This window comes from Coffea eugenioides, unplaced genomic scaffold (genome assembly GCF_003713205.1).
Source record: "Coffea eugenioides isolate CCC68of unplaced genomic scaffold, Ceug_1.0 ScVebR1_2803;HRSCAF=3899, whole genome shotgun sequence".
Lineage (NCBI taxonomy): Eukaryota > Viridiplantae > Streptophyta > Magnoliopsida > Gentianales > Rubiaceae > Coffea > Coffea eugenioides.
In genome coordinates this window covers 1-61,083 of record NW_020863323.1, presented here as the reverse complement: position 1 = coordinate 61,083, position 61,083 = coordinate 1, and the positions used below count along the sequence as shown (strand labels likewise).

At 35.2% G+C, this 61,083-nt stretch overlaps 1 pseudogene; it reads right to left on the bottom strand.

Annotated features, from left to right (window-relative positions):
- Positions 1–29,861: 29,861 nt before the first annotated feature.
- Positions 29,862–35,729, bottom strand: LOC113757174 (annotated as a pseudogene).
- Between the last annotated feature and the right edge of the window lie 25,354 nt (positions 35,730–61,083).

Genomic DNA, 61,083 nt, shown 5'->3' with positions numbered 1-61,083 from the left:
CGTTCTTCCTCGATGTAGCGAAAACTTAACTTTACTCTACGAAGTGTGTCAAGTTTCCTCAACTTTCAATGCTAACAAGACACTTGGTATCTAAGCAATTTTAATAGATCACGGGGATTGCCATTTGATAAATCCCCGATGAAGCGAAACCCAACTTTGTTTTGCGAACTACATCAAATCTTCTTAACTTCCAATGTTCATCAAATATGACATTTGGTATCTAGATAACTTCAATAAATCACAGGGATTGTTATTTGATAAATCTAGCGAGATAAATGAAACCATGAAACTCATGAAAGAATATTTTTATTTACACAACAATGATGAAAATCCTAGTAATCATGAAAAAAATCATTTATTGTTATTGAAAGAGAATTAATTTTGGAGAAATGAATCTGTAAGCTTAACAATTTACGCTTGAGAAACCAAAATAATTTGATCTCAAATAAAATGCCACGTTTGACCCTTTGGATATTGTTCCTCCAGAATTCAATGTTGGCAACAGAACCACAATCGTGAAGAGAAACTCAAATGAACTGAGTCACCAGCCATTCCAATCCAAGCTTACTTTTCCTTATAAAACTCTACCTTAGTGCCCTTTCGGGTTTTCACTAAGGCTGTCCCATCCTTTTATTTTCTTTTTCTTTTATTTCCTTTTTCTCTCTTCTTTTCTTTCTCTTTTTTCTTTTACTTCTTTTTCTTTTCTTTTTTCTTTTCAAAGGTGCCCTTTTGAATTTTTACCTGATGGACAAATCCTACCGATAGCCCTTATCAATTCAGAAACGTGTTTTAAAAAAATGATGGCATCAGTATGACAATTCTTCCCTTGTAAAATTGGTGAAGGTGTATTAACATCATTTGCCATTTGATTAGAAAATTTTTCAAAAGAGGTGATACAAAGAACGGAAGTCAGGACTTTCAATTTTTCGTAATGTGGTCAAATGAGGTGCTTAGAAGTTAAGGCTTGAAGGCAGATTTCAAAAGTGATTAAATAACCTGAGGTCGCATCTTCATATTAACCCTACTAAAATTGCCCCAATTTATTCTTAACTGAGGTTTTTTCATTTTCTTTTCCTTTTTTTTTTGTCATTCCATTCATCTTTTGAAATTTTTTAAAATTTGTCCCAATTTATTTTTTAACTGAGATTTTCTCCTTTAATTTCCTTTCCTTTTGCTCCTCTATCATTTTTCACCTATTGAGGCTTTTCTTCCTCTTTTCAACTCAAACTCGCCCTAGTATGGGGTTTGCAATCCTCAAGGGTTGTCAAATGAAATAATTTATTCTGACGGTTCAAAAGGGATAACTAGAGATAGAATGGTTAGTTGGAAAAAAAGAAGGTCTGATTTTCATTCTGTTTTTCGCATTAACCCTAAAAGGAGACTTCCATTTATCAGATGAAGAATTTCTTACACATATTCAAATTGATAGGCTAAGGGCAAACTTGTCCATTCATTTCTATAAGAATAAGTGCTCCACCAGGCAATAACTTTTTTGACAATAAAAGAACTCTGTCAATTTGGGGCAAACTCTTCTCTTGGCCTCATATTGCAATGACAGAAGCTACCTCAACGCTTTGTCTCCTCATCTGAATAGTCATGATTTGACCCTTTTATGGTAAGCACAGGCTAATCTCTGTTGATAGCACTGACCATGACAAATGGCATTCAACTGCTTCTTATCAAGCGATCACTGATTTCTATTTCCTTAATCTTGATCCCAATTCGACTTGAGTTTCTTTTTATACCATTCGGGCCTCTTTGAAACATTTTCGGATGTCTCTTCGCCATTCCTCTCATCTTGAAATTAAAATTCACATTCGTGAGATATCGAGATTGCTGCCATCAAATTTTGGAACAGTGATATCCAAAGGGTCAGAGGATTTTATTTTTGGCCATCTGAAAAGAATGCGCAAGTAACACAGTATATATAAATTGTATATTTTATTGAATTTCAAGATAAAGATCAAACTTAATAGCATGTTATTTGTTAAACAAGACGTGTCTTCAAAAGTCACTTGATTCAAAACTATTTATAAAAACATAGTTACACAAAAGATACACGCATGAATGTTTTTCATGGATTTTAACCAAAGACAACTCTCCAAATTTATCGAAACTCCCTTCAAAAGGGAGGGATCTCACTAGTTCGGGATTTTCAAGTTTTCTTATTGGGGGTAAATGTCTCAAACGTGTTGTGATGAGGTACTTGAGAGTCTGGGTAATTCTGAGGCATTTGAATACTGGCCGGGTTGACTTGGATGTTATGGGATAAGTATATGGAAAACTAGAACTGGGGTAGATAAAAGTCTCTTTGGGTATCTTTGCAAAGAACGGTGCAAAGGTAACTTGAGTATGGGATAGAGGAGGTGGTTGATTTGCAATGTCTGCTGGAGGTGCCGTGGTGGACCTGTCAGATGATTCCGGATGTGCACTCATGTTTACACGTTTCTCAAAACTCAGCCGCGAGATCGTGTAACGATGGGGCTTCTTCTTGTAACTATGTTTAAAAAACACCTGACATAGGAAAAATCCTATTTAAATTCCTCTTTTGACCAGCTGTTGACAAAGTAAGAAAAGAAACAAAAAGAAAAAGACACGAGTTAGTATATATTGAGGTAATTCAGATGCATGTCCTATTGGGGGGACCCTTTTTACGCCAAGGATTGGCCTAACATGAAAATGCAATCTTTCAGGGTTGGCACTAAACAATACCTGATGGATCTGATCAATTTATTGCCATTCGATTGGAAGGTAATTTGAAAGTTTTGGCCAATTGAACGACGGGAGATTTCTAGTCTGATAGAACAAGGGTAAAGTCCGAATGGATTGATTGTTTTGATTGATACAAGAATTTGTAAAAACATACCGATTTGGCCTTGAAGAACTTTCTATCGGAGAGATTGAAATTTGTTGACAAATTTTCTCAGTGAAGCATGGATCGAAGCCCCAACCGATCGAATGGCTGGATGCAATGGATGATTTTCTCAAAATCGACTAGGTTTCCCAATTTAAAATTTGACATTAAAACCCTAATTGGTCAAATGGGTTGAATGAAATTGATGATTTGCTAAAAATAGATTGGCTCACCTAATCAATAAAAACTCTAATTTGACACTTTTGTTGCCAACACATTAGTCTATGAGTCTTCTACAATCAAGATTTGGCCTCAACATATTTACCATCTCAACAATGAGAAATTATTTTGTGAATTTTTTCAAATTAATGTCCTTTACGTAAGAAATTTTTACCAATTTTAACAAAAATAGTCAAAAGATGATTGTTAGATGCTCATATTCTAATGTGCAAAAACTATTCTATCATTCTCAATGTCGTTATCGTGGAAGAGATCGGATCCTACCTTACCTTGTGCACTACCCCTTTGGATAGTACAAAAATTATAAACGTGCAAGTCTCATTGGATTACATATCTGAGACACAAGGTGGTTTATTCCTATCGTGGGATCACCTACATGGCGTTCCCTCTAAAGTTTATTAAAACAATTAAATATGCAATTTGAAATGAAAACATGACCTAAGGGACCCTTCATATGCCAGGGTAGGTCTAAAATGATATGCAATTATTAGTCTACAAATGCAATAGATCGGAATTTAAACGTGCAATAACCTATCTAAGAGGGTAGTTTCTATAAGAGAATCATGCCAGATCTCTTATTTTCTAGCGTTTGTGAATGCAAAAGACGAGAAAACAGGAAAATGTTAGTTCAACACATAACACGTTGTGACAATTAAATGATATATAAAAAGCAAAAAGAAAAATAAGGAAAGAGGGGTGGAATCCCTCCCCTCGTATTTAGTGTTCCTAATTGGGTAAGGTTGACTCTATCCTAGGGTATTTCTAATATGGATGCATGAGATTGGGCTCACTAATGCATCTAGACTCGATAAGGTTTTCAGACTCCCAAACCTTCAGACCTAAAAGTGAAGGGTCATAAATCCCAGGGCCTTCGGTCGGTGGTTCGAGTGATCCCTTAGGCATCGCTATGGGCGCAGAACACACCATCCACCTACCTAAGAAAATCGATCCTAATCCTATACGGAAGTGGGGGAAGCGCCCACAAAAAAGAAAAATAGGGTAAAAAGTAATGCATGCAGGTATGAGGTGCTTTCTTTTGAGAGAAGAGATTATAGTACCATCAAATACAGGCGAAGGTTCTAGGGTGGCTACTCCCTCCCCCTAAGATGCAAGCGCGATACAAGTAAAAGCAAATAATTAAACAATCCATTCATCACATACGCGGATATCGAGATGATTGTGCATGTGAATATGTAAAAAAATCCTAAAATGGAAAAATGCAACCTAAAATCTCCAAATGTGATATATAAGAAGTTAAAAGAAGAAAAGAATTGACTAAATCAAATGCTCGGACCCTCTAAATTCTCCAGTGGAGTCGTCAAGCTGTCGCGCCCCATTTTTTAAGTGAAAAAATATAATGTTTTTAAAAAAATGAATTTTGATTAATTTTTAATTTTAAAAAAATGAGTTTTTTTATTTTTTAAAAAATAAATAAAGAAAATAGGTCTAAATGGGACTTAAAGTGCGACGATTTTGACCCAAAAATAATGATTTAAAAAGGATTTTTAATAAAAATTAGGAATCGCCACTTGGTATTGAGTTTGAGGTGTACCAAGTCACCTAAAACGAGTTTTTTAAAGAAAAAAGTAGAGAAAACCCTTTTTAAACGATTCCAAATCTGCGAAAATCAAGAGAAAGGGGGTTGGGAGTCGCATTTGAAGAAAGGGAAGGCAAGAATAAAATTCAAGGCACCCTTTCAACCTAACCTAGAGCTAGTTACGTGATTTAATCAAAAAATTTTCTTATTTTAATCGAAAAATTTATCACATTTGGATGTCACTACATGAATGCAAACCTAGACCTAATGGGTATCGGGAGGGTCAGAATATCCCTTCAAAACTTAATTGGTGCAAATCACATTAATTGTGATGCCCAAGTTGACTCTTTGAAGATGTCATGAATATGCAAAAACATGAGACTCGAAGGAAAGAAGAGAAAATAATAATTATACAAATATACATGGCCTAAAGGAATGCATCATAACGGGTGCGGGGTCTAAAATTCGTAACTTTAATTTTCCCTTTAATAGAGGGAATACGAGCGTGCTAAGGCTAGAGAGTCATACTCGTCCATATCCCATATTCGAAGGGTATTTCCTATTTAGTCAAGCAAATGACCTAATCTAGTTTTAATTTTCCTAAATGAAATATAAATCTAATATCATGTCTCACACACAGGGATAAGGAATATACATATAGGGGAAATATGGGATAAGGGGTATATATAAGGGAAAATATGGGACAAGGGGGATGTCACGCAAAATGAAAAAATCCTAAAAAGTAGAAAATATGCATGAAAATATAGTGATTATCATACAAACATGATCTAGAGAGGACCAAAACATTGTTTGAAACAAACCCATGTAACCTCGTTCTCATTCTCACAGCAAAACCCCAAAATATTAGATGGGTTCCTCACTCTTAGGGAGAAAAAAAAAACAAACAGATTCTAGGAATAAAGTGATAAGAAGAAAAAGAACCCTCAGACATTGCTATACCTAAAAATGCAAGTAAACAAGAAAAAGGGAACGACTTTGGACTGTAAAATGCAAGCAAAAATGCAGAGAAACATCAACTCATACGCAACCCAGCAAGCTCCTTCACCAAAGACAGAAACCACATCTCAACATGAATGGTGGCGGTGGGTGATATCGACAAGCGACAACTAATCCAGCTCCTCCTCTGTTCCTTAGTTTTCCTTTTGCTCTCCCTTGCTCAAAGCTTCCTTCCTTTCTGGTTTTTCTCTCCTTTCCTTTCCTTCCTTTCTTCCTTCAAGCTTCCAGTTTTCTCCCCCGAAACTCTCCCTCTTTCTTGCCCTCGATTTTCCTTTTTCCTCTCAGCCCAAAAACCCCTTTTTCTTTCCTCCTTCTAGACTCTCACTTCTCCCTTCAACCCTAGCCGCCAAGCTCCCTCCTCTTGCTCAATTCCCTTTCTCTCCCCAAAACCTCCTCTTTTTTTTGTTCAAACGCAAACCTCCATTTTTTTTCTTCCCATAGCCCCCTCTTGCTTTCTCCTCTGTAGCCTTTTTGCTTCTATCCCTCTTTTCACCCCACCAGCCGCCAAGCCTTTCCCTTTTTCTTATGGTTTTGTTTATTTTTTTTTTCAAATTATCCTAGGCCTCCAAGTGTCTAGCCACCTAACCCCCCCTTGCATGTGTTGTCAACCAAGAATAAGGACATTTGTCCTATTTGCATGCACTCTACTTGTCTAATATCCCCATAATATACTTGTCTAATGATCCCCTAATACACTTATCTTCTTATTTTATTTATTTATTATATATTTTTTCAAAATCAATTTAGGTAAACAACAAAAAATGTTAATTCGTAATTGTAAATGTATTGCACAATTTTTATTTATCTTAAAAAATGAATCTAAATGGTTTAAAGACGAATTTTGAATTTTTGTGAGAATTTTTCCTTTTTTAGAAATTTAATGCAAAAATATCTTAAAAATGAAAATGATGAACCTAATGTATAAAATAAACAAAACGAACATTAACTATCATTTAATCAATTAAAATAAAAATAAAATAAAACAAGAATAAAGCTAAAATTGAATAAAATAAATAAAATTTTGGTGTCTACAGAACTGAACTTGGTCGTTGACCGACAGCCCCCACTTCGGACAGAAGTGCATTGTGTGGGGGTGCGAGCTCAGCTCGATCAGCTGCTGGAAGGGGGTCGCGTTCCTGTATCACCACATGGTGGGTGGTGACTCCGAGGACACCTGCTATTCGGCCGAGTTCACCCCGTAATGGCCGAACTGGTGAGGTATGGGAGCAGATTCCTCCGCTTGAGCTGGAGAGGAGGTGACTTCAGTTCGCGCCCTCTTGGCCGTAGATTTCTTCCGCTTCTTCTTTCAGTGCTCTTCCACTGGAGATGACTGGCTAGTGCCTGTTGAGTAGGCACTGGTGGAGGCGGAGGGGGAACTGAGCTCGCTGGTACTGCGGAAGGCGCCAATGTAGGAGCACTCGAACAGCCGGCTCCTCCGAGGTTCAGTAGCTGTGAAAACCTCTTCACTGCAAGAAGGGAAACAGGAAGATGATCAGTACAACGACGAACAAAAGCAGTGAGTTCGCGCAATAGAGTTCGCACAAAAATATATATATGAAAAAAGGAGGCAAAGGCAAATTACAGGTAGCCAAGTTGTCTAGAGTGAGAGGTCTAGTATCAGGGGCAGGAGTAGACACATTTGCTCGGATTAGACCAGCTGCCCAGAGTTGGGCATTATTGAATTCCTTCACACTCAGCCTCAAGTCTGAACTGAGTAGACGATCCAGTTCAGCCTCAGGGAGAGGAGAAGGAAGAGGGTTAGACACTTGGGTTTCCTCCCTCCAGGTCGGGGGAGGAAAGCCTATGTTTTTCACATTGAAAAACTGTGCCTTCCAACCCTGAATAGAGGAAGGGGCACCCACAAACAGTTCACGAGTTGGGAGCTTTGCTCTGCTCTTGCGAGCGAAGTAAAACCAGCTTGGAACGTGTCCACTGACCTTCATTTGAAAAAATGACCTGAACAGCTCTAAGGAGTAGGGGATTTCAAGCATTCAACACAGAATGAAGAAGCCCAGGATTGAGCGAACAACATTGGGATGAGCTGGGTCACTCTGATTCCCCAGAAGATCAGAATTTGGAAAAGAAATTGGGGAATGGGAAGGCGGAGACCTGCTATGAGTTGGTCCTTATAGATAGCCACAAACCCAGGAGGAGGTCGGTAAGCAACCTCCCCATGTTGGGTAGCTCGGGCTTCGAACTGGGGGGGAATGTCATACTTCCCCACCAGTTCCAGTTCGTCCACATCCTCCTGTTTCAGGATGGGAGGGATGGTATCGACTTCGCCGAAGTCTATAACCGGACTTCCTAGCTGGCCCTGCCCTAGCTCGAAGTGGAGCTGCTTCAAGTGGAACTGCTTGAGCAGCAGTCCCAGCTACAGGCTGAACAGGCTGTTCGGGTTGAGCCATTGCTCGAACAGGAGAAGGAGCAGGGGAAGGGATGTATTCCGACTCTGACGAGCTAGAAGATGAGGAACTGGAAGGAGAAGGAGAAGATGAGATGACCTCTATAGGAACAGGTCGGGCTATTCTACGCCTAAGGGCTGAACTAGTAATATCTGAATGCTCAGAAGAAGAAGACATAAAAGAGGGGGAGAAGGAAACTTACTCGTAAGAGTAGGGGAGGAGAGCTCGGGCGCTAAGTGATGCCTAGGGGGACGCACGAGCTGACTCTCGACAGGACGAATGAACAAGACTCTCTAGAGAGAGGGAGTGAGCGAACTAGCTAGAAGGTGAAGAACAGACAAAATGAAGCAGAAAGTGTGAAAGTGACGTTTGATGGGACCTATTTATAGGCCACCAAAGCGGGAAGACAAAGTGTCTCGAATTAAATTCAAATTTAATACTAAAAACCGCTGCACTACGCGACGATTGGGCTGGTAATTGTCATTATGAAGTGACGTGACGGTCGAAGTGGCGGTTACATGAACGAATGTGACGGTTACTCGAACAAAGGCAATGATTACAAGACTGTGGGCCCACATTGAACTGACGCGTCGTCTCGAAATTTGGTCCAGACTCATGCAACTTTTCGATGACTCTAGACTCAAAGAGGGGCTAGTGTAGTAGGGCCAATCCATCGGAGCCACGTGTCAGTTTGGGCATGATGACCTGTCAGCTCAGTCAGATCAGCTCGGACAGGAATGGATGCCAGTTCGCACATGACTGCTGCCTTCCCGCTGGATGGGCCTGGTGGGCCACAGCTCCCGAACCTTTCGGAACCAACAGACGGAGCCCTAAGAGAAATCTCTCTCTAGTAGGGCTCCTAATCCTATAAGGAAACTACTACCGAGAGCCCTATAAATATAGCATAACCAGATAAGACAAGGTACGCCATCTACAGTAATTAATACTGTTGCTCTACTCTAGTTATTACTGACTTGACCGTCGGAGTCATAACGGGGAAGTAATCCCGCTATTCATTCCTTTGCAGGTCAGTTCGCTCACCTCGCTTGCGTACTAGCCCCGCTCCCTTTCAGTTCACTCAGCCCATTGCTGCTCAACTCGGAACGTGCTCTTAGCAGTCGCATCAGATACATTACAATATTACATTGTTGTCTTACCTCAAATTAAATCCGGTGGTTGGCAACGTCTTCTAAGCTCCCTAGCTGCTTGAGATACAAATCGTGGAGGAAGAGGAGGTCAACTAGAGAATCTCCAGCATCTAGAAAGCTAGCGCAACAGTGGCCGGTGATGTAACACAGGCGGTGATTGGCGAGTAGCGATGGGCGGCGAGCAACAGCTTTAGGATTCCATTTTAGGTTAAGGTGAGGGTGGGTTCATGCAGGTTGAGGAAGATTGAAGAAATGAGAGGCCAATTTCTATTTTATGCGATTTTCTTTTCTGTTTTTGTATCTTTAGAATTATGTTATTACCTTTTTTCATTAAAGAATTTTATTAAGTATGCAAATCAGCTTGTAAATTATCTGAATACATAAACTTTTAGTGATAATTTCATATTTAAAATATATATTATTTAAATTAATAAGTACTTGACGAGCTACTTGTCAAGCTCGAATAGTATATATCTAGGCTCGAAACTCAACTTGCTTCCCAATCGAGTAGCTCAAGCTCGGGCTCGAACTTGGTCAACCCAGAGTCGGGCAGTTGACCGAGTTGCTTGCAAACTCTTCGCGAGTAGCTCGACTTGCAATAAACCCTACTCCATAACATTTCATGAAGTCAATAGAAATTTGTATTAAAAGCCCTAAAATGCCCATTTAAACCCTATATACTTTCTTTCCCTAAGTTTTCATTGCTCTCAAAGGTGAAATTTGTATAGGGCCTTTGAGCCATAACAAAAAATATGCGAATTGAGGAATGAGCCAAGAGATTCGTTTAAATAGAACAATAAACTTTCAACTTTGAACAATACATACAAATTCAGGAACGGGCCAAAAGAAAAAAAATGAATAGGGACTGATCAGAGGAAAATTCCACATTCAAGCCACGAGAGTCGCAGTGTGTTTGGATAGTAGATTATTGGGGATGATTTTTTTAAAAAAAATATTTGTAGACACCAAATTTTTGTCAATTTTTAATGTTTTCTTGAATATTTTCTATTTGATGAGTAATTTATTTTCTTGCATTTTAATGTGTATTTTTTTCTCATTTTTGTAAGTTTATTTTAAGAAAAGAAAATTATGAAAAAAACCAAAAATCAAAAAATCAAAATCCAATCATGACCAAACTTACACATTTTAATCATATTCCCTACCAAGACCACTATTAACCCATTTTTACACTCCATTTCCATGCACCTTTCTTTCCATTGGGAAAAACCCATCATTTTATCCCTTAGGTCTTTCTTGTCATTTGGTGAAGAAACCATGATTTTGACCAATCTAATTGCAGACAAGACTTCAACAATACTCCTTCTCGGCCATTCATTTTTCTTTCTCTCAACACTCAACATTTCCTCTAGACAAAAAATTTACCTCCCATCTCTCGGCTCTCTCTCCTCTCACTCTTACAAAAACAACTCACTCCCAACAACAAAAAAAAAAGACAGAGAAAAAACACTCTTTCCCCCCCCCAACTCACACTCGGCTCTTTCTCTTTTCTCTTAACACACTAGCACACAACAAAAAAAGGAGGGGCAGCTATCGGTTAGGCTATTGGAGATTGGGATAAAAAACTTTCGCCAAGAGACTATAGCACTCATTGAGGTATCTCTCTTAGTCTTTTTTTTTTCTTTTTCCAGCTTTTCCTTTTTTATTAGTTATATTATAAGCATGTTTAGTTGTTAATTTGTGTTTTTCTCTTGCTGGTTTTGTTATTATTGTGATGTTGGGCATGGCATAAACTAGATTAAGAAAAAGGAAATGATTCTTATGTATGCATGACAAGTGTTTGAGAAAATGCTTAAATGAAAAGTCGAATTAAATGGGGTTGTTTTTTTGTTCGTTTAAGGATATGGTTGGATTGTAGAAGTCACAAGTAGTGTTTTGGTATAAAATTTACAATTTTTGGGTGAGATTTGAGTGATTTTGGGGAAGCAAAACTGTGGCTGTAATCTGGAAATTTGACCATTTTTCTTTCTTTTTTGTAAAAAATAACGCCGGAAATGGAATCTATACTAAAAATTGAGTGGGGTGTATTTTGGTAATTTTTCGCGACCGGAGAGGTCGCTGGCGATCGGCGGCTGGTGGTGGTTCGGCGGTGGAGCCGCCACTAGGAAGGAAGCTTCAGCTTCTCGGGAGAGAAGAAGAGGGAAAAAGGAAAAAAGAAAAATAAAAGAAAGAAAAGAAAGGAAAGAAAAGAAAAATGAATGGGCAGATGTTTGGTTTTCTGATGGGCCAATTTCTTTAATTTCAGTTGGGCTAGAATTTGTTTTTTTTGGGACTTTTTCATCTGGGCTTGTGTTTATTTTTTATGAAGACAACCCACATTCTTCATTTGGGCCGGATGGTTTCGGCCCAAGCAAATAAAAATAAATGACCCAAAATCCTTTCTTACAAAAATCAAAAAAATGAATTTGCACTTTAATTCCTGATCTTTGGAGTAGTTTTACTTTGGCCCAGAAAATTTTAATTTTCTTTTACTTAGGCCCTTAAATTAATTGCATTTTGATCCCTAAACTTTATCTTTTATTTAATTTTAACCCTTAAATTTTGGAAAAATTATATTTTGACCCTGAAAGTTTATCAATTTTTGCAATTCAGTCCCTAGTGAATTTCAACTCTCTCTATTATAATTATTTCTTTTCTTTAATAGCTAATTATGTTACTTTTGAATATATTTAACTTGTGATATTTAGATGTTCTTAAATTTCTTTATGTTTGACATATTAATGTGAATTTAGTATTTTTTATCATCATTATTATTATTTTCAATTAAATTGGTGCCATGATTCTTTTGTTTATTTTGAGTATAAATAGGACAATTTGACTCTATTTAGTCACCACTTCAAAAGGGAAGTACCTCTATTATTATTTAAATGTCAATTACGTGCTCTTATGTGCTCCTATGTGTTTATATATTTTTACATATGCTTTGTTATTTATTTGATTCAAATGTTCATTCAAATTTTTTTTATGTTTGTTTAGTTAATTTTATAATTATTTGAGAGGTGTTTAAATACCTCAAGATGTAATAGATAGGTAATATTTTTGCAAAAAATTATAATTAGATAGACCAATGTAATAGATAGGATAAATAGGTTTATTTTATCATATTTTTCCCACTTTAGATTGTAATTAGGTCCCCCTATTGTAATAGATAGAATACATAGGTTTATTTTCTTATATTTCTCCATTTTAGATTGTCGTTTGATTCTCCGTTCAATAGGTAGCTTTTGTGTGTTTATATGGCTTTTGTGTTATATGCTTTATCCGCTTTCCTTAGGATTTTTGCATCTAGATATTATGCTTACGTGTTTTGTGCTCCGTGCTCTTATGTGTTTATTTGTTTTAATGTATGCCTTATTTGTTTTACTATGTATTATTAATGCATGACGTCACCACACTAGTCCAACGCTAGTTATGGCTTCTCGCTCCGCTTACTTTGTGAGGACTCGCAAATTTCTTATATTTTTCTCAAAAATGCCTTTTATTTGGAAATTATTATTTATTAAAGCCCTACTACCCAAATCATTCCACAATGAGTGTAAATAAACCTAGAAAGTAGAGTTTCACTTTTGGTTTCAAGATTGGAGCAAAATTAGGGTTTTCGCGATTTTTCGCCGGATGAATTTTCGGTGCGGAGCAAGGACCAAATTTGGTGATTAAAAATGACTTTTAAGTGAGAAATAATATGTGATTAGGAGCAATGATACAAGGTTAGTGAATGGGAAGTAAAAACCCTAGTACGTGTGTTTTTAAGAAAAACGGCGCGAACCGACGGATACCGCGCACTACCGATTGAACGCACCACTTGACCACCACTTTCTTACCATACAAGCTCATTACTAATTGAGCAAAATATCCCCCCCTCATGGTCATCCCTTGGCCGAAATTTTGGGGCCAAAATGCAAGGAAAGAAAAGAAAATTTTGTGTGGTGTTGAAGGTGCCAAGTGTTGGCAAGCTTGTGGTCAAGATTAATACTAATCCTCTTGTCTTCTTAACACCATAAGAGCAGCCTTTCTCCTTCATTTTTTTCTGCTCCTTGGCCGAACAAGAAGAGAGAGAAAGGGAGAGCAAGAGAAAACCATTTCCTTCTTGATTTGCACTATCCAAGTGAGAAGAAAGAAAACTAAACCGATTAAAGAGTGAGTTGTGGAGTTGGGAAGCTAGGGGAACTAAAAAATTTCCAAAGGAGGTGGAGTATCACTCTTCCAAGCTTTGTCTTTGAGGTATAAGATCTGATCATGGTTCTTGTTCTTTTAAATTTTGGTTTAAGATGTTATCTAGTTCATGTTTTGGCTTGATTACAAGATATGCAAGTTGTTGTGATGATTTTGGATGATATATGCAAGTTAGGGTTTAATAAATTTCTGCCTAGACTTGTTGTATAGTGGGTATATGTTGTATATAAGGTTATATAAGGGGCTTTGGTAGTGTTGGAAGCAAGAAAATGAATAGATTGTCATGAAATCCCAAAAATTCCAGATTTCTGGAATTTCATGTTTACATTCTGTAAATTGGGAATTTGACTAGGTTGCATTGGAAACTGGACTAAGTGATCTTCATGAAAATTGTAGCCCTGTGTCTTAGCTTCGAAACTGTATAAGTTGCGCCTCAATCCGATAAGCGTAGCCTCAGATGTGTTATTTCCGCAACCACACGTCAAATCTGTCTTTTGCTAGGTTACGTTTCCGCACTTGTTATCACTTTGATTTTTGTTCTTATGTTGTTATGAGCCTATGGAACGGCTATTTACTTGAATCTATGATATGTATGACTTTGGGATTGGCTGAGGAAAAATAATGAAGCCATAAATGGCTGGAAAATTAGGTAAACACAAAGGGCATGCTGGCCAAATTTACGCTTGAGGACTAGAAAACTATACTTGCAACTTGAGTAAAGGTTAAAAGTGATTATCACTTGAACTAGCGAGGACCTTTGCTACTTTGTTTATCGAGGGTTATACGTTAGGACTTGGCCGAACTTGTACTCTTAGGAAAACGATATGAATCACTATGAAACCGTTTTACTTGCACTTTTGACTCAAAAGTCATCTCCAAGCAAACATGTTATCAAATTTTTCAGTTTGAAAAGCGAGCAACTATTTCACGACTATTTCTCAAGTGAATTTCAATTTCTTGATTCTTAATGAACGAAACGCTTAAGTTTCGAACCTTAGTTGATTTTCAAAGTTCTCAAGTTAAGTTTTATCACAGATTTGGACTCCAAACCCGGAGTACCACCCAGACACGAGCACTAGAGGCACTATTTTTGAGTGCTTCCAAATATCTGATTGAACTCGATATTTGCCATTTATCTTTGATCAACGTGAATACGTGATATATATGTGATTTGATAGAGCAAGGGTGTACTTTATCGCACTTGCCCTATCCAAATTTGTTCTTGTTTGTCGACTTTACTTGACTTGCTCTACATGCACATGAACTATATTATGCCTGGAATTCCAGAAACCCTGTGGCTAGTTAATCGAATCGAGTCGGCAAGGGCCTGGTCAATTAGATTACAAACCCTGGGTCACTAGTAAGGTCGAGTGGAGTGTTATCTCCTCGGCAATTCGGTATATTCGAGTATTACCACCCGTGTTTCGTGTGGCGTGCGGGCCCGGAGAAGGGGGTTGATTGGTGGACGGAGACTGGCGAGAAGTGGAGTTTTCTTTCTGGACTAGTTATTACTTGAAAGTTGACGGAGTGTCAACTACTATTTGGTCAAGTTGGGATGGAGCCGTGACATGAGCAACTGTATCCTTACTTGTGAGCACGATCCACACATTTCTTGACTACTTGAAATATTATCTCTTTACTTGAACTTGTTCGCTCGCTATTTCACTATTACCTTGTTATTATCTTGTTTGCTGGACAATTTGATATCTGGAACATCACTGAGCTTTGGCTCACCCCGTTAGTTTTGTTTTCCTTACAGGGGTATGAACGAGGCGTGAGACGTGTAAAGGCTAGCGTAGTCTAATTGTTTGACTTTTGATTTTGTCTTGTACTCGCGCTATTCCTCGAATAGAATGTTTTGTATTTGATTTGTATACGCTTTGAACTAGTTTGGTATATCGAGACTTTGTACCTTGAATTGTATCAATGTAAATTATAAGCTTGAATTGTGGATGTTATTTATGGTTCATGGATGTACGCACGCGATTAGTTTTAGATAGTGAGTGAGTTCTGGCGAGAGCTGGGCAGGCGGTCCGCCGAACCTCTGGTACGCCTTAGGGGGAGGTGGGGTCGTCACATACTTGCTAGTCCAACGCTAGTAAGAACTTTTAGAAATTGGTTAATCCAACGCTAGACCCTTAGATCGTTCATGCGTTAGATTCATCTCTTGTGTGATATTCATTATATTTTCATTACATTTTTAGAATTTTTTCTCATTTGCATGATACCTGTTATATTGTCCCCTACCTTCTATATGTGTTAATCATATCATTTAGAATTGCATCTCATTAAAGGAATTGTAAAATAAGTTAGTTCATTCGCTTGTTCATATTAGGAGAATTATTCTTTGAATATGGATATGGGTGATTATAACTCTTTAGTTTAAATATCCCATCAATCCCTGTATAACAAAATTATCTCACGAGTTTTTGCCTCCCGTACCCATTATGATGCATTCCTTTTCCTTTGATCACTTATACCTATGTATATATTTTAATTTTCTTTTCTTTTCTTTTAATTTCATCATTCGCATACTCGTGACCCCTTCAAAGAATTATTTGGGCCTTCACAATTAATGTGATTGGTATCAATTAAACCCTTGAATGGACATTTTGTCCCTTTCGATACTTTTTATAAATTTAGATTTGCATCCATGTAGGAAACATCCAAACGTGATAAATTTAAGAGTTAGATTAGGAAAATTTTGACTAAATCTCGCAACTAACTTAGACTAGGTTGAAAGGGTGCCTTAGGTTTGAGTTAGTCGAACCTTTGTCTTCCATTTCTTCAACCGTGACTCCCGAACCCATTTTCCTTTGTTTTCAAAGATCAGGCGTTGTCGAAAAGCGTTTTATTCTTATTTTTGTTAAAAATATTTTCGGCTGACTTGGTATACCCAAACTCAATACCAAGTGGTGATTCCTATTTTTTTTTAAAAACCCTTTTAGGCTGAAATTTTGGACTCTTTCTTTAAAGTCCCATTTTAGGCCTTTTTCGCTTATTTTTAAATAAAAATCACATCTTTTGTAAATACTCTTTTTTTTATAGCGAAAAAATGGGGCGCGACAATATTGTAATACTTTTTTGATATCATGTATGCGAAATAAAAATATTGTTGAAAAATATATTGATGATGTAAGCAAATAAAATTAGCAAATAAACTACAATCCAAAAAATAATCTCTGTAAGACCTATTCGAAACACCATAAGTAGTGGAAACACTGGGTAAGATTTCTTGAATAAAGTTTAATAGTCTATCAAATCCATCAAGGATTTAGCTTGTTACGATATGGGTTAGCTTGCAATGAAGGTTTTTTTTTTTTTTTTTTTTTTAAGCAGATCTCTTGCTTACACTCCCTTCCCCCGAAGCACCCAACCCATCCTTCCCCCCTTGCAATGCAGGTAGAAAAACAAATAAATGACTTGGTAAAACTAATTCTACAATTAGGCCTGCATCATCAAGATGTAGGGAGATAAGATCAAAGGGAGTGAATGAAGAAGCCTGGGGAGAATGCAAAGAATTGCGAGACAGAAAGCTTTTTCTCCACCTTTTTCTTTTTCATCCTCGTCAATCTTTTCTCATGGTAGTTTTGTGGCAAATTTTTGTAAATAATGTTCATATGAAAAAAAGTCGGAAAAATAGTGTTGTCGTGGGATTGTGCTAATATAAGGGTCGCTGCATTTCAAAAAACTCAGTCGATAAAAATTTATTCTCTTTTTCTGGTCAACAAGGAATGAGCGATTTTTTTTAAGAAGATGCTTCGCCACATGCTGTAGTGCACTGCATGCTTGTTTTTAATCGCCGCATACTGTAGTGCACCGCATGCGGTAATGACCATGTTGTAGACACCAAAAATTTCATTTATTTAACTTAATGTTAGATTTATTTTTTATTCTTATTTTGTTTTATTTTATTTTATTGATTAAATGATAGTTAGTATTCATTTTGCTTATTTTTATAAATTAGGTTCATTATTTTTATTTTTAAGATATTTTTGGATTAAATTCCTGAAAAGGGAAAATTCTCATAAAGATTCAAAAATTTTTTTTAATCCTCTTAGATTCAATTTCTTTAAAATAAATGAAAATTTTGCAATGTAACTTCAATTAGGAATTAACTTTGTTTGTTTACCTAAATTAATTTTGAAAAAAACAAAGAAAAACAAAAATAATAATGAGAAAAGAAAAAAGAAGGGAAGCTGTACGCGCACGTTTTCTTCTTTGGCAGAAGTACAGAAGCATGAATAGTACACGAATTGCAGCTCCATTTCACCGCCCATTTTCCACTCATTTTTCTGGATTTTCTTTCTCCAAAACTTTGTCCACCTCATTCCCTTGGATCCTTATCAAGAACCTTCTGGAACAACAGCCATCGGGTGGCTCTAAAATGCCCAGCAAATCTCAACTCTCATCCTCCCCTTTGAGGTGAGGGTTTGAGAATTTGTGTTCCATATAAAAAGAGCAAAAATGGCTGAACAAAAGGAGGACAACAAGTAGAGTAAAGGGGTTGCGGCTAGAAAGAAAAGGGGGAAGAAAAGGGTTTCGGGCAGGGTGGTTAGGAGAAAAAGAAAAAAAGAAAAGGAGAGAGTTGGGCGGCTAGGGTTGAGAGGAGTAGCTACGGGTTGAGGGAGAAAAGAAAAGCCAGAAAACAGAGACGAAGAAAGAGGGAAGGAAGTTTGTAGGGAGAATAGGGAACCGAGGGAAGAAAAAAAAAACAGAGCGAGAAGGAAAAAAGGGAAGGGAAAGCAAAGGAAAAAGGGAAGAAAAGCCAAGGAAAAAAGAAAACAAGAGAGGGGGGAACGAATGAAGAACAAGAGAGGTGAAACCTGGGAGAATCCGAGAGATCAAAAGGGAGAAAAGATAGCGAACGTTCCTGAAAAACCCACGACTGATGATCATCAGTCTGTGAAGGAATTTGACGGTGCAAGAGTCGAGCTTTTCTCCGCCAGAAGTTCTCTCAAAAACCTGTTCCTTCGATTGTCTCACGTCTTGTTTTGCCTTTTAAAAGGCTAAAGGTGATGCTTTCCACCTTGTCTGTTCATAGATTGTCGGATTTGCGTCAAGAGTACTGAAACTTTTGCTCTTATGCCTATTTCTGTTTCCTTCCTCCCTGTGCGTCCTGTTTGTGAATCAGGTGAATTCTTAGTTTATGATGAAAAAAAAAAGGCATTCTACAACTGGGGCGGTTTTGCGAGAGTGTTCTGAAATGGGGTCTTCGCATTCCGCGAATGCGAGGTCTGTTTTGGAAAAAAAAAAAAAACCAGAAAAGTGAGTCAAACAAAGAAACAGAGCTGTCGAACAGCAAAACAAAGAAAACAGATATGATGGTGAAATTGTAACAGCAAAACAAAGAAAAATTATATAATTTTTTTAAATAACATTGCGTTATGGAATTTCTAAAATTACAGTTGAAATTGTAACAGATATTAATGACTATTAATTATTAGATTCTTATAACTAATATTCATCGGTGTCAACAAATAAATACGATTCATTAATAACAAAGGAAAATTAGAATTTGATAAAAAAAAATTATTTGATAAAAAAGGAAAAAAAGTTAGTATTTTATTCATAAAATATAGTCAACACCTTACATGTTAACAATTTCATTCTATTTTTACATTGATCTATGAAATAGAAAGAACTATGCATGTGTACTTTTTCCACCATTTAAATGTATTATAATAAAATAACGTATTTCCAACCGTACAATTACCAATTTTTTTTAATATAAAAGAAATATGCATGTATAGTAAATTATATTAAAAATATTATTGTGAATATGAATTTTTTTTAGAGCACATATTTGATGACTTTAGGCACGTGCAAGTTTTAAAATAAAAAAAAATTATTCCTCTGCTAATTACAGATTTTTAAATAAAATTTCTCTAACATTTCTCCGAAATATAAGATTTTAGTAGAGATTTTAAAATAAAATTTTACTACCGACAGCATTTTAGTAAAGGCAAATTCTAAAAAACAAACAACATTTACATTTAATTTTACATTTTTTTTGGAGCTCATAAATTTCATTTAAAATTTTTTTTCTAGCAAGTTTGAATTTAATTTTCTGAAAGTCATACTTATAAATGCGAAATCTAACCAAAAAATTAAATTCAATTTTTGGAGGTCAAATTTATCAAATGCGAGCTATTTGAAAAAATTTTTAAAAAATATTTAGGAGCTCGCATTTAGCTCTTACTATTTTCTGGAAAAAATTCTCTAGCTCCCAAAAAAAAAGCAAAAAAAAAATTAAATTATACTTAGTGTGGGAGCTCTATTGAGCTCGCATTCCGCGAATAGAGCTATAGAGCTCGCATTCGCGAGCTCGCATTCCGCGAATGCGAGCTCTATTGACCTCTGAAATACTTATACTTTCTGGGCTCTATGCGAGCTCTGCTGAGCTCGCATTCGGCAAATGTGAAGACCCCCCGACGGATTCCCTCACCAAAATCACCCCTTTTGTAGAACTTTTTTAAAATTCATCACAAAATTGGAAATTTCTCTTTGTGAATCTGGTTGGGGTTGGGAGAAGAAGAAGGGTTTTGACCCATGATTCTTGCATACTGTAGTGTTTTCTTTGCTGCAAAAGGGAGTAAAATGTGTCAACCAGAGTCGTTACATCCTTTACCCATGACAGTTTTATGTTTATGTCTTCCTTTTCTATTTTGTTTCCTGTGCAAGTGTGAGTAATGGTTCAGTTAGAATTTCTGTATTTAGATGCTGAAGTGTTGTGTAGTGAATGGGGCTTCATAGTCCTCTTTTGGGCTAAATCTTGGTGATTATTGGTAGGGTTTCCTGACTAATGAACAAACCCAACAGATTGCAGATATTTTTCTCTTCAGATTGGCGTGGCTTTAGTCTGTCTGTTCTTGTTTTCTTTGGCCTGGATTCGCTCTGTTGGATCTGCTAAAGATAGACAATCATGCTTGAAATATGCTAAAATGATGAGTTGCGGTTTATGTGAGTTTGGTTGATGGGTTTTGTCTGAATTTTTGCATAGAAATGTCCGCGTGGCTTGAGCTGCAAATTTGCAGCAGAAGATTGCGAAGTTGCAGAAATTGTTCTTCGATGCTTGCATGAGAAACTTGACAAGATTTAGGTTCCGTAGTTATGCATGCTTGTTGCCTTTTGTTGTCTCCATTTTTCTTTCTCCCTGTTTTTCATTTGCTCAAGAAGCTGCTTCCTTGTCTCTCTGTGGAGCTTTGTTGATGTTGCTCCGCGTTTTGTTTTGGAGATTCTGGTATGATTTATTTCATGAAGTAAGATTTTAACTGCTGCCTTCCTTTTCATGATGCAAACCATGTATGAGTATTAATTGGTTAAGTGAACTTCCGTAGGTAAACCCAGAACTGGTGGAAATCTTTTGAATGAACTGGGAATTTGCAAACTTTCCCCATGCTAGTTTTTTCGTTCTCTTGTATGCATGATAAGGTATTGGGATGATGAGCTTAATAAGAACTTGAGGTTGGATTCTTGTTTGAGATAGTTGTTAAAATTTGCTGAAGCTCCAAAGCATAAGATAGTTGCAAAGTTTTCCAGAATTGCATGTTCCCATTCTAAGTTTTTTGGCTTGTTCGGATATTGCGTTTTGTGATTTTGTTGTTTAAGATCAAAGCTTTGATGTTTGGTTGAGATATTAGCTATGTTTGGATGGGAAAATTGCATTTGAATGAACACAACAATTGCAGACAAGCGTGGCTGGAAAATTGCAGCAAGTTTCTTCGTAGGTTGCATGAAGTACTTCCACAAGTTGCATTTTTACCCCCCAAGTTTCCCCTCATTCTACTACGGCCCAGAAAATTGAAATATTTAATCAATTTTGTCCATTCAAAACATTATTTTTCTTTGATATGTTTAAATGTGATTTTTCGATAGATTTTATGAATTTTAGGATGAACTTTGAAGGGTTAATGATTTTTGAGAGATTTATAGTCTTGATTTGGGTTTTAGTAAAATTTTGGAAGATTTTGTTGTTTAATTATAGCAAATAGATTTTCATTTATCTGTGTGAATTTTATCATTTGATTTTGGTAGGTTTCATCTTTAAGCCCTTAATTTTAATTTACTTTAATTTAGACCCCTAATATTTGTAATAATAATGATTTGACCCCTCAAACTTCTTTAATTCTTTCAATTGGGTCTTGCTTGTTTTAACTTGTTGAATATGGGTTGTTCACTTTAATTTGAATGCTTTGATTGATTCAATTTCGTGTTTATTTCCATTTCTTGTGATTATTTGTTAATTAAGTGATGCCTTGACCTTTTTCTTTGTTTTGGAGAGTAAATAAGAAAATTTCACTTCATTTGGTCACCAATTCAAGGGAGGTACACTCTACTCCTTTATTTTGATTTACTTGATCCTATGTGTTCCTATGTGACTTTATGTGTGTAATTGCATGCTTTTTTTGAATTTTTTTTATTTCATCTATTTATTTATTTATTCATTTCATTTGTTTTAATTTTGTATAGTTATTTTAATTTAATTTTATTTGAGAGGCATTTGAATGCCGAATTGTAATAGTTAGGTTATTATTTCATTTCATTTCATTCTTTCCCCTTTTAGATTGTAGTTAGGGCCCCCAAATGTAATAGTTAGGGCTTTATTTGCTTTATTTACTATGTGTGTTTTGCATGCTTGTGTGTTTACGTGTTACTCGCTTTCTTAGGGTTTTGCATCTAGATATCATGCTTATGTGCTATGTGTTATCTGTGATTTATGTGTTTATTTGCTTTATTATGTTTTACATGATTTATTTGATTGTAATAAATGCATGACGTCACCACACTAGTCCAACGTTAGTTATGATCCCCTTTTTTCAATTCCACACTAGTCCAACGCTAGTTGTGGCCCTCTTTTCCGATTTCTCACTAGTCCAATACTAGTGAGAACTTATAGACATGGGCTAGTCCAACGCTATACCCTTAGGAATCGTTCACGCGCTAAATCATGTTTGTATGACAATCACTACATTTGCATGCATATTTTCTATCTTTTAGGGTTTTTATCATTTTGCATGACATTTCCCTTATATGTATATTCCTTATCCCATATCTCCCCTATATGTATATCCCTTACCCCTACGTGTGAAAACATGACATTAGACTTGCATTCCATTTAAGGAAATTAGAGCTAAGTTAGATCATTTGCTTGATTAGGTAGGAGAAATACCCCTCGAATATGGGATATGGATGAGTGTGGCTTTTATAGCCTTAGCACGCTTGTATTCCCCCTATAAAAGGGAAAATTGAGTCACGAATTTTAGTCCCCCGCACCCGTTATGATGCATTCCTTTAGGTCATGTATATTATTATTTTCTTTTCTTTTCTTCGAGTCTCATATTTTTGCATATCCGTGACCTCTTCAAAGAGTCACTTTTGAACATCGCAATCAATGCAATTAGCACCAATCAAGCTTTGAAGAGACATATTGACCCTTCCGATAACCATTAGATCTAGGTTTTGCATTCATATAGTGACATCCAAATGTGATAAATTTTTAGGTTAAAATAAGAAAATTTTTGACTAAATCACGCAACTAGCCCTAGGCTAGGTTGAAAGGGTGCCTTGAATTTTATTCTTGTCTTCCCTTTCTTCAAACGTGACTCCCGAACACTTTTTCTCTGATTTTCGAAGACTTGGAGTCGTTTAAAAAGGGTTTTCTCTAATTTTTTCTTTAAAAATTCATTTTAGGTGACTTGGTACACCTTAACTCAATACCAAGTGGCGACTCCTATTTTTAATTAAAAACCCTTTTTAAACTATTATTTTGGGTCAAAATCGTCACACTTTAAACCCCACTTTAGGCCCACATTTCTTTATTCTTTAAAAATTAAAATTCATTATTTTACTCAAAAATAAATCCAAAAAATTCATTTTTTTCTAAACTCGTTATTTTCTTTATTTAAAAATGGGGCGCGACACATTTTTTAAAATTTATTTTTTAAACTAAACCTTAAACTCAAATTATCAACCATAAACCCTAAACCCTAATTTATAACATGGTGGGGAAGAATTGTGGGACCGGCACTGAACATACTAGCTCGTTGATTTATTTTCCCTTATTTTGTACTCTCTATTGTGTTTGATTGACTATAGTTTAAGGGTTCACTGCACATATTTCTTAGTTTCAAATACTTTGCCCAATCTTAACTCCTTTGTACGCTTATCCCACACATTGAATTTCTCAACACCAATGCTATTAGTGGGATCAAATTCTATAGCAGCATCAACACCATTGCTATACTGCAAATATAGGGTCATAGGAAACTTGCTTGACATACTTGGACTCGGCCCTACATCAAAATTGACATCTTGTTGGTCTGCTCCATCATGTTCCTCATTGATATCATTGCCATCAGGTTTCGATTTGGTGTCAAGATCTACATCAACACCCTTGTTTTTTGATATATTTAGTAGAGAGGAAGTTGATAAGTGCATATTTTACATATTTTTTTAGTGTATTTTATTAGTTAGTTTTGGTGTGTTTTAATTACTTTTATAATTAATTAACTAGGATTCTAGTGAAAATATGTATTTTGTGGTTTAAGTGGTAAAAATTGCATTTCTATGGATTTTAATGGTGAAAATTTCATGTTTTATAGGTTTAATGATTCAATCATCACATGGCATAAATTGAGAAGATAATTAGATGATTATTGATGATTTGAAGTGATAAAAGAGAATATGAAGTGCAAAACATTCAAAAGAGATGAAATGCAATTCAAGGAAATTTTCCAGCTTTGACACTTTGTGGTATTTTGGCAATATCTTGAGTTACAAGCATTAGATTGTGGTGATTCTTAAACCTTTTTGAAGCTAAGAGATAGATCTACATTTGGTATGGAAGACATTCAATGTCAGTTTAGTCGTTTTCCTAGTCAAAAGTCTGAAAAACAGAAGTGCCATTTTCATAGGTGGAAGCTGAAACAGAGGTCTGACTAATCGAGGGTATTGTGGTCATTTCTCTGTCCACAGAGTTCTAAATTGGATAATTCTTGATGCATTAGAAAGCTAACTCAAAGGGTACAACTTTCATTTTTTTACATAAGAGCTAGTTCAGCCTCTAACATCGAGAAAATATCCATTGAGGTTGGACCAAAAACAGAGTCAGGATGAATTCTGCCTTGAAAGTGCAAACCTGCAGAAGCAATACATGAGTAGACAATACTCGACCTAAGGTCGCATTTTCAAGTCATGTATTCTTTATTTTCTGCTGCAACTTGCTCTGCAACTTGTTCTTTGTTCACATAACCTTTCCAACTCATCTACAACTCAGAATTTCGGCTATATCTGACCAAGAAGAGTGTGGGAGAACAACTCTTGGTGAGTTAAAAAGCCAACTTTGCCAACCAAGAAATAACTCACCTTGAGCTTGAATCTCTCTATAAATAGCAGCCTTTGGAGACCATTTTCACAACTTTGAAAGGTTAGAGAAACTCCACAAAAATGTAGTCTTCACTAGAATTTCCTTAGTTCATTAGTTAGAGTAGTATAGTATAGTTAGTGTAGCTTTTCCTTCTTGTATTTGTAGTTAGATTTGGATGAAGATTTGAAAAGCAAAGATGGAGAGTTTAAAACTCATGTAACAAGGGTGACATCTCTCCTATCGCTTTCTCTTTTGTATTTGATTTCATGTTTAACTATAATACAAGTTTGGTGTTTGTTCTTTATGTTTAGTTAAAGTTTATGCCTAGATTTATTGATGAACTTTCTATATCTTGTTTGTGATATTTATTTGGTTATTCGATGATATTATTTTGACCAAATTATTTATCACTTTTGCTTATCTAATTATGATTAATCGGCCATTAATTGTGATAATCTTAAGGTGTTAAGCTTATAATGAGAATTGGAGTTTAACACTAGTTCAAGGAAGTGATAAATTTAGGGAGTTCACTTGTGAGAGTAGAGGAGCACCTTTGTAACTTTAGTGACTTGTTTCATATAATTTCATAAAAGAAATGAGCTTGTAGTTAATTTCATAACACGAGAGTAGGTATGGCTTAATTACAAGTATAGTTGATTCACTATGAGAGTAGGTTTTATATACATTAGGAAATCACGTCATAGTTAGTCAAGATAATAGCATTCACTTAACTAGTAACTTCACTTGCAAGAGTAGTAAGAAATTCCATACCTCTAGGAGTTTTCTAGTGTTGTTTTTATTACTTTTACTTCATGTTTATAGTGTAGAGTTAATTCCTTACACTTGTGATAGTTTAAATAATAAAAGAGTTCGAAAATCACCGGTAATTCAAAATCTTCTCTGTGGGTTCGACCCTTAATACCTTATACTCGCTCTCGACTCGTATACTTGCGAAAAATCACTTGTGGGGTATTTAGAATGTTATAAATATAAAACTTGACTGTGGAATAAGCTTATTCTTATATGTATACCCCGCGTTCGTCAAAAGTTAGGGGAATTTGCGCTGAACATAATTTAGCACCATAACTAGTGTTAACTCCCCAGTTACTTTTGCCCTGCTCATGCTTTCGGCTTACATGACCCACCCTACGATTGGACTCATCATCCATCATGGATGCGGATTCCGATTGTACTAACATGATACTACGATATGAGCTGGTTGGGAGCATATGGTCTGACTCCACTTGGGAACCACTTTGGACACATGAGGTTTGTCCAACATTGACATCACCGTGGTCATGCCGGAGTTGTGGCTCTTCCTCTACATATATCTCACATACCGTGTGTGGTGACATCATTTTCATATGGTATATTATATCTATATCTTCTTCATGTTCCAAACGTAGTCCAACAAAAGTACTTAGTCCCACAGAATTCCTAAAACCACAAATTCAGATTGAAAGTAGTTCGATTTAGACCCATGTAGGTGTACACTCTATCAACCAACTCGTCGTAAACTATTTGACCTCTCACTAATATGACTTTTTTGCATCTCGGAATATCATATGCAAATGATCCTCTAATCTCCACTATTTTACCTTTCCAATAAAATTGAATCACTAATGCGAGGTTTGTGAACATTTTTTGCCAAATATTATGAATATTATTTATTTTAGATTTTATCGCATATGTGATTTCAAACATGAATTTACATTAGCTATACCAAAATTAATCGCATCCATAATAAAACAATCATGAATTACTATTCACTAGTAATAAGTAATATAATGACTAGACAAGCACTAATTTGTTCTTACATAAAATTAATGATAACTATTATTAATTATGTAATAATTTAGTGGTTCCGCATTGGTATTAATGAAACACTTATTACTATTTTTTTCACTATTACTAGTTTACTATTACTAAGTAATTACTACTACTATTTCCTATTAACGTGACTACGCAATTACTATTACTATTAATTATTTACTAATTATTATGTATTTTACTATTTACCATTTGTCCTTTTTTTATATTCACTAACAAACTATTTATTATTAACTTTTACTATTCATATAACTATTTACTTGAACTATTTACTATCTACTTATGTCTACTATTTACTATTTAATATATACTATTACTATATTCTTTTACTATTACTATTTATTTTTACTATTACTATTTCTATTATTGTTACTTTTTTTACTATTACTATTTACTTTTACTATTACTATTTACTATTACCATTTTTTATTTTTAATACTATTTACTAAATAGTACATTTACTAATGCTTACTATTACTATTTCTGGTTTGATATTCACTAAATCCACTGATAGGAAGATGTAATATAATTAATACTAATAACTCTATTGATTAATAAACTATTACTAATTAAACTAACTCAAATAAACACTAATTAAATGTAATCAACTACTGATGTAATAGTAATCATTCAAATCAAATGTAATCAACTAATAAACTAATACTAATTAAATATAATAAACTATTATTATTTCAAATGACACATGAGGTTTGTTTGCGGCACCTGTTGAACCAAGTATTGCCGAAGATTCTGACTGAGCACCACCAACTTCAGATCCCAGAAGTCTACTTTTTTTTTAAGACCGATGCATACCAATGAGCGATAATATACACGAACTAACCGGCTAAACAATGGTGGAAATATAATCTGGATAGGAGTTCTTTGAGATTTTCTCTGTAATGGAAGGAAGAAATTAGGGAGATGATGAGTGGAAGGATACAAATGCAGTTGTGCGAGTCAAATTGACTTATTCGGTGATATATTTATAGCCAAATGCATTGAGTATTGATTGTATCGACAAAATCCAGCCATTCATCCTGCATTAATCAACAGCTGAAAAAAAGAATTAAAATTGTCGATGGAGTGTATGTGCCGTGATCAACGGCCCATAGAGCTTCACCGCATCCGTTAATGAATGCGGTTATAACGGACGCCACATACGGCGTCTAGCTAGTATTTTTGAAAAAAATTCTTTGCACCATTGATCAACAATGCTAAAATTGTGCCACATCTTTGGATGTGGCTACTTCAATTTTTTTTTTAAAAAAAATTCACACCATTGATCAATGGTGCACAAATTTAGGCGCATCCAAAATTGGACGCGGCTTGCGGTGATTGGCAAATTTTTTTTTTAAATTACTATTCATTAAATTGTTGTGCGACTTAAAAAAAATCTAAAATAAATTCAATTTCACTTAACCCCATTTTTTTCATTTGCAGTGACCCCTACTACAAAATTAATTTGTCCAAAATACCAAATTTGTCATTATTTCTTATTTCAGCATTATTTACAGAAATTCGCCCAGCTTTGTTTCCTTCTCTTGAAGCAAATTTTCTTTGTCCTTGTTTCTGTTACAATATACCAATTATCATATTCTTTGTTGTTTACCCTTCCATATCTTTTTTTTTTCATAATTCTTTAGCAGTTCCTTGTCCCTTTTTTTTTGTATTCTCGTACCTTACCAAACTTTTTTGGCTTAGAATCTCGTTTAGTAGGTTTTTGTTTTTATTTTTTATATTTTCTAGAAGATGATATTTTTGTCCTCCAATTGCATCTGTTTACTGGGCTTAGACGATGTCATTGATAGGCGGGTGATTGTAATTTGGTCATACCTTAGGATTTGTTTTGTAGTTTGGCTCTAATTCAGGAGATGTAAATGTAAATAATCCATAATTGAATGTGGAAAAATCATAACTAGTTCAAAAGTATTTCAATGAGGAAATCAAAGAGAGTTTGTGGTATCATTTGAGGCCACAAGACGAAAATTTTTTCTTTTGTCTATAAAAGATGAACATAAATATGTGAAAGCTTGAGAATCAAGAAATGTGATACAAAAAATTAAAGAACAAAAATGTAAGTTCATTAAAGTTGTTTGCGTTATATTTTATGTGACATTTGTAAATCATGATTCATGACTACTAAATTAAAAGTAAGCAAGTTATATCTTGAAATTACCAGCATGTTGTATAATGAGAATATTCATGCTTCCTTTTCAGATTTGTTTCTTTTTCCAATTTCAATTGGAATTTTATAGTTTCTTAAGAGTCACTATTTACATTGTATTAAAAATAACCTTAAAGAGTTCCGTGGCAATTTCTTTGTAGCAAAAACTATGACCAACGATCTTATTTAGGGTATTTAAGACATGGAGAGTATCTTCAGAAAAGGAAAACCATCCTGTTTTATGCTAATATATGAATTAATTAATCCAAGGAACCATTCGTCAATAGAAACTGACCATCAGCATGTCAAAACTCTGTGCAAAGTTGAAATAATTCCTATTAGAAACGTTTGGCTAAAATAAATAAATATATTGGCAATGGTGGTTTTCTTTTTCTTTTTGGGCTTTTGAAAAGGGGTGGGGGTTTTTTTTTTCTTTGGGGGGGGGGGGGGGGGCATTTTATCTCCTTTAACTTGGAAAGGAAAAATCTGCATGTTTTTCACTATTAAGGTCTTTTCCCATTCTTATTATCTGGAAATAAGTTTTGGTTCCGAATTTACTCGTAAGAACAAAAAAAATTGCTTTGACCTGCAAAAATGGGTGTTGGAACCATTTTTCTTCCGCAAAAAAATGCTGAAAAATAAGTCTGCAGATTTTGATTTTTCTTCTTAAGATAATCCTGTTCCTAGTAAACCAACAATCCTTAAATTTCCCCAAAATCAAAACAATCTTTGATAGTGAAGAGTTGAATGAGCATCCCAAGCCAATATGCAAGCTGGGAAAAGGCACAAATAAGCTTAAGACAGAGAATGACTTCAAGGCCTCAGAAAGAAAATTGTCAGCAAAGAGATTAGCATAAAGATTTGCATATCCTAAACATAAGATTAGCATATGCAATTTCCAGAACAAAAGAGCATTCAAGAACATCAACTGAGTTCCCAATATCCACTACAGAAGCCAAAAATAAGGTTTTGAAGTCTGAAGAAGCATAGAACTGGAAATTCAGTACTAAGGCTATGCACAGCCTAACAAAAAAGTTTTCAATTTGACATCTCAGCCAAAGTTCAATTTGTCTTTTCTACCATAGATAGGATCATTAACACAATGTTTAAAATTGCAGTTAGCAAGGCAAAATTTCTGGAAACATGCGACCTAAAAGTGTATTCATAAAAGTGTCTCCAAATTCTTAGGCCTTCCAATTAGCAAAAGAACATAGAGTTGCAGACATCTTTGTGCAACTTGGGTAGCTGAGGTACTGAAAGACTGCCAACAGAAGAAACCCCTCCATGGCCAGATGATGTCTCAGACAACTCATCAAACTTGATGAACTGCGACATTTGGGAAGCAGCAAGATGTGCATAGCATATGGGAGCAACTGAAACAAGGAACAGAAAACTCTGTGAGAGAACAAATTATCGTGACGAATTAAATACTTGTGCTCAAAATAGAGACAAGTTTGACAGCAGGCTAGCAGCTACGAAGTGTCAGGCTACAGCTGGAAAAGGAAGCAGACTGCAAATATGATTACCAACTCCTTCCTGTAACAGCTCTTATTTCTTATTGTAACTCAAGATATATCATATTCCCTAGTCGCTGATACTCTAGTAGATTCCAGTACTACAGCAGCAAGAGGTTTCCAGCTTCTCCTAATTGTGATAAGCTAACAAATTCTCCTTGTTCAAGTAAGCTTTTGAGGTTGGGTATGAGGTGCCTAGAGAATGTATAGGACAAGCAAAATTATAAATTTCAAATGTCTGAGAGATGTTTTATGTCATGTGCCAAATTTTTTTCTAACAAAAACCAGGTGATCAAAAAACAGAAGAAACGAGCTACATAACCAAAAGATAAACTGAATGTAATTACCTATGGAAATGGCTGTAGTGCTCCGCTGGTACCTGAAAATTTTTAAGGGCCTTCTAAGTTATTGGCAGTATCAGGTTATGATATAAGTAATAATCATAAAACTAGAATACATGTTGAAAAAACTGCATTTAGTTATTATTTTTTATTGCAAAAGGGAGAGAACCACTTACACGTAGGACAAAGAATGCACCAGCTCCTGAAGGTCATCAGCCGAGAACCCAAGTTCGTCATACAGGACATGATAGTGGGTAGGCCTGGTGGTACCCTGTAGAAATACACATATCACCAAATAATTATTGCATTGACAAAAGAAACCATCGAAGTGCCTGTTATCCAGCAACTACCTAGGCAATCAATCAAAAAAAAAAAATCTAGGCAATCATAATAAAAATCGAAAATTAGTGATTTGAAACTCACAATCATCCCGGCATGAGCACACATATAGAAATCATTACTTCTAGGGTGACAAACCCCATTGTCAATAACTGTACCTGCACCACAACACAATGGGGTAGTTGTGGTTGAAACCAGAATAGTTTTTCTTATCTATATTACACCAGACAGTAGAATGACAAACCAGGTGGAACATTATCAGGGGAATTGGCCTGGAAAAAACTTGGTATGATGATTCTTCTGAGCAACTACCACCATGAACTTTGGTGACCAGCTTTCATCTAGCAATTTGCAAGCCTGTAGAATGCAGCAAAACTCAGTAACAGTAAGAAGCACTCACTTTTGATGAAGATATTTATGCTATGAAGATTTTAATTCATCTATAAAAGTAGAACCTCTATAATCTGATCCAACTCGATGTTTAAAACTTGATTGAACTGAGACTCGCTTACTCCATCTCTATACAGAAAACATCACAATTGTTAATCATAATCTACAAAAGTTAAAAATGTATTCCAAAATTGTTAAAGATAGATGGCATTAAAAGCTGTTGCAAGTATGATGCACTAACTCCTGTAGAGGGTCAATCATAACAAGTGCCACATCGCTTTAACCGCATCATATTTGCTCTAACTCCCAAATTCAAAGAAAAGAAGGCCACATAATGGGAAAAGAAAACATTATGGTGATTAGAAGACTGCAGAGGCTGAACAAATAACAAACTGAGTTTTCTGACACCTTTTTTTTTTGGAGTTTTCTACCTACATAGAAGAACTATGACATCTGTCATTAGCAGTTCCACTTATTTTCTTCAGAAAATCTTGAAAAACAAACAAACAAATTGTGTACGGTGATATTAGGTCTTGAAGTCTGCAAATATTTTGCTACCCTGTCTAGATTCAATCCTTCAGGAAATCATGAGTCACTGAAGAGCCAAAATTCATATGCTGTTAGGGCATAGAAAAACTGGGGCACGCCAGATGCATAGCATACTAAAGTGATACAAAAATGAGAAAAGGCCAGAGGAATGAAAGAGATATGTTAAAAAATGATACTAACAATAGTCTTTCTTCCCTTCCCTCCGACCCCAACCCACAAAGTAGATTTTGAAACAATAAAAGACTCGTTAACCGAAGACACAGAGAGAAGATAGATTTCAATATAGAGGGAAAAAAATTGTAGATGCATGTAGAAAGGATGCATGCACTAGCTCAGTAGACAATATAGGGTACCTAAAGATTATTATCTGGTCAGGTTTCCTCTGGCCAGAACTTGTATAGAAGTCAAGAAGCAGCTCTCTGAAAAATCAGAAGTAATACATGAGCAATAACGATAACATTTCTTTTGTGATAGAAATATAAGGAGAAGAAAATCATAACCAATGCTACAGCTCCAGAACTAAAAAGTACCTGAAAATTCCTTCATCTTCTTTACCGGAAACCTTCTTACATAGGGAATCTATCATCTCTGTTTTTGGTGATTGTGTACGGACAACAGCACGATAGCGGGATATCAGTGGCCACTGTCTGGAACTAACCACCTGGAGATTGCAACAAATAAAGAAAGAAAACACTTGTTAACCAAGGTATCCTTTGATATTTAACAAATATCAATTACAGTGTAACTGCAAAGAAGTCAGAATACCGCTGCAATCGATGGTACATCAGCACGACCAGGAGAGCCATGTGACACATCCATTCCTATTATAATTGTTGGAACTTTGGAAACAATAGGGATAGAAGGAGATTGCTCAACATTTAACAGGGAATTGATGCCACCCATCTGTTAAAATTAAAAAGAGAAAAAGACAAATAAGTTAGAAACTCTAAAGTTGTATGAATATTTCAGAGATCGATTATGAAGTAACACGTGTACCTTGGCATTGATTTTCAGGAGAACGTTAGTGAGGTACTGATCATTGATCTTGGTAGGTGCAATGCATTGTGTAACTATCCCAGCGTCTGAAAGGTTCTTCCGCTTCCATGGGCCTTCAAAGTAGAGATCAAGACAATCAGATTTCACACGAGAAAAACAGAATATGGATCCAAAATCAGAAAAAAGTAAAGTTGCTGTTAGGTACCATAGACATCTGAGTTCTTTTTCTCCGGAAGAATGCAGAGAAGGAACTGAGGTGGTCCTGGGAGTCTTTGCTTGATAGTCTCAAACATTCTTTCCACTCTTACAGGAGCAGGAGCACGCCTAAGCTGAGGGCCTTCTTCAATTATGTCAAATGGATTACTAATAAACTGTAAATTGTGAAGAAACTATTAGAGAATCCATTCAAGATACTGAGAAACTTCATAGTGTACTAAATTGAAAAGAAGACATCTTACAATTCCTTTCATTTCTCCACACTTAACAAGGTCTGCACACAATCTACGAATATCACAGCGAGCAGAAAAGTTCACAAGTGCCCAGCGCTCAATTTTAACAGGTTGCACCAATTTCTAACAACAGAGCACACGAAGTCTGAGCTAATGATATAAAATTCTGATTAAACTCAAGAAAGCATTCAAAAGGATAGGTACCCTGTTGTTGAAGTTCCACCTTCCATTGCGGGGTAACAAGTCCTCTCCATTGCCAACTTTTAACTTCAAAGGACAAACAAGGACTGAAGTCAGGCCAAACGCTACAGAACTACAAACACGACACAACAAAAAGGGTTGTTATCTAGAGTGGGGTGATTAGATTACCTTTGGAGCTGATAAAACACGACCTTCTACCGAAGTAAACTGATTGCTGATTGAAATCCCGGCAATTCCCAGAAGAGGGTCAGCATTATAATTGCTAACGCTCAGTGCCTGAAGAATGACAAGCTAATGATCAGAATTTGCAGCATGAATGTCGGAGAATAAACCAAGAGGGGAAATGAATTTGGTTTTACATCAGTCAAGACTCTCATCCTCTCCTGCGGCTTCTGACGAGATTTTTCCACAAGGGAAGCCCTTTGAAGATTCGAGAGAGATTTGGTGTAACGTTGAAGCGAAACCAGTGAGCAAAGCTGAGATTACAAGAATATGTTAGTAGTCATTAAACGATATCAACTCACAGTTGGTTTTTACTTGTTAAGTACCTCGATGGGAATGAAAGTTGGACGTTTTGGTTTCCCAACATTGATGCATGGAAAATCTCCAGAATACTGTAATGGAATTTGCCGGTGATCAACAAAATACTCCAGCACTGTGAGTTCAACAGGTTGGGTTTCACCATCTCCATTTCTTTGCTTCAATGAGAATCTGGAGCAGAAAATTAGAGTTAACATATTGTTTAAAACCACATGTCAAGCAACTCAGATAGAAGTATAAATCCATGATTAACATACGTTTGTTCTCTGCAAATCTTATCGCTCAACCCAGTAATTTTCTGCTCTGCATTGGAAGGTTTTGTGGTGATCCTGAGATTCTTCAGCATCCTTTTAGCCTGTTGATATGTATAAGAAAAATGCAGCAGCATTAGAACATGACAAGAATGAACACAGCAAGGGTAGATGAAGATCTTACGAACTCACCTTTACCCAATCCAGCTGATAAGGATCTCTAACATTTTGATTTGCAAGAAGAAAATCTATCACTGGCCCAGGTTGGACAATCATCGTAGTTGAGACATCTGTGTGCATTGGAAAAAGAGATGGCTTAGTTGTAGTACTACAAAGGTAGATACAACTTCAAGTGTTCTGCTCACCAATGTTGAGAGAAAGGCCCCCTTGTGTAGCTCGGAAACTTGAATGGAATCCTCGGCATCCCAACACACCCCCTCCTATATCAGTGAAGTTTCTTGGCTGATTGTGGAAGAATGACTGACGCACCAGAAGGCAGCCCCTGGAAGCAAAAAATCATGTAAGCAGCAATCCCAAGTTCCCAACTTTACAAATCCAAATAGCAGGAAAAAATCCTTACTGTTTCGCAGCATGCTGTCGCAGTATGATATCCAGAACTCTCACAGCTTCTTGAAAATGTTCAGTTTCTTTTCCATTGAGTACATTGGCAATAGCTTGGACTGGAATTTTGGCAGCATAGCTGATCGCAACTTTGTAAGTTTTAGATCGACCTTGACGCTTCGATCTTTTCTTATCACTCTCATTTGGGCTAGAATTTCCTTCTGGGCTCCCACTACCCACATTTCTAACAGAATACAGCAAAAGCAAGTCAACATACATAGTTAGGCACACAAAACTGCAGTAGTTTAAAAGTTAAAGGAGCTAAATTAGTACCTATTAGAAGCAAATTCATCCAACACAACTGTGAACTCAAGCTTGTTTCGTGGAAGAGAACCAATGGTAAACAAGCTCTTCTCACCATCATAAGCAAAGTCTTTCCCAGCAAGCTCAGATGCATATGTTTCATGGACTTTGTCAAGTATTCTCCTTCCAACTCCCTTTGCATCAACTGGGTGCCCATCTTCATATGAAATAGACACCTGCACATCAAGAACAGAATACTGATGCTAAATTGATGTTCAAGAGTTTCAAAAATTAAACTACTTAAACAACCATCATAGAGACAGAGGTTATATACACTGTAGTGGTAAAAGTAGCCCTCATTTCTGGCTACTTTAACATTGAAATGGTTGGTTAGCAATCGAAGCTTTTGCCCTCTGGAAGCAAGACCAAGCCTGTTCATTGGTAGCCTCTTGGCGTCTGAAGCCTTTGAAGGAACAACATCTGGGGGTATAGCAGGTGGTGGTGGAGGCAGCGTTTCTGATGCATCTTCCACTTTAGGATCCATCTCTAATTAAACTGATTTGCAGAGAAGAAATGTAAGTTCGATCGTATACAGAGACAGTATATCTGCATAACAAGCAGATCTGCCCACAATCCTACAGGGAAATGATTTAGTGGCTTATAGGGCATATGCTTTGGAAAACAGAATTTACTTCGGACGTACAGCCCAACACTGATATAATCTATGACTACTATAATGACTAGTATAAGGGACGAAAATGTAACTATGTGATTTGGAAATCTTCTTAATATTTTTCATCTAATATAGTGGAGAGTAGAGTTGAAACTAACAATTGGATAGTATCAAAGTTGCTAGATAAACCACATCACTATCTAATTCCAGCAATGGTTCAAGGAGGGACAATTGCCCAATTGAAACTAGTGATAATTGTTCAGCACATTCGATTTCCCTCTCAGGAGCTAGACTGAAGAACTTAAAAGCCATGCAAACAAAAAGCAGGAGTATGCAGAGATTTCAATCTAACTCTGCTAGTCAAACAGAGTTGCAATAGCACTTTATGCATGGTAGAATTTAATAATCTAAAAGAGCAAGTCATCAAACCAAGGAAACAGCAAAAGAAATAGAAGGACAAAACAAAAGAATGAACAAGATATAAGAATGTCATAGAAAAGCTGCTTCCATGCGTATGCTCAGTCAAACTAAACAAAATCTAAGAACTAGTTAGTGAAGTGAATGCATTTTTCTTTACAGATCTTTAACATGACAATTGCCCAGATAAAGATTTTCCACTCAGATAAAGAATAGCTTCTCTTTTGATATCCCTTCTTTTCAATAGTTACTCGAGCATTTACCTTAGCCAACCAGGTCCAATTGACAGACAATCACCAAGTGAGGAAATCTACAAAATGTTGGTAAATAACAAACGACGTAGAAAACTACATACAATGCCATTTTCAGCAATTCAGCCGGGCTATTTAAACTAAAGACTATAAATCAGTACCTAAATTCTTAATCATAAAAGACATCAGCAGAATGAAATAGGGAACAAACAAAAGCTTTTCTGCATAATACTGTATACCACAACAATAGCCTATGTATTATGAAGGTTGAAATTCCAGCCTGTATTTTAAGATAACATATGTGCAATGGAGTCACAGATAGCACCATTTCAGCCATTGTTAAAACCCTAATGAATACTAAAACCTGTTGTATATCAAACAAAAACACAGTACTGTCCAGTTTCTTTGTACGGATATAACGAAATTACTCAATATTGTTTGACTGTTTTTTTCTATATGTATCAAAACCAATAATAAAAAAAAAAATAAAAAACAAGTAAAATATTTGTCCTGCAAAGCCTTTTCCCCTAATTATTTGAAGAAGATCACTTCCATACACCAAACATGAATCAAATATGTAATACTACACTAATTTCTGAGTCAACCCAAGTCAAAATAGAGAAAAGGTTTGAAAACGCCTACATTTAAAAAAAAAAGGAAAGAGAAAAGAACGAAAGATAGGGCACCAAAAAAGACCTTCTGAGAGAAGGAAGGCAAAAAAGCAAGAGCTAGATAGTCTCAAGGCATATAATTTTGGCCAGCAGGCATGCATTTTATATTTAAAATACAGATCTCAAGAGCATTTCACACAACGAGGAAACTCATCATAAACATTTTTACATGACTTAGAACTACAAGAAAAACAGAGGGTAATCAAGAACTTACAACAATATTATTAAGTTGAAATTACAAAACAAAAAAGTCTAAAATCAACTATACCACATACTATATAATATATAGCTACAGATTAAACCCCGAAAAAAAGGTAAAAATGAGTCATTCAAACTCGTAAAGCTTTTCTCAAAAACCTGTCACATCATAACGAATTCATGAACTTAGGAGAAAGGGTTCTCTTTTCTGTTTCAGATAGCAAAAGAAGAAGAAACACACAAAACAAAGACGACAGAGCAAAAACTAGCCATTCACGAAGATCTCTTGAAAAGATAACACAAAGAACGTTGAAACAACAGCTCCCTTGGAACATACCCTCGGAACTCCATCAAGAAAACATCCATTCTTTTTTGCACAAAACTAAAGAAAAAACACGGAATAAAAAAGAGCCCAAGTCAGATAAAAAAAGTCATAAAGCAAGAACCTTAAAACCCATTAGCAGAAACTTCAGAAAATAAAAACACCAAAGGAAAAGACCAGAACAAACAGAAACAACGGGGCAAAATTTTTAAACAAACAAAAACTCAAACGGCAACTAGAGCACAAAAAAATTTAAAAATTAAAAAGAAATGTTGATAACGAAGGAACGAGGAAGACAAAGCCAACCAGAGCCCAAAAAAATGAAAAATTATGAATAACTACAACAAACGAAACACAAAAACTTTAAAAACGTAACCCCAAATCTCCATGAAAGAAACGATGCTTTCTTTCTTTTCTTTCCACTAAAAAAAAAAAGAAAAAACACATCCCAGATTAGATACAACGTTTGTAAAAGCCAAAACCTTTATACCCACAACAGAACCTACCAGGGGTAAAAAAGCAGGAAAAAAAAAAGACTAAAGCTCAAAAAGCCAAAAAGAATCCTTCATACATAAGAATACTCAGAAAGTCATCAAACAAGATTAAAACCTTCAACATCGACACAACAATCACAGAACCCATAACATGTAATGCAGAAAAAATTTCAAACCCACAAACAGAAACATCAGGAAAAAACGAAAAAAAAAAAAGACTCCACCTTCAAAACCGACAAAAAAAACCCCCACATAGGTAAAAACACGCAGAAACTCAGCAAAAAAGACTAAAACCTTCAACTTAAACAAAAAAATCACAAAACCCACAAACCATAACGCAGAGAAAACCATTAATACCTCGTCAGCGCTCTTCTTCTAGTGAAAAATACCCTAGAAACGGAAGAAACTATGAAGAGGAGGTAACCCCAGTAGTCCCCAAGAGTTCTTGTTTTTTCTTGGAAGAGTTTTTTTGGTAAGAAAGGCAGAAGTAGTAGTACTATCACTGGATACTAACACTACAACTAGGATCTTTCTTGGCTTATATAGGACTCATCTTAGTATTCATCAGTGAGCGAGAAAATAGCAAGAGTTTGATGGAAAGTGGTCCAAAAAATTCGTAGTTGTCTTATGTAGGATTAATGCTAGGGAGGTGTTAAGGCTGCGAATTTTCAGAGTCGGTGCACCAGCGGCTGCAGAGCACGCTAGTACCAAATTGGGTAACAGAAATCAGAGCTCAGTATTTACGTGATCTTTGGTTTCTTGCCTTGTTTTGGCTCTCCCTCGTACTATACAAAGGAGTACGATGATGGCCTGGCCGGTCTTTATTGGTGTAAAAGCCTGTTGGGTAGCTAAAAAAATAATACTTCCCCTCCTCCTCAATATTAGAGTCGTTTTTTGGAATCTAACTTTTTTACGGAGACATGATAATAATTAGGTCTAAATGAGATAGCATTAGTAAATTGATAAAAGTGTCCTTTAAATTCAAAATATTCTTTTGAGGGATGTGTATTGAGATTTTAAAAAGTTATTTTTTTTTTAAATAACAAGATTGAAAAGCATGTATTAAATTTGAAATGGTGACTTTTATTTTCAGATATTAATAAAGTGAAAATATGATATAACAATGGGATGGAGGGAGTAAAGCTCAAGGGTTAGTTAATTACACTTTGCCCCAATTAGTTTTGGGGATAGTCACACTTTACTACTCTCAATTATAAAATAAGTATACTAAATCTTGATCCAAATAAAGACTAGGCAAAAAAAAAGAAAAGAAAATAAGATCGATGACAATATTCTACTTTTATTTATGAGATTATATAAAATTGACTATTATTTCTCTTTTATGCTAAAAAAATATACATATTTTCTATAGTATCTACTATACAAAAATGTCAAATTGATAAAAGTGAAGTTTTTTAATACATGGACAAGGTGTATGGTATCCATTGTACGTAAATGTTCGATATCAAATTTTCAATTTGTGTATGCTATTAGACTATTATTATTGTTATTTTTTATTCATCAATAGAGTCAAATATTAAATACTTAACCGACAGCATTAAAAGTGTCAGATAATTTAGAAGGAAATTGAGATACATCAAATTTCACTTTTTTCTTCGGTAATATAAGGGCAATAATAGTGGCCATAAACAATTTCAACAACTAAAGAACAATATTGTCAGAAATCTCTTTTTTTTTTTTTATGGAGTTAAGATTTTCAAGATTGACTAGCTTTTATGGGTGTAAAGTGTATTTTTTTAAAGTTTAAAGGTAATAGGTAATAAAGCACGGCTACTCCCAAATTTCAAAGGAGTGAAGTATTATTAACCCTAAAGCTTTTATATATATATATATAGTCAAAGATTTGGTTATTTCATGCACTATGTGGTCCGAAAAAGAGTAAAGTATACTATATCGTACAGACCATTCATTTTCATTTATTGTTTTAAATCACGGTTAAGTATCTGATCATATGCTGCAAATTCAAAATCAAGCTGTACATTGATGTTTTAGGTTAGAAAGGAACCGAATCGACTTTGAAAGCAATTGCACAGCCTTATAGATTAGTTATATACTTCTATAAAGATCTAGTTGGTATTTAAGAGAGAGTCAAATAATTGGTCACGCAATCTTAAATGTGGAAAATTTGCTAAAAAAGAGGAAAAATTTAAACTTGACCCTATGAGGGAATTTGGAAAAGTTAAGTTAGACCTTGGTGCGGTGGTGCAAGTTACAAAGTGGAAACCAATTGAGACCGGTTTGGGGTTACGGCACATTTAAAAAAAAAAAAAAAGTGCTTTTAAACATTAAAGGTACTGTTATAGGATTAATTTCCTGTAACTTAACTAACCTATAGTATTGATAACTTAAAAGCAGTTGTGTTAGAAAATGTTTCTTTATAATTAAACTACTACCACAACTTTAAACGGGGCTTGAATTGCTTTTCATAGTTGACAGGATAAAATACTAAACAGCTTCTCATCTATTCTAAGTTTTAAATTGGTTCCTCAATAATTTAAAATATTAAAATTTGATCCTTTAGTCTACATCTGCAGTTAAAATTAATGGATCTAAAGGCAAAATTTGAGAAATCTAACTGTGAAAATGCACTAAAGTATCAACACTTAACACTTTCTTTTTATTAAGAGACTAATTTGAGACATGAAATAGATAAAAGATAAAAAGTTGACAATTCAAATAGTTTAAGGATTCCTGAGTAATTTACCCTAATTGATAATACTTAATTGTTGACTATATGATTTAAATGTAGGTAAGCTTTAAAGTTAACCATTGATAATACAATTAATTAAATAATGTACCATTAATAAGGGGGAAAATTTTAATACATAAAGAATATGCATGGTATCTATTGTACATAAATATTTGATATTGAATTTTCTTCTGCATAAACGGTTAGGAGTTATATTGTTTTTAATTTTTGTTCCTCAAATTAGTCAAATATTAAATACTTAACTGACATTATTGACGGTGACTAATATATCTTATTTTTAAATTTAGAGGAGGAAACCAGAGATTATATCAAACTTCTCTTTTTTTTTTTGGTAATAAAAAGGCAATAATAGTGACTATAAATAGTTTCAGCAACAAAAGATCAATTTTTTCATAAATCTCTCTCTCTCTCTCTCTTTTCTTGTTTTTTATGGAGTTAAAATTTTTAAAATTGACAAGTTTTCATAGGGGTAAAGTGTATTTGGAAAGAGGAAAAATTAAGTCTTGACCCTATGAGTGAATTTGGAAAAAATTAAGTTAGACCTTGGTGGTGTGTTGACAGGAAAAAAAATACCTAGGAACCTCTAAATTATTTAAATTATCAACTTTTGGCTTCATATGTATTTCAAGTTTTAAATTTGTCCCTTAACAATAAAAAATTAAAATTTGATCTAAAGGCAAATTTTGAGAAATCTAATGGTGAAAATTACACTAAAGGCTATATATTAACACTTTTATTTATTGAGGGAACAATTTGAGACTTAAAATAGATAAAGAATAAAAAATTGACAATTAAAGTATTTTAGAGATTCCCTATGTAAATTGCCCTAATTGCTAATATTTAAATATTGATCGTACGATCTAGATGGGGGTAAGCTTTAAAGTTAACCATCGATGATACAATTAAATTTTTTACCACCAAAATTGAAAATCAAGTTGTACCTTAGTGTTTTGTGTTAGAGTTACAAACAAATGGCATTGCCCCAAAAGCCCTGGCAAACCTATAATTAATCTATCGGTTTGACTAATGGATGTTCAATACACACTCATTGAGATGTTAGTTTTCTGAAAAAAAAAAGTATAATTAATTTAAAAAAGCATATAAATGCAAGAGTGCATTAATAATGACTGTGTGCATATTAGCATGGTAATTTAGGTGTAAATTAAGGGTGTTAATTAGTGCCCAATGAATACCGGGCACCCATTAGAATGCTCCTTTATCTATTTTTAAAAAAATATTATAGTTATAAACATTTTAGTGAAAAACTAGATCAGACTTAGGGCCACTTTGGGGTTGTGGTAGCTTATTAAAAAGTACTTTTTTAATAGAGCTTTTAATAAAAGTGCTTATTATGTGCTTAAGTGCTTTTTAAATATATTATTTGGATACATAATTCAATAAGTACTTATTGTATTGGATAATGTGTAATTTGAAAATTTTTAACTATATCTATCTCTTTATTTAGTTGATAATATAGGATAAATGATTAAATTTAACGCTTTATCTTTTAAATCACAAAAGCTACTCTAAAAGCACCAAATTTGAGTTTTCGCTAAAAGTGCTTTTAATACCAAAAAATTCACTCCTAATTTTATAAAATGATGTTGACCAAACGCTTCAAAAGCATTTTTAACACCTAAAAGTACTTCTTAACCAAAAGTACCGCCACCGCAAACGAGGCCTTAAGCGATACTTGTAGATCGGATGTTCAACTTAGTTCAACATGAAGTTCGAACCACATACATATCGGACTTCAGTTATAAGCATGGTTAATTATTGATGATTTTCTTGAGCATCTATATATACACAGTTACACACACACACACACATATATATAATTAGAGTTGTTTCTCATTCCTATATGGCATGCCTAATTAAAAAGAATCAACGGGTTATGGGTTATTTGGGTTTTACCCATATTGAATACTCTATTATATGTTTAAAAATTATCCCTAATTTTAAAATAACTTTAAAAATAACTAATCTTATCTTAATGCTATCTAAAATAACTTTAAAAAATGACTAACTTTATCTTAATGGTTTTGATGAAACTATTACATAGAACTATATTAAAAGCTTTTTCAAATCACAATTATTAAAATCTTACATATTCCATAAATCACTTCCTTTCACCACCAATCATTGATTAGTATTCAAATTGTTCATTATCTCTTCCCTTAATTTTGAATTAACTTAGTACAAAAAGAGAATTAACTATTACACCGACAGATTTACCAATATTGTTGGAAATTAAATATTTATTGATGAAAAAAACTAGATTGCTGGATCTTTTCTACTTAATTAAATGTGAATATATAGGTCTAGGTTTATGGTCATTATAAAAATTTAAATTATCTAAAAGAATATTTATAAAAAAAAAAAGAATATCTACCAAGTTTTTGATATAGATTACATTATTTGATATATACTATCATATTATAGTAAAAGTATGTAAACAAATTTTTAAAATTAGTAAATAATGGAACATTTGGAATACATTAATTTTTTAAAGTTAATATGAATAAACATGTAGGATTGTTGTTCATTTTCATATTTGAATTATTCATATTTGTATAAATTCATAATAAATAAGAAAAAAGACCGTGCTAAGGTACGAGCAAAATTCTAATGGTTAATGATATGGATTATATTAATTGATCCCATAATTTCTGCTAACTACTCGGTATTAAATTTTAGGGTTAAATGCACTAAATTGTCTGAATTACAAACCCGACTTGCATTTACCCACCTAAACCTTTTTATGAAGCACTTTTACACAAATGTTGTTAAACTTGGACCGGATAGCGACTCAGCTAATCTACTGGGTCAAGGGTTAACTGGTCGAATTGATCAGACGGTTCTAAAAAATTCGCTGATATCAACAATATGTTATAATTAATTTATATTTTTATAAGTTTTAGAAATATTGAAATTCAGTTCTTGGTTATATTTGGCCAATCATGAAAAATATTCCAAAAATATTAAACTTGCAATCAAATATACTCCTAATAATTATATATAAAATGTAAATTCATGGTTAAAATATGTCCATTCTTCAAAACTACTTAAAAAACTAAATTTTACAAAATAATGCAAGTTGGAATTACTGAAGCTTAATTAATGAGATCATAGGGATGAAAATATCTTGATTTAGAAATCATTTAGGAAAGTGAGTGATTTTGATATTTATACTAAATGTGTGGCATTTTCTTATTCCTATTAATAAATGAAAGTGTTACAATTTAGGTAATTTAAATTATGTTTGGAAAAAAAAAGAAAGAAAAGTTTGAGAACCAGATCAACCAATCGAATCAGGTCACTGGTTTAGCCGGTTTTTGATGTTTTTGACCGGTTTTTGACCAAAATAGTTTTATACTACAAACTAATTCGAAAAGAAGGCCGGTTCACGGTCGCACCGGTCGAATCAACCTATCTTGTCTGGGTCTAACAACACTGCTTTACCCTCCCTCTTTCCCTTCTGCTTTAATGACAATTTTGGACAAAACTATTCCTATACCTGCTGCCTCAGTTATATTTCTCTACTCTTTTTTTTTTTTTTCCAATCTTTCTTTTTTTCCCTCTTGGTTTTCTACTTATTTTTTTTTCTTACTCTCACAAGACACTAGCCATACACTAAACTTTTTAGCTTTCATTAACACATTTATTTGTATATTTATTTATTTGTTAAATTCACTCATAATAATTCATTATAAAGTATACTACCATAAAACATTTGAACCTTAACATAGTAAGTCGTAGTTAATCTAGTACTTCAACAATTTATCTATATATAAACTAATAATAGTTAACAATTACTCAAATGTTCAAAATAAGCCGAAAAAGCCCTAGTTTACTAATTAAGATTGAGACCTCAAGAATTCAAAACTACATGTTCAATTCTTCCTTCCACCTCCCGACTTCTTAAAGTAACTCTCCCTAGCTAAAATAATTACAAAAAAAAATTATTCAAGATTAAACATATAACAAATCACGTAAGAAAGAAAGGTTAATGAGGTGTTTATAGTAAAACATGAAAAGACAAATAACAATAATGGATGATTTAGTTATTTGTTGTTTATTACTATTGATAATTGCTTACCTATATCTCCATTTTGTTCATATATATTTAAATAATTCAACTTCTTTGATTAAATTGGCTTCATAATGTGGAAAATAAAGACCTTGTTATGATAGAGGATATTTCTCATAAACTAAAAAATAAATGAGTTGCCACCAATCTAGTATAATATCAAATTAACAAAGCTAAAACTTTTACTTTATGTATTCAAATGCTAATAGCACAGGAGATAAAAAAACAAAAACGAAAAAATCTAAAAAGAAAATGATAGTGCAAAAGCAAAAGTAAAAGTAATTAAGATAGAAAGTTTAGTTTTACTGCATGCCTAAAAAACAAAATCCGCTTGATTTCTAATCGAATTTGATATTGTTCTATACATATCATTCGTTTAATCTTCACTTCAGTTTTTGTACAGTTCCAATGACCTTTCCACATTCCTTATAGGCTTTAGCACAGCTCAAATGACCTTTCCACATTCCTTATAGGCTTTAGCAATGCCATATAGCACATGTAACGGTCTGAGCCACATGCAATGCTTATTACGTTTAAAATTCACATGTAACGGTCTGAGCCACATACCACGTCCAAAATCTTTTACTTACAGTCATTCTCTTGAATCACCTAATCCATTTCTCCCCAATATAGTTGAAAAGTCATTAGTGAGTAATTAATACATCTTATTTTAACGTATGCTAATTATCTAAGCAAAGAATTACTCTATCAGAATATTGCATTGAGTCTAGAACTGAATAAATCCTTCGCTCCAGTCATCTTTTCTTATCAAAGTATATACTCACTAGACATCGTACCAATTAGAAAGACAATGTAGACAAGAAGGATATTCTTGTTTTTAATGAACGCGTGAGTGAATTGTTAATATAACCAACTTACGAGGTAAAATTGAGTTTGGTTAGCCGGTGATTGGGGGCACTCGTTAAGAGAGATTTAAGGCGTTAATTTTTTTAAAAAAGTTCATTTAATTTTAAAAAGTGTCAAAATGCAAAGGTAGTAATTGTTACATGTTTATTCACATAGTAAATTTGGTACAATTTAAGTGTATTATTAAGGATTTGTCTAACAAGCGCCGATTAGATATTTATTTTTACAGTGAGAGGTCTTGAATCTAAAACCTCCTACTTATAATCCATCTCACCTTACTACCTAATTCAACCCTCTCCTGCCGATTAGGTACTTGTTAACACCTAAATCACACATAACCTATCATGTATATATATACGCTAATAATTATTACCTTCCCTTACATTTATACACGTTCTCTAATTAATTTTATTTTTCTAACAATCTAACACCTAAGGTACATATTAATAAGCGCCCATTAGGCATCCAAGACAGACTTACTAATTAATAAGCACCCATTAAACAACACTATATAAGTATGCTATACTAATCTACTTTATAAAGAAGGATATTTTTATCAAATATCCCTGGAGTACTCGCTAATACACGTACATTATACATAACTTGGCATGTGACTGCACACATTCATCTTTATCACACCTCTTGAAACTAAACATTTTTCCAAAATAGTTACACTTTTGCCAAAAAATTTACAATTGAATCCCTTTTAAAGAGTGTCTTGGAAGACAATTTGACACCTGAAATCTTGTTAACCAGTACCGGGGGACACTGGTCAGCCAAACTCTATAAAGAAATATGAGTTATAAATAAGGTTGATAACACTTTGCCCCCTGAACAAAGCAAATACAAATTGTGCCCCCCCTAGCCTAGTAAATGTTAGGTCCTCAAAACATGTGAAAATTTTTCTTTCAACTTTGCCCTTAGTATCATTCACACTTTGTTCCTCCCTTCAACCCAAAAAAAAAAAAAATTATACACTTTGGTTTAATAATTCGCATGTCTATATATAATATATTGAACCAATAAGACAGTTATAATATAACTTAATATTTAAAACTAAAACATGTTGCCAAAACAGTATTGATCAAAACTATCATATATATATATATAACATTTCATTACAATGTAATTTCATAAGCCTTTTTTCAAGATAGAATTGAAAACATTTATAGTTAAATATGTGCTATAAATAATTTCATATGCCGTAATACCTTTTGAGATATTTAAAATTAACTTTAAAATCTTTAACCTCAAAAGAATGAAAAAATGAGTTATGTAAGAGTTTAATAAATTTGATATTAACAAAACATGTTGACAAAACATTATCAATAAAAAATTTAAAAGCACTTGTCAAAAACTAAGCATAAAATATATAATGTTCAATATAAGTTTACACATAGAAAATAACAATTATGTTTTTATACTTAATTAAACTAAAATATACAAATAGCTTTTTAAATTACAATATTTGCTCCAAGAGTAAGAAAGGGTATACTTAATTTATCGATATCAAATTTATTAAATTTTTACATAACTCATTTTTTGATTTTTTGTGATTAAAGATTTAAAAGCTAATTTTACATATTTCAAAAGATATTATGGAACATGGGATTATTCATAGTTCACTTTTTCTACTATGGAAGATTCTAATTCAATCTTGAAAGAAACTTACAAAACTACATTGTAAGGAAATGTTAATAGTAAAGTGATGATATAGAAAGATATACACACACACTTATGGCATTTTTCATCAATAATGTTTTAGTGCAAATTATGTTAATTTTAAGTATTATAATTATATTATAACTTTCTTATCTATTCAATATATAATACATAGAATTGCTAATTATTAAAGCAAAGTGTACATTTTTTTGGATGAAGGGAGAAAAGTGTGAATAATATTAAGGGCAATGTTGGAAGCAAAAATTTCACATGTTTTGATAACCTAACATTTACAAGATAGATGGGGCAAAGTGTATGTATATTTCTTTTGTTCTCCAGGGGCGGCCGCAAAGTGAGGCTACCCTATAGTTCATTGGGGCAAAGTGTTATTGTGACAGCCCTACCCTTCTCTAGGGCGCACTCCAAGAATTAGTAGACTGCCTGTCAAACTCTCGCCAGGACTGGCTAACCTTTCTCACACTGTCCGAGCACAAAGAACGGAAATAACAAACCTCAAGCATTTTACAACTCAGTGTTATTTACAATAGAGTCACTAGCAGTTCAAACTTAGAGTACAAATCAAAATATTCGAACTTACATAAATACATAGGATGTTCACTACTACAGAGATGTTTAAACAAAATGCCTAAGGTCTAGTACTAGAACAACTTTTTCCAAAATCATGAGATCAAGTATTCACCCCTGTAAGGAAAACAAAGATAATAGGATGAGCTTTGGCCCAATAAGATACCACAGGGACATGCAGTCAGTAATAAAACGGAAAGCAAAATCACATATGAGTAACAATTTGAGAGATAAACATATGAGTAACAAATTGAGAGATAAACTGTGACGGCCCCACCTCTCTCTAGGGCAAACCCTAGGGTATCAGCGAGGCGCCTGCCCAACTCTCATCAGAACTCGCGCACTCATTCAAACTTAATAAAGAACCACAAGTCAACCATTGATTTGTAATAAAGAAATACTTCGAATATACAAGTCCAAAACTCTCAAGACTACCATTTATAATTACAATTTAAAATATCCAAGTTTAACAAAATTTACACTTCAAATGTCTCCCATAACATACAAAAGATATACTAGCTTCCACCAAACGCCGCTAGTCTAGAATCACCAACTTCCACTTCCAAACCTATTAAGGAAAACACCTAAAAGGGATGAGCTAATGCTCAGTGAGGCCAAGAAAAATCGAGCAAGCAAGCAAGTAGTACAAATTAAATCAAATATCACACTTAAAACGACTTAACATGAAATTTCATTTAAGTGTGCAAATAGGAAGTAAAACGCACGTAAAAGGATGCATGAGCTCTCAGGAGCTATATCCACACTGCTTCATCGATAATCTTGATCCACAATTTCCAAATGTTGGCACTTCGTCAACTGAGCAAGTAACAAGTCCGTAGAACCCCACTTTCACCAATTTCCGTCCATCGTTACACCACCTACCGGGCCCGAACATCAAACAAGTTTTTTGATATTACTCGAATATATCCAAGTAAGTCAAGTATATGAGCCCAAGGTTCACCAAGCTCCTCAACCAAGCCCTTGCTGGCTTGAGTTGAATGGCTAGCCATTGGGTTTTGGGTGTCCTCACGAGTATAAGTGGTCGATAAGACAATGCTCCAATCGACTTAAAATCGGTCATAGTACTGAGTCAGGATGAGAGGTACCTCCCACCCGAATAGGGTGTGGTACATGCTGCCGCTCAGTACTCACGATTACAAGCATGTTCAAGTACAAGTTCAAGTCACACAAATTTATATTTCAAGTAACAAGTATTTAAGAGGGAGATGACAAGGGCGATAAAGTACACCCTCGCCTCGAAAAGTTCACGAATCATAACAATTTCACATAACACTTGTACAAATATCATTTCAATCATAGTACATGAAACATGCACTTGACACTCACCAAAAGTCAAGAGCAAAAACGGGAGCAAAACCAGGAGGTCAAACAAGCTCCTCGGCGTCCACGTGATCACCTGAGACATGTACAATCATGATTACCTAGGTATTCGACCAAGGCTAATCAGAAAAATGTCCTATTGCTACCCACATTCAAAGCTGCAAACTCAAGTCGAGTTAAAAGAGACTTTTTCGCTTAAGCATTGAAATAACACTCAAGGAGAACTCAAAAGTCGTGGCAAGAAATATTGATTCCAAGAAGAAAGTACCCTACTCAATTTTTGGCACGAAAATCGAGGAAAGGGAAGATGGTTTTCATATCTCAAAACTTCTAATTTTATGCCCAAGTTTTAGAATATAAAGGAGCGTTCACATTTTCTAACCTTATGGAGTCAAAATCCATCAAAACGCTATTCATTTTCATAGTAAAGGTTGAAGTTAAAAGTTTCAAGTTTCGAATATATAACTAATGAAATTCTTCAAGAATTACTCTAGCTAAAACGCTCCATTTTATTGTTCAATTTCATGGAAACCAAGAACATACGACTAGGGAGTGAAATCCATTTTTCAAGTATGAAATGAGGTGCAAATAATCAAGAAAGTTATGCTTGTAACCTAGAAAATGTTTCCAAGTGACTTTGGAATTTTGTCACTTTACAAGGGAAAATTCAGTTTTGGCAACCTTCTTTGAAAAATCATAACTTGAGTTCCATAAGTCCAAAATTTGTAAATATTATACCATTGGAAAATAGACTCAATGAACTAAAACCCTCTAGAAGACACATTTCCCAGATTCGAATCCGAAATCAGTCAAATCTTAGCTCCAAATCACTATTTCAGTAAGAACAGAGCTAAACTGTCTTGTATTTTCAGTGAAATTTGGAAATTTGGAAAAATTCATAGAAATAGAATCAGCCCTTGAAATTTATACTACAGAAAGAAATCCAAATCTAGTTTCAAATGCAACAAACAGAACTCAATTCGGATGTTTCTACACCAAGATACAACAGTTTCATGAAAACTGATTTTTGAAACCTGGTTCACGAATTTCCAGCCTTGGAGCATCGACACAGTTTTGAAATCATGTCATAACTAAAGCTACACAAGTCCAAATTTAGTGTGGTTTATGGCGTTGAAAACTACATTCAAGGTACTAAAAATCATTAGAAGAAATTGTCTTCAAATTCATTTCACAAGAGGAGTGAAAACGAGCTACAAGATGTAGCTGTGCAGGTCTCTCGGGTAAAACAGTAGGAGCAAATCAGTCAACTTTTCCGATTCACTACGGCTCATAGAAAACGAATTAGCAGGGGTATTTTATACTGTTGGAAAGCCCTCAAAGTCTAGTTTCAAATGCCGCTAACGGTACTTGATTTTGACTCCTGAACGAATAATTATATGCAGTTGAATATACTCTGGTTGGCTGTCCTGAGCAAAATTTTTCAGATTTGTTTCTCTTCTCTAAACTTGATTTTTACCCAATCAAATGAAATGATTTTTGAAAGATAATTTCCACACACACAACCCAACATATAACAAGTATTTTTACAGTAATTTAACAACAAAATTCGAAAATAAATCAACAAAAATTCGGCCAGCACTTCCTCTCTTTCTCTTCAAATTTTCTCTCCAACTTTCAAGCCAAAATCAAGCTAGAAATCACTAAAATAACAACCAAACAAACAAGAAATCCTCAAGTCCACTACATAGTAATTTATTTCAAGGCATCTACCTAAGCATAAATCAAGAAGACAAGGGTTTCCTCAAGTCATCTAGCCTAGCTTTGTTTAGGGTTTCAAATACCCTTGCATAACAACCCATAACTACTACTAAATCTTGCATGAAACTAAAGATCAAGTGAAGTGAAGCTAGTTACCTCACCCAAGCTTCTTCAACCCTAGTTAGAGCCAAGATTTGCAGCACCAATCCACCAAGAAATCACCACAAGGTAAGAGCTTTCTTCTAGCTAGATCAACTCCCAAAGGTTTGAAGGTGTTGGAGGAATTCTTGGAGCAAGATTTGTGGTTGAAGTTTGAGTTTTTCTTGTCCTTTTTTGGAGCTCAAGAGTTCGGCCAATGAGGGAGAAAAAGGAGAGAAGATGAAGTTTTGAATTGTGATGCGTAGTTGAGAAGAAAGCTTGCTTTGGGTGGTTAAAAAGGTCAACTAGGAATAGTGACCGAATAGTGTCATGCACTATTAGTTTCCTTCTTGTTTCCTACTCTCAAATACTAATCTTCCAAAGTAGTTTCCCTTACACCCCTAATACTCATTCTTACTAGTTCGAGGTTAATTCTCCAAATCCCCAATTAGTCGCGCCGGTGCGACTTTTGAAAAGTTTTTGCCACGTAAGCGATAAAAATATGATTTGAGTAAAATTCATGGTAAAATAATAAAATTAAATAACATGCCAATGCAAATAAATTTAAAATAGGTGAAATTAAGAATAAAAGTACGAGTCCTCACATAAACAAGTACCATAATTTACAGAATAAAAGGATAAAGTTGGCTCTCAGGAGCCAAATTTCCAGTCGCAGTAGCTGTGAGAGCCAAATTTCCAGTCGCAGTAGCTTGATCTAAGCTCATTGACACTCCGTCAATGTTTAAAGAACCAAGAATATTGTCCATAGACCTTCACTTTACACCAATTTTCGTTCACCAATCATACCCCTTTTTCGACCCGAACAATAAACAGTGGGGGCAATACTCGAATATACCAAATTTCAGAATAAACAGTATTCAGTGATTTAGTAACAGTTTTCCCATGGCCTGTCAATCTATCTAGACCAAACTTTTGCTGGCTCGATTCAATTAACTAACCAATGGGATTTGGGTCCAAGTTCACAGTGTGGTCGTTGGATAGTATGTTCCAAACGACATTCAATTCAAGCACAAGTAACATATTTCAAACGAACAGTAGAACAGTCAAACAATCAAGTGGGATTGAGTGTGATAAAAGTACATACCTGTTCAACCCAGAGTAAACCAAAATCATAGTCATACATTCATAAATTTCAATCACATAGTAATTCACTTAAACAACAAGCCATGTAAGTGGTATACTTACCAGTTCAAAGCAGAGCAACGTTAAACGTTCTTCTTCGGGTTATTCTAGTATTCACCGTCAAACTGTGACAGCCCCACCTCTCCTAAGGCGAACCAAAGGGTTCGGCGGATCACCTGCCCAACTCTCGCCAGGACTCACTCACTCACTACAGTTCTCAATTAAATTACAATGCACATCTCAAATATTACACCAAATTCTCCATGAATTTACATATCATAACGAAGCAAATACTAATTCCCAAGCGTAGAATGTACCCATACATTCATTCAATTCCAAACATTCAAACAATCCCAACTATTGCACAAGATGAATCTAAAACAAACTGTACACGAGATAATCCATCCAGTCACACGAAGAACTTAATACCAGTGCTTCCTTTGCCTCGAGCCCTGTGGGGAGAAAATATGTTTTGGGGTGAGCTAGAAGCTCAGCGAGTGTCCAGTAAAAATCAGAAATCAAATAAGCTTCACAATAGTGCATTTCGATGATGTCATGAATCAGTGATCAAATGTACGTTTATTGCTCTTGTGAGCCAGGGAAATCATTGTACTTAAACATCCAACTCTCAAACAAATCCAGTAACAATCAAACGGTAATAGGGAGCCATCAGTGCTCCAAATAAACAGTGGTGGAGACGTTGAGTTTAAGCACACGAATTCCAAGCACTTATTTGAGCCAAAACATTTCATGGCACACACACAAGCACACACGATATGCAATCGAGTAATCAATGCAAGAATTAGTTCGAGAAGTAACTTTGGAAATAGTTATGAAATCACTCACCAACCACAGCTCATGAATCTCATCCATCATAAGTCATTGCCTTGCTCAAGTCCAAGCCCTAGATCACAAATATCATGTCAAGCAAAGGGAATTCTAAAATCATCAAGTTCCTATCACCTTTTGGAATTTTAATCACAATTGAAGCTACACTTATCAGATTGAAACAAATCTTAAGGCGTTTTGAAGCCAAGACATATACCAACATTTCTTATGAAGACGTCCAAAGTCAAATCATACATTTTCATGAACAAAAATGACATCTCAGAGAAAAATGGAAAACTGTCCGTGAAACAGGGCTTATGGGTAGTTGAGGATATTTCGGTCATTTCATAGGCTACAGTACTCTAATCGATCTGAAATTTTGTATGTAGATAGCTAACTCACATATCTACAACTTTCATGTTTTGTCCAAAAGCTGGTTCAGTCTAAAACATGGAGAAATTTGCAGTCCAAGTTGAGTCTAGAAACAAGGTAAAACTGAAATTACACTTCTAAACAAACCTTTGCATATAACCACAATTACACATACGAATCATAAGATACACCACACATCTAATTAGGCCACAATGCCCCTTCAATATGAGCCAATTGATAGCTCTAAAACCAATCACAATTAAGCCCCAATTCAAAACCCTAAAATTGATATTAACCTACACAAGCTGGAATTTTCGTAGGCAAGTGAAACTAGCACATATAAGCTCAATTTTACACATAACAAAACTATCAATCCATGGCTAATCCTCAAGCATCACATGTGAGCAGAATTTCATCATAAAACTGAAATTCACCATAAAACTACTTCAACCCATGAAATATTCCTCATAAACCACATGTATCACATCTCTAACCCACCAATTAACAATTAATTGAAATAGAAAGGAAGTTCTTGGAAAGATACCTTCAAACCCCAAGAAAATTGGTAGTTTAGTACTTCCTCCTCCAATACAACTCCACCAATAGCTTTAAACCTCCTTAGTGAGCACTTGTATGGAATAGATTACAAAACTAGCGGTTAAAACTCAAGATTTGGTGAAGGAAATCAAAGGAAAATAAATGGAGTTTTCCTCTCTTGTTTTCTCTCTCAAACAGCCGGCCAAGCAAGGACAAGAAATAAAGATAGCTCAGCCAAGAAACAAGATAAGAATGTAAGAAATCAGCCGGTCAAACTTGGCTGCCGAAGTGCCACGTCACAATCCGGCCGGATTGCTGGCCGGATTCGTGGTAGTGGCGAAATCAAAATTTTTTTCCAAAATCCCTGCCAATCCGGCCAAGAACTGGCCGAATTTCCGGCCGGATTCTCACTGTTCACAGAAATTTCCTTTCTTCTTCTTTCGGGCGTCACACAAACCCTATGAGCAACCAAGTTAAAAGATATTATGGTCCAACCATCCAAAGTTTAGGTGAACCAATTTCACATTTTAGACTCAATTATGCCATACACCATCCAAATTGGTCCTCTCAAAAACACAAAGTTCAAAGATAAATTTGAAAGTGCAAATCAAGGAAAATCCAAGTGCATTCTAGGGCAATGGTTCAAGTATGGTTTTGGAGTGAAATGAGAGCATTTGGATCCAAGAAACATGAGCATCCAAAGAGTTCCACATTTCATTTCATTGCTGGAAATTTCTAGCAGGAAAACACCGACGAAAAACAAGGTAGTTTACCTTTTTAAGTTTTAGATTCACTCCAATTCAACACACCATTGTAGTTCAAGATTTTAGCAAGTGACATGAGCAAGATTGAGTTCAAAAGACCACCAAATAAGGGGACTTTAAGGCTACAAACAGCAGGACAAGTAGGCTGCCATCCTACCATTTTTTTTTGAAAAGAAACAAGCACAACATGAGGTTTCCACCTTCCAAAACTTATGGTTTTCACTCAAGTTCAACCCACAAGAGTCTTAACAAATGTTTAGAACAAGATTTGGCCAAAACTTAACATGAAAAGGTTGAAAAACAAGGTGAAATACATCACCATCAGTTTGCCGGCCAGCAATTAATTTTCAGCTAGAAAAATTCGAGGAAAACACCAATGAAACATCTTCATTTCAACTAAAAATCAACACAAAAATAGAGTTTAAGGGTTTACCAAGTACCCTAGACAAATTTACCACAAAATCACCTCACAGTTAAAGGAAACGATGCTAGTTCCTACTCGGCCAGTGTGACGACCCCACCTCCCCCTAGGGCGTACCCCAGGGTTTAGCGGACCGCCTGCCCAACTCTTTTCAGGACTCACTCATGCGTAACTCGAGAAAGATACTGCGTCCATAGAGAAGAAATGAAATAACAATATCAAACTTAACATATACATTGATGTTCAAATTAAGCTACAAGGTTTATGTAAGGATCGAGGACAACCTAAGAGGGGGGTGAATTAGGTTATCTAAAAAAGTAAGCTAAGATATGAGTCACCCCCTTTTTTTGACCTATTTTTCTTTTTCAAGAGAACCTCACAGAAAAGCAGTTGATCGATTAGCACAAGCAATTTGTGAGTAAAACAGGTAAGCAATATATATATATGTATATATAGCAAGACAGTAAATGAAGGGATAGAATTGCAAACCAAATTTCAAACTTGACTAAGTTTGAATATCACTTTATATATCAAGCTTTTTCAATACGATCAACTATCAACCAATCTCTTGTGTACAAATGAAGGATCACTTCCTTCTTGCCTCAAGTGTCACTCGATCAAGCAAGAAAGTTTTACAATCACACGGATAACCCTCACAAAGCTACACTATTGAAGAAATTGAATCACACTTGAAAAGCTAAAAAGAGATGACACAACTAAGAGTACAAATCTTCCTTTTGAAGTATTCACACACTTGAATCACTCAAGATCTGATGTAGACTTAATGTGTAAAATTCATTTTGAAGAGTTGACTAATCCCTATTTATAAGGGACCAAAAAATTCTTCAATAAATGCTGTCAACGGATAGAAGGCAGATGGAAGGTCAGCTAGCCGTTGGTAGTGTCGGACGTCCGGTACTCTGATTTTATGCGTTCGAACGAAGACAGTGAGTTCAAGATGATTTCTTGCAATTCTTAGGACGTCCGGTCCCTCCACAGTATACGTTCGAAAGTGAACTTCCAAATCCTTCTTCATTTCTATCGGACATCCGATGCTCCAGTGTTTTGCGTCCGAAGCACAGCAACGTTTGTCGGACGTCCGGTATAGAGGTATTGTGTGTCCGAACGAGGTCAGTGATCATAGATGTCTTGACATATTACCTCCGGACGTCCGAGTGTGAGTTCTTCATGCGTCCGAAGTCACTCAATGGTTGTCGGCCATCCGTTATGGTTCTTTTGTTCGTCCGACAGTAATTTGTCAAACCTTGATCCAGTTTTGGCTTCAGGTCTTTGATCTGGTTTTTGTTCCAAATCCCGAAATGAACTCTTCAAAGAATATTAGTAGCATCTAATTGTTTTGTAATCATCAAAAGTTATGAACTGAGATATACAATCTCCCCCTTTTTGATGATGACAAAACATTGGATGGATCAAAAAAGGATTCAACTCCTCCTTAACTCGACTCCCCCTTCCTTATAGATTCCATGACCAGAGTATTCGCAACTCCCCCTCATTTATACGATCCATATCCATTTTCCCCCTCATTTATACGATTCATATCCATTTTCTCCCCCTTTTTGTCATCATAAAACAGCCATACCAGCATTCAATAGACATTATCAATTTGACAAACCAGAACAATATATGAACATTATCAGCAAAAGACATTCAGCAAATGATAAAAGCATCCATTCATAGAAGAAAAACATCATTTTTACAGACCAAAAGAGGATTATGATCCTCAATTCATAGCAGAAGTTTTTCAATGCAAAAGATGAACTAATGTCCTAATGATGAAATGCAAAGTCCTAGTAGTGCTTAGATGGTGATTTTTAATGATCCAGGCCTTCTCCTGGTTAGACGAAACTGCTCAGAATCCACTTGGTCTTCATCCTCAGTGTCCTCATCATCATCTTCAGTTGTCTCCACAGTTACAGGAGCCTTGCCTTTATCTTTGGGCTGAGAGTTGGAAGCATGTGCCTCTGGAGTGGCTTCAGGACCAGGAGTATGCTCTGTGGGCTGAGGTCTTGGCTCTTTTTGATGAGCACTTTCATTGAATTCAGGGATTGGAGGCACGAGGAGATTCCTTTTTTCAATGAAGATGGACTGCTGGGCAGGAGACATGGTCATCATGAGACCATCTTCAATGAGCAGAACATGTTGTTTGAGGTCCTCAAGTAAGGAGATGACCTCAGAATTGGAAGAGAATGACTTACTAGCTGATTTTCTAGGGTGGATGGTGAATGGAGAGACATACATGGACTGATCACGAGGAGTCCTAGGAGTGATAGGGGTTTCATGAAGTTTTTTTCTCCTAGTTTCTGTCACAGTTTCCTTATAACACCAATGGCCCTAAAAAAATTTCAGATTCTTTCTTTCAAAATACGCTTGTGAGAAAACTGTTGAGGCACTATCTTTGGGTGATTTTCCAGTAAAAGGAATTTTAAAATGGGCAAAGATAGGAGTCAGAAATTTTTCATAAGAGAGTTTCCTACGACTATCAGTGCTAATCTTGAGCAGAAATTTGCACATCACAAACCCAAAGTCAATTCTGATTTTTTCAACAAAACAGTAAAAGAGATAAAGCTCCATTTTGTTCGCATCAGTTCTGTGGCCATCAGTGGGCACCAACAGATTTGAAATGATGGTAAAAATTATCAAGTTCTGAGGACTAAGATCTTCTAATCTTGCCTCAGCAGGAGTGTTGAAATGTGATTGAAAATAGGTCATGAGTTTAGTAACGTGAAAATGATGATAGGCAGAGGGATATTCTTCATATGAAAAGAAATTTGCAACTTTTCCTTTAAAACCAGATTCAATACTTGTTTTCAGAATGGAATTCACAAAAACCAGATTCAATACTTGTTTTCAGAATGGAATTCACAATGTCAGGAGTTAACGTGATGTCTACAGAGTTGACCCTAGAGATGAGTTCAGTGTGTGAGTTACCCTTTCTGAGATTTGCAAAGAACTAATAAAGCATATCAGGGTAAAAAGTATTGGGGATGGACAGAAGATGAATCCATTTTTGGAACTCAAAGAGCTTAATGATAGGTTCGAGGTCAAGCTTACGAAATTCAGGAGGAAAAATGGTCCTTTGAGTGATGAAACCCTTTTGTGAGACCAACTAAAATCTGTCTCTGGCCTCATCATCAATGAATTTTGGCAGAGGAGAAGGTTCCTTAGCAGGCTACTGGTTCCTTTCCAGACCGTTTTCTTTTTGCAGTTTGCTTGGCAGATAACTCAGTATTCTGAACCTCAGGCCTTGTCCATGGAGATTTTCTGGTAGATGGCTCAGGGGTGTGCTGAACCTCAGCATTTTTCTCTGCATTTGATTGAGGAGTGCTTCCCTTTTGGGCAGACATTTTTCTTTTCCCAGGAGATTTCGAGACAGTCACTTCAGGATGGGTGGGTTCCTCCATTTCTTCTGCACTCCTACCACCTAGATTTTCTTCAGAGTGATGCTCTTCCATCTGCTCATCAGATGGCTCAACAGTTGGAGCATCGCGCTTCCTTTGAGCATTTTGCTTTACCTTTCCACCTCTGTTTGCAGTTTTCTTTTTGGATGCTTTGGTAGAGGGTTCCACAATTTCAATATCCTCATCCCTAAATCTAAAAGATCGTCCGACCCCCGTAGAACCACCTCTAATTCTAACCATGGTGTAATGTAATCGGATGTAGATGTAGGAAGTGGTGCAAAGTGTATAAGATAGATGAAGAGTGCAATATGAATTAATGGTGATGCACGAACCAACCACAAGAAGTCTGATTTGAAAAACTTAGGGTTTCTGATACAAATTAGGGAAATGTGAGGCAGTTGGGAGTTGGAAGAGATTTTTATGTTCAGACAACGGGCAATAGGGGTGTAATGGTGTCGATTGAATCAATTTCTTAGAACTTGATTAGAGGAGAGAGTAATTTGAATTTTAAACTTTGAGAGAGAACTGAAGGGTTGCGTCCGAGACAAAGAAAGTTAATGAACTTAATGAGGTAGGTGGCTTCCTTATATGAAGCAATTTTGGAGTGATTGTCCGAACCAGAATTTTTCAGAAAAGAATGAAGAACACTGTCGGACGTTCGTTTTAATCTATCGGACGTCCGATAAGAAGTGACCAAAGAGAAACTTAGAGAATTTTTTCTGAGACGCCCAGTTTTGTTCTCAGATTCACAAATTGATCCAGTGGAAGGGCTTTTGTGAGGATATCAGCAATTTGATCTTTAGAACAAATATATTGAACACAAATTTCACCCTTGTGGACAAGATAGCGAATGAAGTGATGCTTAATGCCTATATGCTTTGTCCTAGAATGTTCAATGGGATTTTTTGTCAAATTAATGGCACTGGTGTTATCACAAAACATAGGTACGAAATTATACACTAAACCAAAATCATTCAAAGTGTTTTTCATCCACAACAATTGAGCACAACAAGCACCAGCAGCAACATATTCTGCTTCGGTTGTAGATAATGAAATGGCATTCTGTTTCTTGCTGAACCAGGATACTAAGCAATTTCCAAGAAAATTACATATACCAGTTGTACTTTTTCTATCTACTCTACAGCCACCAAAATCAGCATCAGAGAATCCACACAATGGAAGTTCATGACACTTAGGCTACCAAAGGCCAAAACTTACAGTTCCTTTTAAGTATCTAAAGATTCTTTTTACCGCAGTTACATGTGATTCCTTTGGACAAGATTGAAAACGAGGACATAAGCACACAGCAAACATGATATCAGGTCTACTAGCTGTTAAATAAAGCAAGTTACCAATTATACTTCTATACTTCTTTTCATCAACTTTTGTACCTTCTTCATCTTTGTCAAGCTTGGCAGATGTGCACATGGGTGTTCCAAATTGCTTTGAGTCCTCCATTCCAAATCTTTTCAGCAGTTCCTTGGTGTATTTGGTTTGATTGATAAATGTTCTATCTTGGGTTTGTGTCACTTTTCAGAAGGATCCCCAATGATAAGTTCCTTGGGATGATTTTGGACAAATTTCCAGGCTCTTGGAAGATCATTTGGAATTCCAGTGTCACTGTCATTGTCTTCTCTAGCAGGACTGTCTTGATTTTCATCTTCCTTTGAATTATTTTCTGATGGAGCGCTGCCTTGATTGCTGATTGTTAGCCTCTTTAATTCTTCTCGAACACCTGCATCATCATCTTCACCGCAACTCATGGAAGTGTCACCATTAGATTCATCAAAAGTGATATGTATAGCTTCTTCTATAACCAGAGTTCTACGATTATAAACTCTAAAACCTCTCTTGTTTTCACAATATCCCAAAAAGATCCCCTAATCAGATTTTTTATCAAACTTACCAAGATGCTCCTTGACGTTCAGAATGAAGCATTTGCAACCAAAAACTTTAAAGTAACCAACTACAGGTTTTTTATCAAACAACAGCTCATATGAAGTCTTGTTCAAGATTGGTCTTAAGAGAACCCTGTTCATGGTATAGCATTCAGTGTTTATAGCTTCAGCCCAAAAGTACTTTGGTAAATTGCATTCACTAAGCATGGTTCTAGCAGCTTCTTGAAGAGTTCTATTTTTCCTTTCAACTATTCCATTTTGCTGAGGTACTCTAGCAATAGAAAACTCATGTGTAATGCCATTGTTGTCACAAAATTCTGGAAATCCATAAAAATGAAATTCTGTGCCATTGTCACT